General features: G+C 46.2%; 1 protein-coding gene across 1 annotated transcript; it reads left to right on the forward strand.

The window, feature by feature from the left end:
- The first annotated feature begins 27,904 nt into the window (after positions 1-27,904).
- LOC122390618 lies at positions 27,905-60,705 on the forward strand. Its single transcript, XM_043383764.1, has 3 exons — positions 27,905-27,976; positions 56,099-56,291; positions 59,330-60,705. Exons 1-3 carry the CDS (start codon positions 27,959-27,961, stop codon positions 59,431-59,433), a joined length of 315 nt encoding a protein of 104 aa, XP_043239699.1. The 5' UTR covers positions 27,905-27,958; the 3' UTR covers positions 59,434-60,705.
- The last annotated feature ends 3,788 nt before the right edge of the window (positions 60,706-64,493 follow it).

Genomic DNA, 64,493 nt, shown 5'->3' on the forward strand with positions numbered 1-64,493 from the left:
CAAAATTAGAAAAAGAAACTGCAAATCTTCTGTACCAGTCGCTTTTTGTGGCAGCTATCGGAATTTTGTTTATTCGCCGCGCCGCGCCACTTTCGTAGTAAGGTACTTCTGCTTAGCTGGCTTTCTGCTGTTTTCAATACATTGATTTTATAAAGGATGGTCATCAATATCAATTTTGTTTTTTCATAAATAATTTTTAAGATTTAAATTCAACATAATTGTTTTATAATTTCTCGTAAAAAATAAGTGTTGACAAGAAATTGTAATTTGTAGGACGCTTGATAAATTACGGCAACTACGCAAATGTGCTTAGTTACGGAGGTGTAAACAATTCCAGTTGTGGCTTTGTGAAACCGCTTCATTTGCGCTCCGTAGTTTGAAAGGGTGTGAATTACGGAAAGGTGTAAGTTACGGCAGAGTTTTATGAAACGAGGCCCTGGACACCTGGTCCGCGGGCGCTGGGTACTGCCCCGGAAATGACCTCCGTACACCCCTTGACCGGTCAGGGTTATAAAAAAAAATCGAAGGTCACGTGACTAGAATTTAGCCAATATGGTCTCGGAGCCAGTACCGGCGAAAGTTTATCGATATTGCGCCGTAGAAGGCAAAATAAAGGTTGCGAGAGAGAGTGTGACATTGGGACACCCTGTTTATTGGACAGTGGTGTGCTGTTTGTTTGTATACGATGTTTGTATACGAGGGGCGTTAAAAGGGTCCGGACCTGACTATCAACGAGCAGAGATACGGCACCAACTTTTAAACCAAAGATGTTTTATGCTTGTTTCTTGAAAGAAAAAAATCAGTGTTTACCCTCGCCCCTCTGGGAGAGGGCAAGGCCTATTCATAGCCCTCTCCCGCTTTTTCTGCAATAACTTTTAAACCGCTCGACGTATCGACGCCAAACTTTCAGTACCTTCGGCTGCATCAATTTGACACCTTGTGTCAAAGTATGAACCTCGTACATACTATAGGTCGGCCGGAAATGACGTCAGAGTGACGTCATGTTCGGCCAATTTCGACGCAAAACATTGAACCACGGGAATTGCTCCAAAGGGCTCAGTTTTTAAGCTAGATCCAATGTCTTTGCATGAGAGAACTTAGAATAGACTGCGCTATCAAACTGCTTTCTCTGGTTTTTATATTCTTGGAAACCTTGAAAATTATGTACATTAAAATTCCAAATATATGTTTATATATTTTTTTCCAACACTTTTTGACGTTTCGAAAAAAAATGTGATAGAACACACGCATATGACTTACTCTAGCAAGTTTTAGCCAGATATCTTTAACCCGCGCCCGGCTGGGGGTCCTGGATTTCCACGCCCTGCTGGGGGGGGGTGTTTGAACACCCCCCTTCTAACTCGGCTCCTGGGCCACGTAGCAATACGCGAAAGGCGGCGTTCGAAAGAGCGTCAAAAATAATGAGGAAATCACTTCGGTCAATTTTTTGGTCAGGTCAAAGGTCAAGTCACCAGAGGTCATTGAAGGCAAATTTCGCCGATTTCCAGGTCGAATGTCGACAATTTCCAAGAAGCCAACGCATAACTCGGGAACCAATAGAGCTACAGCGCCGCGGAAAAGCGCATTCGATAGCTCTATTAACCCGCGCCGGGCCGGTGCTCTGAGATTCCGCGCCGGGCCGGGGGGGGGGTGTCTGAACACCCCCCCCCCCTTCTAACTCGGCTCCTGGGCCACGTAGCGACACGCGGTAAGCGGCAATCGAAAGAACGTCCAAAATAAGGACGAAAACACTTCGGTCATTTTTTTGGTCAGGTCAAAGGTCAGGTCACCAGAGGTCACCAAAGGTCAAATGTCCACTATTTCAACATTTTGGAAACTGCCAACGGCTATCTCGGGAACCGATAGAGCTACAGCGCCGCGGAAAAGCGCATTCGATAGCCCTTTTACAGACCTTTCTGAGTATTGTTCTCAGATTTGACCTCAGGTCAACGGTTTAGCCTCCAGGGGCAAAAACTCCCAAAATAGCCGTTTTTACGAAAAACGTTTTTTCGGCAATAACTTTTGACTCAAAAGAGTCATGACATTACTTTTGCCACCATCGTGTTCTTCTCGTCGAGATGCGTCGAATGAACTATAATTTGACCTTGAAAGGTCAACTTGAAAATTTGACCTCAGGTCAAGGTCATGACCTGACCGGAAAAGGTCATGTTGCATATCAGTCGATCCGCAACGTCGAGCCGAACACATCTAAGGCGTTTTCAGCGCTCTAGCACGTCTCTATCAGAAGTTATTAGCGAAAAACTGTTAGATTCTGTTCGTGACCTGAGATGACCTCGGGGACATAACGAGGGGTCACAGTTGCCATTTTCCGGTTCAGTGTGTCCATTTTACCTACATCTCGATGTTTGAGAGTGTCTAGAATAACGTTCGTGCAAAACAGACGCTTTTCAATTTTCTCCCATTGACTTATAATGGAGAGGTCGCAAAATTGACCTGACCTTAGGTCACCGATATCAAAATTCCGAGATAAACATTTTTTAGATATTGTTGCTCTAATCAATCGCTGAAAGTTTCAAGGCAATCGATCAATCGGTGTAGATATGACGAGCATTCTTATTTTTTCTGAGGTGAGGTCACTTGGCGTGACCTGGTGACCTGACCTAAGGTGACCTGGGTCTGAAATTTTCACAACATGTGCGGAAAAGATGCACGAACAGGTGTGCCAAAAACTCTGCGAAAAACGCAGGGGGGGGGGTGTTCAAACACCCCCCCGGCCCGGCGCGGGTTAACGCCCTTTCTGAGTAATTTCTCAGATTTAACCTAACTTTAACGATTTTGCCTGCAGGGGGCAAAAACTGCAAAAATAGCCGATTTTTTTTTTCGAAAACAGTTTTTCTGCAATAACTTTTGACCCAAACCTTGTACGAGCTTACTTTTACCGGCATCGTGTTCCTCTCGTCAAGATGCATCGAATGAACTATAACTTGACCTTGAAAGGTCAACTTGAAAATTTGACCTCAGGTCAAGGTCATGACCTGACCGGAAAGGGTCATGTTGCATATCAGTCGATCCGTATCGTCGAACTGAACACATCTAAGGCGTTTTCATCGCTCTAACATGCCTCTATCAAGAGTTATTTGCGAAAAACTGTTAGATACCATTCGTGACCTAAGATGACCTCAGGGCAAAAACAGGGGTCACGGACACCATTTTCATGTTCAGTGTATCTAAACCACTTGTAATTCAGTGTTTGGGAGTGTTTATAATGTCTTTCGTCCAAAAGAGGCGCATTTCAATTTTTCTCCCATTGACTTATAATGGGGAGGTCGCAAAATTGACCTGACCTTAGGTCATCGATATCAAAATTCTGAGATATACATTTTGTACATGCTATTGCTCTTAGCAATCGCTGAAAGTTTCAAAGCGATCGGTCACTCGGTGTAGCTATGATAGACATTGAAACTTTTTATGAGGTGAGGTCACTTCAAGTGACCTGGTGACCTGACCTTGAATGACCTTGGTCTGAAATTTTCACAACATGTGTAGAATTGATGTATGATAAGGTGTACTAAAAACGGTGGCGCTCCGCGCCGCTGTTTTTGAGATATTCGCGAAAAACCACAAGGGGGGTGTTCAAACACCCCCCAGCAGGGCGCGGGTTAACCCGCGCCCCGTAGGGGGGGGCGAAACGGCCCCCCCTGTCCTTTTCGGTCGATATCTCGTAAACGGCTGGAGATATCGCCACCAAACTTTCAGAACCCCTCCGGGCATCAATTTTACACATTGTGACCAAAAATTTTTCCAGAGGCTATGATAGGTTGGCCACAAATGACGTCAGAATGACGTCATGTTCTGTCATTTTCGACCGAAAAAAGACCTTCGCGAGAAGGCCTGTCAGGCCTACAGCTTTGAAGATACAGAAAAACGATCAAGACATAAAAGGTGTAGAATTGACAGGGCTACAAAACTGCTATCTCGGATTTTTGAAATTTTTGAGTTTTGACCCCCAAAAATCAAAAAAGCATTTTTTGGATATATTAGCCAAAAAATCCAAAAAGTTTTTTGAGTTTCGAAAAAACCGGAATATATGTGATAGTACCTACCGTCTTCTATCTACATACCAAATTTCAGATCGATACCTTGTTTTTTGGCCAAGTTATAGCGAAAAAACTGTTCAAAAATGATGACGTCAAATTTTCAAACTCAATTTTTGGCAATTCTATACCTCGTAGAGCAAAACAAAGACCACCATTAGACTCCCCGTGACGAGCTGCATCGAATCGATACCCCTTTTATGCAAAAATATCAACTTTGAAATTTGACCTAATTTGACCTGACCTTGACCTGACCTTCACCAAAACGTGACCTAGGCTGGCCCCAAAGGCTGCCTAACCCACATAATCGCATTTGTCATGTAAAATGGACCATAAAACATGTATCACACGACACTTTCATATTGTGACCCTCGTGACCTGACCTCGCTGTGACCTGACCTGGTATCAGTGACCTCAGATACCAAAGTATGTGTTTGACGAACAATGTACCATCGATGGTTTTCAATAAATTACCAATTTACTCGATTTCACAACACATTTCTGAAATGCCTGTGAACGGTGAAAATCTGACCTTTGACCTGGCCTGTGACGTCATCGGTTTGACCTAGGTCAATGAAATTTGGTCACAAGGTAGTTCCCGGTTGGGGCTATCAAACGCCGTTTGAATTTTGAAAATCGGCCGGTAACTTTCCGAGATCTTAGGGGGGGCCGAAACGGCCCCCCCCCCCCTACGGGTGGTAGGGTCCGCCGGTAGCCCTACGGGGCGCGGGTTAACACACGCAGTGGAAGGGGGGCGGATTTCGCCCACCCCTCCTGTTTTTCGCCAATAACTCGCGCCGCAAACATAATATTAATGTGAAATTTTGGCTACCTGTCCAGAATTGAATTGCGGATCTTCCCGTGCAAGAAATAAGAAAATCGGTTCACAACTTTTCCAGTAATAGCGGTGTAAAGTCAAACATCCTGCCGCGGCGGCGGCGCGGCGGCGCGGCGGCCGGCGCACTGTAGGCCGGCAGCCTGAAAAAGCGCTAGAAATTCCCCTAAACTGACTGTCCGCAATATGAACAAAATAGGTATCATTTAATCCCAAATTGATCGAAGAATACGATTCCGATGCTAGTTTTGCCCTAAGGTCAAAATTGAGGTTGTCAGTTGTCACCAAACACAAGACAATTTAGACTCTCTATAGGTCACCACATTTACCGATTTTAATGATGAACTTTAGTGGTAATTTATTAGATGGCCAATCATGGTTTTGAACGAAATTTCCTGTCAGACTAGTTCAGGGCACTGTTGTTCACTTTGCCAACATCATTCTGACATATTGCATCGCTTTTCTGCGAGATAAGCTAGCTGTTTGCAAGCAGCTGCAAGACGTAATTTAAAATCGTATCCAATTTTTTAATTAGACTTTTATAAAAACGTTATTTCGAGCGGCTAAAAATGAACATTCTATACTAGCCTCTGATTACTCATCTTTTGTTCCATATGAGTGCTTTGCTGCTTTTCCCTGCTACTTTTCGAGATATGCGCCAGTAAACCACATGATGTAGGGGCAATTGTCACCTCGCCGCTCTACTGAAGGCCCGGCGCTCTTTAAAACGCTGGAAGTTGTGAAAAACAAACGCTTATAATCTAAATGAAATATATGTCCCTAAACTCAGAATTGATCAACGCACACAATGCTGTCAACATTTCTGCGCCAAACTAAAAAATTTAGTCATTATTAACCCCTAAACACAAGTCAGTGATAATCAACAACAACTTGCTCTTTAGTTAGACTTTTTGAGAAATGTTATTTCGAGCCGTTAAAAATGGTCATGCCATACAAACCACCAATCATCTTTCTGTCATGCCCTACTCGCAATTTTTGCTAACGGCTGCTACTCTTCGAGGTCACGTGACCTCACCATTAAAAGTGAATGGAGAAATAGGGGAAGCGGGGGTAACACCGCCACTGTGGGAAACACCGCCACCCCATCTGGCGGCGAAAGTATGAAATGTGAAGTGTAAAAATCCGTTATTTCCTATTGACCGCACGAAGGTAAGCGTCTTCTGATTTGTGTTCCGGTGTTTCAGTGTAATCGAAGCTCAATGTGGGCATTTAAAGAAAAATGCACATTCTCTTATAAAAAATTCGATGAGTTGGGAGCACTTTTGAATGTCTTTAAGTAGAGACTCATTTTGATTTACTTGATTACATCGAAAAATAACTGATCGGCTTTGTCCAGTAAGATAAGTTTGCTTGAACCGTGTAGTACATTCTTACCGCTGGCGATTTTTGCTTGTGATCACTTATTGGGGAACACCGCCACCCCGTGGCGGTGTTACCCCAATTGAGGTTGCGGTGTTTCCTGTTTGTAGCGTGATAAGTGATGAAACTCCAAAGACACGCTTTATTTATGTTCGTAGATGTTCCTAAGTCGGGAATAAGCAGCTTATTTGATTTTTTACTTTATATTTTTCATGCATCCCGACCAAGCACTTGCCAGCTGTATAAAACTGGCAAACAGCTGATGAACCTATACCTGTTAGGTGTCCATTACCGATTATTTGCGGAAATTACCACTTACCGACAGGAAACTCATCGCACACGATCTCTGAACAATAAAAGCTTTCGTAGGAATGGGTTGGGTTAACATCAACACCGGTGGCGGGGTTACCCACACAATTTGTAGGCAGCAAATATGCAAGGTATTTTTAAAAGTCGTGATACATGAAAACCTTTTAGGAGCATGCAAAATAAGTACCTAAAACACGTGAGAAAATGTTTAAATATTGTAACCAAAACAATAACTACCAAGAGACTTCACACATATTCTCTCATTTTGGCGAAAAGCTTAGGGGGGCGGTGTTACCCCCGCTTCCCCTAAGGAAACTGTTGTTTTTGCGCATGGAATGATTTCAAACTATCTCAAGCACACGGAATCGTGATTTCGTGCACTCCTTACAAGATCCGATGCTTTACTTTTGCATTTTTGACCTTCCGTGACGTCATTTATGACGTCACACCGGTCATAGGAGTTTCTCGTCAATAACTCATGATCAAATTGAGCCAGCGACTCGGGAAAGCCACCAATGGACTCGGGAAGACCTCCCGAATCGAATGATATGCGATACGACCTCATTCGATTAAGTTCGTGGCCTGATGGGCTCTGAACTGACCTTGACTCGAGGTCAATACCTTAAGTTGACCTCACCCGAACAAAAAGTATACCATTCGACGCGCCTGAGCCAGGCGAACACGATGGTGCCAAAATCGCTGCTCTGCGGCCATTTTTTGCGAAATTATTTGCCAAAAACCAAACCCTACCTTGGGCTTTTTGACTTCACCTCAGAGGTTACCGGTTGACCTGGGACCTTAAAATCGGGTATCAATCGTTCCGCCTTGAAACGGCGCACACGCTTGTTTTTTCCGCGAGGCTCTAGCTCCATTAGGAGCGAAACGGCAAAAAGGGGTCGTACCAACCCTCCCCCCTCGGCCGGCCGAGGGGGTGGGGGGTCCGAAAATAGGTCCGGCGAGGGTTAAGCAGCCCCACTTCGTTTTTAGCGTGTTTGCTTGTCACTGAGATCAACAACTCAATCACAAATAATTTCTAGCACTTTTCCGGACCCCCGGCCCAGTGTGCGCGGCGCTAGCCGTTACGCGCCGCCTGAATTGTAGACTGTGCCGGGGCGGGACGGTTCCGTCTTTACATCGCGCTCCTTACCGCTGATTACATTAGATTCGCGTGAAATTTGGTGAGAAGACTGAGAAATGTACAGGCAATCATATGGTCAAATAATTTTGAAAATCGGCCGGTAACAACTTGAGTTATGAGTGTGTAAACACAAAATTGTGATTGCCGCGTTTCCCGCGTCGGCCGATCTCGCTTCAGCCGGCGACATCTTACCCTTAGCAGTATACACTATACTAGAGATGTCAATCGGATACCAATTTTTTGGTATATCGATACCAAACCGATACCAACTTGGTATTTGGTATTTCAATCCTAGTGTTATCGGTATTTTGTTGGTATCATGAGCCCTCATTAATGTATAAGAGGCTAAAAAATTGGTAAAAAGTTGGTATTTTCATTATGATTCCAAATTGGTTTGGTTTCGGTATTTCCACACGGTTTTGGTTGGTATTTGGTTTGGTATCGGTATTCCGATTTCCCGTAACTGACATCACTACACTATACTATACATACTCACATACTCATACTCACTATCATACATACTCACTATACATCCTCACAAATGTTTGGTCTTTCGTATAGTGAAAGAAAAAAGAAAATCAGCCGGTAACTTTTCGAGTTTTCGGCGTGTAAACGCAAAAAAGTCGCAAATATGGCAGATTTGACCACATTTGACCTCATTTGACCTTGAAGATATTGACCTAGGGTCATGAAAATTCACACACAACAGAGTTCCCCATGGCATCCACCTACCCTCCTAATTTCGTCTTTGTAGCTCCAGTGGGAGCTGAGATCTTAGGGGGGGGCGACATCCGCCCCCCTTCCACTGGGCGTAGTACTCGCAACCCTTCCACTGCGCGTGTTAGAAGTAATCAAGTTATACGCAGTTATACGCAAACGTTTCACAAATATAAGTTTTCAAATTAATTTTTCAGTACGTATTTGACATTGTACATCAACATAAATAGTACCATCGTGTTCCAGAACTCAAACTACATCCGATAGACACCTCTTTTATGCAAAATTTCAACAAAAAAAAAATGACTTTTTTACCTGAGTGGCCCGATAGGCGTTATCACAAGTGTATTCGCGGCCATTGGGGCGACGTCAGGAAAGAAGAAAACACCTGGCCCCAAGAGCTTTGAATTATCAGTTAGCATGCAACTTTTCCTTGCTGTGTAAAGATTCTACCATTAATTGTTAGATAAAACTGCATTTAAAATCTTCCTTTTATGTTTTTCCTTCGTTTGCACAATATATTATTTTTTAAGCTAGAAACACTAATTACCTATAAATAGTTCCAGCATCATCGTCAAGAACAATAAGGAAGGCTTGAAGTGAATACAATAATCTAAACGGTTTTGCAAGATGTGAAAATCACTTCTAAAATTGCCTCTAGAAATATTGAAGGCAAAAGTTCAACACAAAACGGACGTCTATAAACCTATTTAACCCGCGAGTTGCTGGGGGGGGGGGCGTTAAACGCCCCCACTTTTTTCGCCGCGCCATAGCATAAAAACGGCGCGCCGCAGGCGCGCCAAATTTTAGGTACCTGTAGGGAATTGATTGAAGCTTATTGTGACAAAGTTTCAAAAATATTGGTCGAAAATTTTTTGAGATATCGAGGTTTGAGTGACGTCAAGATTTCTGAGTTTTCGACCAAAAACGGCATATGTTCAAAAAATCATATAAAATCACAGAATAGTCATACAGACATGCCGTAAACGCCATCAGACTGCCAATACCATGAACAATCAAATGGCTATCTTCGATTATTGATTATCGTTCCGCATTTTCCAAAATCTTGAACTGAATCTTGGCAATTTCTCGTGACTACTTCACGACCATGATACATGCATTTCTTAAATTGAACTTTTTTAGCCAAACACGTACACATATGATAAAATGAATGCCACCATCGTGTTCTACGCCCCGAATTACCCATAAAACATGTGTCACAGGCTGCGAATATCAGTTTTGATTTTCGGGGATATGTGCCTGCCCGGTTGACCTGACCTTGACCCTGACCTATGCTTGACTGACCCCTGCATGGAGCTGACACTCTTGTAGGCCTTATATGATGGATTGTGCACCGTTTTGACAGAGTTTATGACGAGAGGCGCCCATTGCGAAGTCCTGAAGTCCATGCTACTGAAAGCCCGATTTCAGGTGTTTGACCTGACCTTGACCCGACCTGTGACCTCAAAATTCAACTTTAAAGTACTCATCTGAAGCGTCTCGTCGCGTTCTTTAGTTTGCCGCCTCGTGCGTTTCGCTGCGCCTATTGGTTCTCGAGTTATCGGCTGGGGGCGTTTAACGCCCCCCCCCCCCAGCAAACGGTGGGTGGCGAAATACCCCAGCAACTGCCGGGTTAACTTTCCAGGCGGTGGGGGGCATTTTTTTGCCCCCCCCCCTTTAGTTTTTTCGATATATCTCGAGAACCGCTGCGCCAATCGTCACCAAACTTTCAGTACCCTACCGGGAGCAGCTAGCGCACATGGTGACCAAAAATTTTTTCCATAGGCTATGATAGGTTGGCCGCTAATGACGTCAGAGTGACGTCATTTTTGCCATTTTCGACCAAAAAAAAAGGTTTCGCGGGAAGAGCTGTCAGGCCTACAGCTTTAGAGATACAGAAAAATGTTTCAGACAAAAGAGGTGGGGAATTAAAAGGGCTACAAAACTGCTATTTCGGTTTTTCGAATTTTTGGGATTTTGACCCCCAAAAATCAAAAAATAGATTTTTTGAATATAATAGGCAACAAATCCAAAAAGTTTTTTGAATTTCGCAAAAACCGGAATATATGTGATAGTCCTTACCGCCTTCCATACACATACCAAATTTGAGATTGATACCGCTTTTTTTGGCGAAGTTATAGCGAAAAAACTGTTCAAAATTGATTACGTCAAATTTTCAAACTCAATTTTTAGCAATTCTAGACCGCGTAGCGCAAAACAAAGACCACCATTAGACTCCCCGTGACGAGCTGCATCCAATCAATACCCATTTTATGCAAAACTATCATTTTTAAAATTTGACCTTTTTTGGCCTGACCTTGACCTGACCTTGACCTGAACTTCACCAGAAAGTGACCTAAGCCGTACCTGATAGTCTTATAACCAACACCATTGAGTTGGAAATGAAAAATTGGCCATAAAATATGTATCACACAACCTTAGTAAAGTTGGGCTCATGTGACCTGACCTGTGACCCCTGGTGACCTGACCTGTGACCTGACCTGGTATTGCCAGTGACCTCTAATAGCAACATATCCACTAGGCAACTGACGCCCTACCGCTGATTCTCGACAAAATGCGTTTTCCTCGGTGTTATAGCGCATTCCCTAGAAGACCCGTGAACGGTGAAACATGTCATCTTTGACCTGACCTGGTACGTCATCGGTGACCCCGAGGTCAATGAAATTCGGTCTCCTTCGACAAATTTGACAGGCCTTTCGAACGCCGTTTGAATTTTGCGGATCCGTCCAGTAGTTTCGGAGATACGAGGGGGGGGGGGCAAAAAATAGTCCCCCCCCCCCCACCAGGTCGCGTTATAAACAGACCCCACCAGGGCGCGGGTTAACGTGTAACAACTGTAATTTCGTCGCCTACAGCCCAGCTTTCCCTAGTGACCGCTAGAGGCGCTGCTATCGATGTCCACCCGTGCCGCCTATCGCTGACCTAAGCTAATAGCCGTTTTCACGACGGCCATCTGGTACACATTTGGTGCACATCTGGTACAGATTAGGTGCAGATTTGGTCAAATCAGGTTCAGTGTGTCTCTTAGCAGCTATCAGCTAGGGTTGCACTAATTGCTTATATGCCTGCTTTTTCATATTATCAGAGAGCATCATCGATTAAAACACTGAAATAAATTCATAAAATGAAGATATCTGCTGTAAAAGAAATTAGGTGCAGATTTGGTCAAATCAGGTGCATTCACCGGATAGCCCGTCGTGAAAACGGCTGATATCATCTCAAAATCATCTCGAATGACGTAAACGACATCGAATTCGAAATATAGGTATGGCCTAAATGGACCAAAAACATGTGTCACGTGACCGACGTATGATCATTCAGATTCCCGTGACCTGTGATGACCTGAACTTGACCTGAAAATCAAAGTACAAGGTTGGTACCCTCAGGGTATCTAAATCATTTGTTCATGAGTGTGTAAATAAAAAACGAGCCTGACCTGACATTTAACCCGGCAGTTGCTGGGGTATTTCGCCACCCGCCGTTTTCTGGGGGGGGGGGCGTTAAACGCCCCCAGCCGATAACTCAAGAACCAATAGGCGCGAAACGCACGAGGCGGCAAACGAAAGAACACGACGACACGCTTCAGATGAGTACTAAGTTGAATTTGGAGGTCACAGGTCGGGTCAAGGTCAGGTCAAACACCTGAAATCGGGCTTTCAGTAGCATGAACTTCAGAGCCTCGCAATGGGCGCCTCTCGTCATAAACTCTGTCAAAACGGTGCACAATCCTTCATATACATAAGGCCTACAAGAGTGTCAGATCCATGTAGGGGTCAGTCAAACATAGGTCAGGGTCAAGGTCAGGTCAACCAGGTAGGCACATATCCCCGAAAATCAAAACTGATATTCGCAGCCTGTGACACATGTTTTATGGGTAATTTGGGGCGTACAATACGACGGTGACATTCATTTTATCATATGTGTACGTGATTGGCTCAAAAAGTTCAATTTAAGAAATGCATGTATCATGGTCGTAAAGAAGTCACGAGAAATTGCCAAGATTCAGTTCAAGATTTTGGAAAATGCGGAACAATAATCAATAATCGAAGATAGCCATTTGATTGTTCATGGTATTGGCAGTCTAATGGCGTTTACGGCATGTCTATATGTCTATTCTGTGATTTTATATGATTTTTTGAACATATGCCGTTTTTGGTCGAAAACTCAGAAATCATTACGTCACTAAAACCTCGATATCTCAAAAAAAAATCTGACCGATTTTTTTGAAACTTTGTCACAACAAACTTCGATCAATTCCCTACAGGTACCCAAAATTTGGCGCGCCTGCGGTGCGCCGTTTTTATGCTATGACCCGGCGAAAAAAGTCGGGGCGTTTAACGGCCCCCCCCCCTTAGCAACTCGCGGGTTAACCCGCGACCGCCTTGGGGGTCGGATCCGACCCCCCCCCCTCCGTTTTTCTTGAATTATTCATAAACCGCTTACGCTATCAACTTGAAACTTGGCATACCTTCTCCCCCATCAATTTGACGTCTCCCATGCAATTTTAAGAAAATTTTCCCAATTTTTTTTAGATATATCGATTTTAGTGATGTAACTACATGGCGTTTTCAGTCAAAAAGTGGTAAATGTTTGAAAAATTGCCAAAATCGAGGTTTAAAGCAAATTGCAAATTAAGGACATAAATAGCCGCAGCTCAACGGGTTCTTTAAAATGGCTATCTCGGATGTTCCATAAAATGCGTTTTTCACCCCTAAAAATTCAAAAAACTATATTTTTTGGAAAACAGCTAATAAAATCCAAAATTTTGGGAATTTCCAAAAAAAACGGAATATATGTTATAGAGCTCTATTAGAACATTAGATGTCCCAAATTTCAACCTTCTATCTTGATTTTTGACCCCCAAATTGTAAAAAATAGCTCCAACATGCATAGGGCATGGTGACGTCATAAGCATTTTCGTGAATTAGAGGAACTTCTGAACATCGCATGTGAAAACAAATGGCACCACTAGATTCCTGGGACAAAGCTCGTCTAGAAAGGTCCATTTTTATATCAAAAATACAAAGTTGAAAAATTGACCTTTTTTCTTAGCCCTCGTTTAGTTATGTATGGTATAAACGATTATTTATGCTTTCAATGCACACTTATTACCAGCAGAGTGACTTGGGGTCACATATAACCATTACCATCGGATTCGGCGTGAAAAATAAGCCATAAAACATGTGTTGCACGCCCATGTAGCAGAAAGTGAAAACCGTGACCTTTCGTGACCTGACCTTACTTTGACCCGTACTTAGTATGACCAGTATACGCACATGGTACCTTCACTAGGTCTTTGAGGTCATTTGTGGTGAGTTTCGAGCAGCAGCTATCAGTTCCGCTGTCCGTAAGCCTAATCATGCAAAACCCCAGAATTTGACCTTTGACCTGACCTTGACCCGAAAGTTGACCTCAATCTTAAAATCTTAAGAGTGCTTTGGGAAGGTTTCGAGCGCCGCCTCGCGGCTCGCTACGGCCATTGGTTCTCGAGATAACAGGGGGGGTCGGATCCGACCTCCCCCAGGCTGTCGTGGGTACGGAAATAGCCCAGGCGGTGCCGGGTTAAATTATGAGCACCCGTCTTGTAAAAGGTTGAACTGTTGGCTTTTATTTCTTTCACAATTTCATTAGTCACTACGTTTCCATCACACGTCTACGATACCAATATCTGGGTAAACCTTCCGCTGCTTCTACCAGTAATTAAGGCAAGACTTTGGACCGTCTCAGCACAATTATATGATATGATAAGCATCCCCAAAGAGAATCCCGCCTCCATTTCGGAGCGTCCCTGTCGATCTGTAAATCAGTGCGTCTGTCTGTCTGTCTGTCTGTCACGTCTGTCACGTCTGCCTGTCACGACGGAGCCGAACTGCCCGGCCGTCTGACCACCAGGACCAGGACCCGATCCGGACGTGAATACTGGCACGTCCAACACTGGCGCCGGCGTGTCCACCAGGCACCGTCACTAAGGCTTATCTCTTCATTCAGATACACGGCAAAAACGACATTGCTGCGCTGAGGCGGCGCGTGCGCGCGAGGCTCGCGCGAGGCGCGCGCGCGCGCCGTTTGAGCCGGATGCGCCTGCGCCGGCGGGGAGTTGGCGCCTCACGACAGAACATTCCGGGAGCGCTGGGGCCGACAGGGCTCAGATAAAAACGTCACTATGGACCGTGAGTAGAATGTCGTCACCGGTATGTAATCACATGGCAAAATGTCGCCCGAGTCCATTCAGGCTATTTGAGTAAAAAGTTAGCATTTCCAAGAAAGCCATGACAACAAGAATAGATTGCCATTTGGGCGACAAATTGCTGCTTGGAATAGTAAATTATTTATCGTTGGATGGTTGGCACTTGGCATGAGTGAAAACATCATATTCGAAATTGATGTGAAGATGATAAACCAAAGAAAACTAAAGAAATGGTAAACTCTTTGGTAAACTAAAGAACCAATACAATTTTTGGCATGTTATTGAAAAATTTCACATCAGTAACTTATTGCTCCGGGCTCACGCACAATATCACTTCGAGACAACCACCTACAAAGATCTTAAACATAAAAGAATGAACAAAATGCGGCTTTATTATCTAACTACTACTTCCGCTCCTACTTTCCAGCTTTGGCGAAAATTACGGTGTAGAGGTTCGGCTCCCAATCACCGACATGTAATCAGTATTGGCCGCAGAGATATGCAATGCATCACACGAATTGCGGCGCCCGGCAGCACAGTTCGCGGTACAGCTGCACCCTCACACCGCTAGCACAGCCATCCGAGTCCAGCGAGCGGCGAACAATGACATCAGCTCACGTGTAGAACAGGCGCCGCGGACGGCCGTCGGCCCACACCTGCACACCCAGCACCGGCGTGTGCGGAACGTCTCACTGCGGCGCACTTCTCCCTGCTCAGTACGGACTGCTCCCTGCTCAGTCCGGATTGCAGGCCGCCACAGTCCGGACTGCAGGCCTCGGCAGCCGCTCACATTTAGAGCAGACATCACAGGTCGGCCTACCCCCAACCCCCACCCGGCTCCTCCGACACGTAAGTACATCTCCGTCTGCACAACTGCTCCCTGCTCAGCGCGGACTGGAAGCTGCCGCAGGTGCTAACGGCCGCAGACACTAACGACTCGGAGCGTCAATCCGGAGTGGCCCATTAATCCGGAATAGCGTCCCATTAATCCGGAATAACATCCCATTAACCCGGAGCACCCTCGGCACGCCCCCGCGCCGGAAACTGGCGGCGTAAAATCCACTAATGGGCGCCAGGGAGCGGTGCCTTGCGAGCGGGCCGAATACCGCGGGACCAAGAACACACCCCTGCGGGACCAAGAACACACCCCGGCGGCACGCCTCGCCGCCGCTGCAGGTATGCACACCTCGGCTACTGGCGGCCGGACTGACAGCTTCATACGGGCGGGCTGATAGCTTCATACAGGCGGGCTGACAGCTGTATACAGGCGGGCTGACAGCTTCATACAGGCGGGCTGACGGCTTCATACAGGCGGGCTGACAGCTTCATACGGGCCGGGCTGACAGCTTCATACGGGCGGGCTTGACAGCTTCATACGGGCGGGCTGACAGCTTCATACGGGCCGGGCGACTTCTCGGAGAAGGTGAAGCCGGTAAGAGTGGTTACATTGAAATAGTGATTTGAGATGAGACCGACGAACAGGCTTATTAGCTCGCAACTGATGCTGGCAAATATCCAACTTCCAGTGGGTGTTTTCATTTGAGGAAAGGCTACATTTGAGGCACGTGGCACGTCAATATTGGCACTACTGATCGAAAATACCCTGCGCAAATTTGATAAGAAATTTGATATCTTGCCGCAAGGGCCTGTGGTCGCGACCAGTGACCTCGCCTCAACCCTAATCCACGAAGAAGAAGAAGAAGACCTCGCCTAAAAAAGCGTTTGAGGGAGCGATGTCTTGGCTACAGTAATAAATGAAGAAAAAACGGTAACTGAGACTGGCAGTAGGTTATCTAGTATTCATTGGCTGTCATTCTATTACAAATTAGGATTTCCCGAAATACAAAAGTGACTTAAGGTCAGGTAAGATAAATTGCTGAGCAACTCGCTTAGGGAAGATACCGTAATCTTGCACTTTGATTTATGAAAAACATCGTTTTTCATCATCAGCTTTCACCAAAGGGACCGTTGGCATCTACATACACTGTAGTGCCAGCTGTATCATGGTGAATAAAAATCATCTCACTTACCAAATAAACGGATGATTTGGCATATATGCCAAAGAGGTCATTGACATTCAGCACTTAAAAATAACAGGGTGCGAACCACAGCCCAGCCCAGCGGAAGGAATACGTATCTACTTTTGTCGATTTTTCACCCATGCCAACCCTTGGCGCTCGGCTTATATTGGCAAATCTGCTAATTGCCTGTTCCACATGGTCGATTATCCACCCATGCCAACCCTTGGCGCTCGGCCTATATTGGCAATCTGCTAATAGCATGTTCCACACGAAATCCCATAATCTTCCCAGCTCCTAACCACCCGCCTGCTGCCATCTCTGAACGAGATGGCAGTGACGTCAGTGCACGATGCAAGTGACGTCAGTGATGATTTGGATGACGTCAGCGCGATACTCGTTGAGCTGACGTCACCGGTGCGGTGAAGAAGCTGTCAGCTGTGTCAGCGTGCGGGGGCGGGCGGCTGGGGCCGGTAGAGGGGAGAGAGGGGCCGGCAGAGGGGAGAGAGGGGCCGGCAGAGGGGAGAGAGGGGCCGGGCAGACGGGAAAGAGGAGTGGGGCAGTGGAGAGGGAGTGGCGCTGGCGGCTAACAGCGGCCGACCGGCGCCGGTGAGAGCCGGTGTCGGCTGAGGCCGGATGTAAGAGGGGATGTGTATCGGTGAGCAGCGGTCAGCTGGCGTCGCGTCGAAATATATGTATGTTAACCTCGAAAGGTCAAGGTCAAAGTTGACCTTAGGTCACTTGACCTCATCATATATATCATATATATATCAAGGTCATCAATAATCATCCTATATATCATTCGATGCGCCTTGACGAGCTGAATACAATGAAACCCTTGGTGACCTTTAATGACGTCACATGACCTTACAGCTGGCCAAGAGCAAAAAAGGTTTCAAGGTAGTCAAAGTTGAATGTATATGAAGTCACTCATTATATATTGGGCAATTCCGACTTGTTTTAGTGCAAAAATAAGGGAGCTGATTCTTCCCCAATTGACGTTTAATGGAGTGGTCAAAAAATTGACCTGACCTTAGGTCATCGATACCGTAATTCAAGGCGAACTGGCGCTAGGCCAAATAAGACACAATGTTGCCTGTTCCATGTCTCTTTCTCTATTAGATCAAAAGGTACGACCAAAAAAAGGAAAATAATTGTCGTGTGTTCAACGGGTGACCGGACTACATTGTGGACTGTATCGCGACGTCAGGCCACCCCGGTCATTACGTCTTTAACCCGCGACCCGCCGGGGTCCTGGGTTTCTACTCCTGCGGGGGAAGGGGAGTGTTTGAACTCACCCCCTTCTATCTGGGGCATTCCACGATAGATCGACCAAAGCCGTACACCGTCATATTTTATTTTTTGCTTAAAATTGGTCTAATGGGTTGTGATGGGCGGGTAAGCCAGCTGTGGCAAGGATTTTTTTCTTCGAACAACGGTTTCCGAGATATAGCCTCGGGCAATTCCTGGAGGTCACGCTGCAACCCTATGTTTGGAGGCCTATAACTCAGAAACCATTGGTTTTCTGTGATATAAACTTTATATGGTTCAACTTGTTATCAACCAACAAATATTTTGGCTTTCTCGGATTTTCAATTTCTGAAAAATTTTGATCACGTGACCTCTTGACCTATTTTTCCAAGAGAGACCTTGATGTTTTACCCACTGAAAGCTGCAATTTTGTCTGATGATTAAAGCCTAATCAATTGTCATTCATATGCGATAATAAAAAGAGTGGTTTTCAGCCTGGGTTGACCTCAGGTTAGGTCATTTTTTTACCTGTCCTTTATAAGTCAGTGGAAGAATTATCGGCTTCCACCGAAGCGCGTCTGACCGGTTCAAATACTTTTGAATTATGTTAAGTTAGGCTATTATTGATGACACTGATTCAGTCTTGCATCAGTCACCCAATGAAAGGTCATCCAATTTTAAAACTGCTTCCAATAGCCACTATGTGTCGGCTCCTGTCTGCCAAACGGCAATGAGCCGCCATTCGGAAGTTGCTCCCTATGCTCCCTATCTATCCCTATCTCCCGCCCTACCTCGAACGGAACCGGCTGCTCCGTATATGGGTGAAATCAGCGCCAATTGCCCGCCCGCGCGGTGCACGCTCCGTCCATAGTCGACACAGTTCCGCGAGAACCCCCGGAGGTCTCCGGTGAGAACGGTGAGAGACCGATGTGAGATAGCCGCCAGCGGTGTGAGAAACGGTAGTCGGTGCCGTGCCGACAGGAGGAAAATCTGAATCTGATCCCGCTCATTCATTGGTGCATGCTGCCAGGCCGGAGTGAGTCAGAGAGGGGGTTCAGTTTACCGACCAATGTGGATATCGATGAGGGCAACTGGTTCTCAAGGCAGTGAGATATCAGCTGTAATGCATCGCAGGGCTATCAGTGGAGAGGAAATTTACCAAATTAATTTATACTGCAATACCTAAAGTTATTATTGACATTCATTTTAACCCGCGCCCTGGTGTGGGTCTGAGCCACCTTCGCCCTGGTGGGGGGGCCAAAATGACCCCCCCCCGTCTAACTCGAAAACGAAGAGGGCTAGGAAGACGCGGAAAAAAGCAAACGAAAGCCCATAACAAGTACGTTCGAAAGTATTTCGGTCATTTTTTCGCTAAGGTCAATATTGAGGTCGCTAGAGGTCATCATAGGTCAAATTTCAGTGTTTTCGGTGTTGCCGGACATATTCCGCTGTAGCTCGGAAACTAGAAGAGCTAGAGAGCCGCGGAAAAAAGCAATCGATAGCTCTTTTCAAGCTCTTTCGCCAAGGTTCGTCAGATTTGACCTCAGCTCAACGGTTTGGCCTACAGAGGTCATGCAAGGTCAACTTGGCAAATTTCGTTGAAAATGTTTTTAACTATAGCATGCATTCACGAGAAAATAGAGAAACGATTCATGCACCATCGTGCTTGGCTCGTCGAGACGCGTCGAATGATATATAGTTTGACCTCGAAAGGTCATTTTGAAAATTTGACCTCAGGTCAAGGTCATGACCTTACCGAAATAGGTCATGCTGCATATCATTCGATCCGCATTGACGAGACAAACACGATAAACGTCGAATGGAGTCTCTATCTCTATTCAATAACAAGTAAGTGCAGAAAAACCGCTGGTGACCTCTGGTGACCAGGGAGATGACCTAGCGTGACCTCAGCGAGGTCACAAGCAAATGGTTTCACATGGGCTGTGATTTGCTGACCCAAGACACTTCAATAACGAAATATAGGAACAATCACGCCCGATTTAGCTGAAAAACAACTACTTTTCGATTCTCCCATTGACTTATAATGGGGAGCAGCGATGACCTGACCTGACCTTAGGTCACATTTATAAAAAATCCGAGATAGCCATTTTGTAGAGCTGGGTGACATCTTCAAGTACTGTAAATTTTACATCGATCGGATAAAAGCTGTGCCTTTGAGAGAGCTTTGAACTTTTTTAGAGGTGGTGTCAGTTTTGGTGACCTTGTGACCTGACCTGACCTGACCCGAACCCCCCAAAAAAGGACATGATGTAAAAATGTTGAATAAACAGCTATACAAAGTTTCAGGGCGCTAACTCAAGTGGTTTCTGAGTTATCGCTGAAAAACCACAGGGGGGGGCCAAAATGGCCCCCCCCACCAGGGCGAAGGTTAAAACATACATCTGCTAATGCTGTAAAGTCGGATATTTTTAAAGCCCATCTGATCGCTCTGATTGCTCAAGTAAATAACGCACGGGTCGAGCTATGTAAATAATAGAGAGTGGAATAAAAGGTCAGGTTTAGGTAGGGGAAGTTGGGGCAATGCCGGAGTTGGGGCAAAGCCGAAATTCGAGATATTTCGAAAACCGTAAGACATGGATGCCGCCTGTCAGTGATGCTCTGAAGCTTAAGTGACTACAATTATCGCATGTTTGTTACGAGTCGTCATTCGGAATACTTCGACTGTGAGGGCGCCAAGAGCGTTTTCAAGGTACGTTTCCCTTGTACTACATGCGCCTTTGAAGCTGCATTTCTTACTCATTATGCTACCGTTTGTCTGGCCAATTCGGTCAAGTAATCTTTAGCATGTCTTTGCATAAGTGTGCTGCCTATTTGAAATTTATACAGCACGTTGAAAAGTTATGGGCCTGCAAATGAAAGTATGGCAGGCTGGGGTAATGCCGAAAACATGCGGTTACGCACGTATTAAAAGCACGCTACGTGGACTTTACTGCTGTAGAATAGCAACGCGTATTTTTAGTCACACAAATTACACTTTCAACCGACACAACGGCCTGTTACCTATAAGGAATGATTTACCTGGCATGTTCTTATTATATCACACAATTATAACTTCCAGTGTGCACCGCGTCCTCAAGCTCTTAAAACGCGTGTCAGCTTTGATGAATTCTGGATAAAGTTTTAGATAAAATGGCAAAACATCAATGTCGGCATTCCCCGTAGATCATTTCTCCCATTTTCGGCTTTCCCCGCAGTCCGGGGCAACGCCGAAAAAGTCACTTCTTTGATATTTTTAGTTTGTGCGCTTAACGGTATGCGAATTCATCAAATGCGCCTGGTATGTTTGAAAGGCAAAGGACTGGCCTCTCGAATGACGCCAACAAGAATAGCTTATGTTGTCTACCTTGCGTGCTACGGGCGTCAGAAAAAAAGTCTTCGGCGTTCCCCCAACTTCCCCTAAAACTTTTCAGGTTGCCAGTGTTAAAAGATATGGAGGTCTTTCGTGGGATTTTTATTAGAGTGCTTTTAACGATTTGGCAGGCTTAATAAATCGGACTGTAATTACAATGCTAAAATAACATTAAAATGGTTGATACAATTGACTGGGATGACACAAATTTTGAGCACTGAACTGTAGGGTATGTATGTATGTATGCATTTACGATCATGGGCGATCCACACCTGGCGTGGCGATTACTACCAGCCACCTCTTCAGTCAATGCAAGACCTATTTCAGTAACCCTGATCCCCCTGCTGGTCGCAGGCACCGTTTCCTGCCGCCTTACCGTTATCGGGCGTTTCACAGGGCTTCGTTTTGTGTGCCGTGTTTTTTATCGGCGCCCCACCAGCGCGGGATCCATTACAGCTAGCCAGCTGCGGAGTCGATGGATTTTCGGCGACTCCGACTCCGACTCCGACTCTGGCTTTCAAAAACCAGCTCCGACTCCGACTCCGACTCCCGGCAGAATTGTCGACCCCGACCGACTCCAACTCCCGACTCCGACTCCGCAGACCTAGCAGGGCTGCGGAGTCGATGGATTTTCGGTCACTCCGACTCCGACTCCGGCTCGGGTTTCTAAAATCGACTCCAACTCCGACTCCAACTCTGGTCACAACTGTCGACTCCGACCGACTCCGACTCCGACTCCGCAGCCCTCCATTACAGCTAGCGAGGTGCGCCGGGCATGTAGAACCGCAGACGCGATAGCCACTGGACTATCGCGTCTGCGGCTGGACTGGACACGTCTCCTCCGCCACCAGGGCCCAATCTCACCAAGTGCGGTAAACTCAATTTGGGGTAAAATACCAAACTACCCCACTCCGTAACTACAAAAATACTACCCCGAAATTAGTTAAACTAGCTTGGTGAGGTTGGGCACTTGGCCAAATCTCACCAAGTTATGTAAACTTAATTTTGGGACAGTATTTTTGTAGTTACGGAGTGGGGTAGTTTAGTATTTTACCCCAAATTGAGTTTACCGCACTTGGTGAAACTGGGCCCAGGTGTGCTGAGATCAGATCCACCAGACGTGGGCGCCATATAGCCTCACTGCTGGTGCGCCCTAAAACACCAACTCATCATCATCATCAGATCGACCGGACGGAAACAGGGCGGCGCCCGGGCAGCTCGTGGGAAAATCAGACGGGCCGGACGATAGGCAAATCCGTCCCACCGGCGGCGGGGTTTTCACACCTCGCATATGGGGTGACCACCATTGAGGTGAGGTGGTGTTATGTCATATTTTCCGGAATTGGGCGTTCCGTTTTATGCCTCCTTGTTTTGTGTGATACATACAAAATAGTGGGACATGCTGTCTCAGTCTTATATCGGCACGCTGAAACTGCAAAACACATTGTCGAACCACGCACATTGTCCTTTTTGTGTCGGCGATTTGAATTTAAATCCATGCCGATAGCAGTGGTCTATAAGCTGCCCAACAACTCTGATTATTTTGCATATCTAGTAACGTTTACAAAATTGCTATCATTATTAAATAACAATTGACAAGCAAACGAATCAGACTTTGTATGCAACTTTCACCACTGACATCGGTTTACTTACAATGAATCGAACATTGATTGATCGTCGGCCCTGTACCGTGTTGGCATGTATAACTAATGTGTCATTTGTAGCCCGGCGCGGTGGTCTGACTGACTCTGAGTCACGGATAGGTATAAGCTGCTCGGTCTCCGCCTCATATCGCCGTGCTGCTAGGTGGCCGCACGGAGCGGAGGAACACAGACCAGATGCAGCACATGCCACCGCCAAAACGGGCTCCGGGCGAGAGGAGGCGGGTGCACGCGCGCCGCTAGGTACCCAGCTGGGCGGAGCGGGGGATTGGGGCTGTGGCCGGCCAACAGATCGTATTATACGGGTGGTACAGATCACACACACGACCAGCTAACAAAGATCGTTCACACGGCCTCAAATCAAAGATCGTTCAAACACATGCCGTCCAAAAATGGTTCACCGGAGGCGTGCCAGCGATGGAACGCAGAGGAATAATTGTGAACTGTGCTTAGATGCATCATATGCCTATGGTATGTCCGTAAATGAATGGGCTCAATTGAAAAATCGTTCACTGACCAAAGATTGTTTTCCGACCAATGATCACTTGCATTCAGTTTATCCAATAAAAGACATTTGAGTGCACCACGCAAAGATCAATTACACGCTCAACAACCAAAGATCGCTCACACGGCCCTTGACGAAATATCATCCGCGCAAATGATCAGATCGCGATAAGATCAGATTATGAGACGCTGGCGCTGACAAAAGGCTACCGGACGAGCAGTGTTTATGTTCACCTTTCGCTAAACAACACTGAACAGTGACCACAGACCATGTGTCTAGCAGGCACGTAGCTAGGATTTGGCCAAGGGAGGGGCGGAGGAATCCCGGGGGCCTCCTTTCTACAGAGGGCCTCCTCCCTAAAGGGGCCTCCTTTCTACAGGGGGTCTCATGCCTACATAATTACATATACAATACAACATAACGCAGACTTTTGTTCAGCTTTGATATGGCCAGCGCCATGGTATGTTTCTTTATTCTTATTTCTTACCGCTGTCGCGGTAAGAAACATACGCATATCACAAGTCTCCGAGTGGCATGGTAACTGGCAAAAAAAAACTCGGGCGCCGGCGGCGGCCGGACCGCAGCAGGAGGGGGGGGGGGGGATCTGCGAGGAATGGGTGGATACTGGATGACGGTCAGAGTAACTCTTATTGTATTATCATATTACATATATCGTTCAAGCGCTTAACCGTATTCCGGGCGGGCTCTGAAAGACTCTGAATCGGGCGGGGGCCTTTTTGGCCCCCGTCAGAACTCGAAAGCACGAATCGTAGCGACAAACGGCAACGGCGTTTGATAGTTCGTTGAACGACTTACAACTTTTGTAAACAACTTTTTTGAGTCAGGTCAATATTGAGGTCGCCAGAGGTCGTAACAAATAACATGGTTTATAACGACCTACATAGATAGGTCAACTTCAAAATCTGACCTAGGAAGGTCACGCTGGGTACCAATCGGCGCGTCATGACCAGGCGAACGGTTTGGTACACTAACAACTACTTAGCCCCATCATGTCGTGATTGGCTAAAAACTGTTGATGACCTCACCTCACCTCAGATGATCCTTCCCGGTGCCCCTGTCAGTAAATGCCACCTGGGTGCTTACAGATCAGATAATCTGACGTAATTCAGAAAGAATTGGGTGGTTTTGACTCGTTTTCTCGAAGCAGGACACAGTTCATTATATTTTCCAATAGGCTTGTCACGATTCTGACCTGACTGACGTCTGCAAGATTGAAACTATACGGTTATCATTTTTTTTCTGTGTGAATAATGCCACGTTTACTTGCTGCAAGTAAAACATGGTTTCGTGAATTTTCCTAGGTTTAGGTGGTTTCCTTCATTTACGCCGTAGATGAAACAAACAATCGATGGATAGGTATATATCAATTTCCCGGTCAAATAAATTATTATGAGTTGTGCGAAGCATGGCTATGGGAATATCACCACGGTCTGATAAATAGGTACCTATATAACTATTACAGAAATGGGCTGCTGTGTTCATGCATTAACCCGCGCCCTGCCGGTTGGGGGGGGGGGGTGTTAAACACCCCCTGCAGTTTACCGTGAATATCTCAAAAACGGCGGCGCGGCACACTTTATCCTACATCATTTCTACACATGTTGTGAAAATTTCAGACCCTGGTCACTTAAAGTCAGGTCACCAGGACAGGTCAAATGACCTCACTACATAAAAAGTTTCAATGTCTGCCAAAGCTACACGGAGTGACCAAACGCTTTGAAACTTTCAGAGATGCAAATGTACAAGAGCGACAAAATGCAAAAAAAAATGTATGTTTTGGAATTTTGAAATCGATGACATAAGGTCAGGTCAATTTTGCGACCATAAATTGAAAGTCGCCTTTTTAGAAGGAAGTCATTATAAACACTCTAAAACACTGAATTACTAGTATCTTTGACACACTGAACATGAAAATGGCACCCGTGACCCCCTTTTAAACCCTGAGGTCATCTCAGGTCACCAATGGTATCTGACTTTTTCGCGAATAACTTTTGATAGAGGCATGCTAGAGCGATGAATACACCTTAGTTGTGTTTGGCTGGACGATGCGGATGGACTGATATGGAACTTAGCCCTTATCGGTCAGGTCATGACCTTGACCTGAGGCCAAATTTTCAAGTGACCTTTCAAGGTCAATTGATAGTTCATTCCACACGTCTTGACGAGAGGAACACGATGCTGGTAAAGGGAAGTTCGTGCAAATTTTGAGACGAAAGTTATTGCCGAAAACTGGTTTCCGAAAATATCGGCTATTTTGGCAGTTTTTGCGGCCACTGCAGGTAAAACCGTTGACGGCAAAACCGTTGACTGCACCCGGCATGATTTCTCTGAGCGCATTTATACAAAGAATTTGTCTACATAGGATAGGGTCTTCTGTTTACAGAGGACCTCCTCCCCTGTCCCTTCCTACAGTGGGCGGCGACGCAGTTGGGAGTCTATTCTGTACAGTTTCCTGAGTTCTCAGTTCTCACTATAGTGAGAACTGAGAACTCTCTATAGAGGGTAGCAGGGAACAGAAGCCAGAAGGTAATTTGCTTACAGTGGGCCTCCACTCTATGTACTTAATATACGACGCTGTCTTTGACTACCGGGGGGCCTCCTGCTCACAGAGGGCCTCTTATCTACAGAGGGCTTCCTCTCTACAGATTGCCTCTTATCTACAGAGGGCCTCCTCTCTGCTGAGGGCGTCTTTCTCTCCAGAGGGCCTCCTTTACCGAGGGCATCATCTCTACAGAGGGCCTCCTCTCTAGTCTCTACAGGGACCTCCTCTCTACAGAGGGCTTCCTATCTATGTAGGGCCTCCTCTCTTCAGAGTCTCGTCTCTACACAGAACCTCCTCTATACAGAGGACCTCATCTCTGCAAAGGGCCTCCTCTCTTCAGAGGGCCTTCACTCTACTGAGGGCCTCCTACCTACAGAGGACCTCCATTCTACTGAGGGAGTCCTCCTCTACAGAGGGCCTCCTCTCTTCAGACGATGTCCTCTCTACAGAGGGCCTCCTCTCTTCAAAGGGCCTTCTGATTTCAGACGGTTTCCTCTTTACAGAGGGCCTGCTCTCTACAGAGGGCATCCTTTTTACAGAGTGCCTCTTTTTTTACAGAGGGCCTCTTTTTTACAGAGGGCCTCCTTTTTGCAGAGGGCCTCCTCTCTACAGGGGGTCTCCTCTCTAAGGGGCCTCCTCTCTACACAGGGCCTTCTACCCACAGAGGGCCTCCTCTCTACTGAGGAGTCAGAGGGGCCCTAGCGGTCAGACACAGACACTAGTGGTTATTCACAGGAGATGAGAAGGGCCCTAGCTGTCACTTGTCAGGCAGGTCAGAGGGCCCTGATTGTTCTGACGTCATTTTTTAGATTCCCGCGTGAATTTCGTTCGCCTCCGACGTGATTTTGGCCAACGTGGGCCTTCGGCCCACGTTGGATTCAGGCCGAAAGGATTCAGGCCAACGTGGGACTTCGGCCCACGTTGGCCTGAATCCTTTCGGGGGGCCTCCTGGAAACCTCAAGGGAGGGGCGGGCGCCCCCTCCGCCCCCCCCCCCTTGGCTACGTCCCTGGTGTCTAGTGACCTCTGGTTACTGACCACACTGATCAATGACCATAGTAGTGATACTGATAACTGACCACAGGTCACATACCATGTCTAGTGACCTCTGGTTACTGACCACACTGATCAATGACCATAGTAGTGATACTGATAACTGACTACAGATCACAGACCATGTCTAGTGACCTCTGGTTACTGACCACACTGATCAATGACCATAGTAGTGATACTGATAACTGACTACAGATCACAGACCATGTCTAGTGACCTCTGGTTACTGACCACACTGATCAATGACCATAGTAGTGATACTGATAACTGACTACAGATCACAGACCATGTCTAGTGACCTCTGGTTACTGACCACACTGATCAATGACCATAGTAGTGATACTGATAACTGACTACAGATCACAGACCATGTCTAGTGACCTCTGGTTACTGACCACACTGATCAATGACCATAGTAGTGATACTGATAACTGACTACAGATCACAGACCATGTCTAGTGACCTCTGGTTACTGACCACACTGATCAATGACCATAGTAGTGATACTGATAACTGACCACAGGTCACAGACCATGTCTAGTGACCTCTGGTTACTGACCACACTGATCAATGACCAGAAACAGCCTCAAGTTTTTTTTTAACAAAGTATTATGGTACGTTTTTATTTGTATTTTAGCTGGAACTGACTAAGCTCTTAGAAAACTACGCCGACCTATATTTTCAACCGCCACCGATGCCGAGCGGTTTCCGAAAGCAGCGGAGTCAGCGGCCGGCGCGTTGGCCAATCAGGCGCGGCCTGGCCGGCAGCTGTGCGCTGATTGGTCGTTGTGTCGCGGGAGCCCGGTGCGGTTCCCACGGGTCGGGGCTGCGGCACTCAGTGGCAGCAGAGGCGGAGGGGGGAACGGGTGTGACCTGTGGGCAGCTGGGACCGGAGCCATGCACCACCGCACAGAGGTAGGTCACCGGCGCACACCTGGGGCCGATGGAGCCGGAACGCTACACGGAAACAGCAGCGCACGAATCCTTTTGAAGCTTCGCTGTTACGTTTCTGTGATAGTTATAAAGTTTGTACTTAATTAAGGTAAAATTAATGAAAATGGAAAATACTTCCCAACATATACATAACGAAGTATTCAGTTACCTTTTTCTATTGTGATATCTAGCACATTGCTTAAATATACCAAGTAAATACATGATCCGGTATATGGATCATAGACTAGGGTGTGCTTGAGTTCAAGTGACATGAGTAAAAAAAAGATGTTCAAATGTACAAAACTCGTATTGACGCACATCAGGGAAATAAGCCCTGCACGTGTAAGAAAAATGGACTCCTGTATATAACACAACACGAATTTTGCGTTCTCATGTAAGTCGATTTATAAAATATTTCAAATTGCCTTTCTGCATTCTGCGATACCCACGGGGTACCGGACTGCTATGGGAAGCCACCGCATACCGATAACCATGGGTACTGCTTACCAAGCTTACGACAGCGACAATCCATGTTTTTTAACAATGGCCCTGAATCATGAAGTAATCAAGCATAGCTTCTGTGACATTTTTACGGTATTGCTGCTTCTTCCTCATACATTACTGATGCGTCAGTTATAAAGCGTTCGCCCCGAGAAAAGTGTCGCCACACCTACACCAATTTTCCTCACTATTACACAGCCAAAGGTTATTGCTGGCGGTCACTGGGGTGTCCTAAGCTACAACGGGGTAAATGACACGTGTAAAACACACAAAAGGCGTGCTACACCGTATTTTAGGCCCGTGTTACACGTGGTTCAGAGGACGGTGGTGTGTCTGGTCATTATTTCACGTGATATCACCTGCAACCACCTGGGCTAGTTTCTGGCTAGGGAAAATTACAGAGAAATGTGCTCGAGTGATGGGCGCGCTGGGTTCCAGAACAGCAGTAATGTTCAGGAATGTGTATTGTGAGCTGGGGCGAGAAAGTGAATACAATGGGTGTTTTCAGCACTATCCGCTGTTATCTAATTGGAACCATTGTCTAAAAATGCAGTGCCATTGCTGCGTACTCCGAACTTACTCTTCGGCTTGAGCATAGCTCGTTATCCCGATAGTAAGTTTGTCTGGAGTACTTCGGCGGCTTTTCATTGCATCATATTACACCGGTATTTTTCATTCAGCTTTCTTGCTACTTGAAGAATAAGGGACTGATAACAATCAGCTCTTGCCATGTCAACTGAAGCAGAAGTACATACGAAAGCCCGCCCATTTTTTTCTTACAGAGCCTTACAAATTAAACATGAAATGAATACCAAAGCGAATACCAAAGCGAACTCAACAACTTCAATTTCCCACGCTAGGATTCCTGCGAAAAGTGGCAATGTTCGGCTAATCTGCGTCACCTCTCCATGTTGGGCGTGTTTGTCGTGTCCAGCTGTGTCGCGTGCTCCCGCCCGGTCTGATCCGGCCTGGGATCCTCCCTGCCGGGCCACCACGGCCGTACATCAGTCGCCGCCGGAGGTGTACTGCAGGCGTTCTCACGTGTTCACGGGCCAGATGATCCGATTAACACCATGTTGCATGCATGTTCACGGCGGCGGCGTTTAGTGTTCTTTTTTTGTGTGAGTATTTTAGTGTAGCAGTCAAAACCTGGCAATCAGCTGATAGCCACTTGAGCTGGGGTTAACCCTCGCCGGCACAGGTCATTTTGTGTCCTTCGAGGGCACAAGGGGGTGGGGTAGGTGACCCCCCCCCCGCGTTTGACCCCTGATCGAGCTAGATCTTTGCGGAAAAAACGAGCGCGTTGCCCGTCATGAGAGGAAGCCGACGCCCCCAATTTTAGGATACCACGTCATTGGTTGACCTTTCAGGTCAGATCAATGACCCAAAAGTCGGGAAAATCGGGACTTGTTAGAAAGGCGTGAAGTGTGACTGTTATGAGGGTTTTCGGGGTGCTGATCACGAATATCGTGTTAGTTTTGATCACAGATGAGTCTTTAAGTATTTAAACCAGGTCGGGTCAGGTCAGGTCAGGTCAACCAGTAGGGGTCGTGACGGGTATTCGTAGTACGTGTCAACCGCCTCTGACAGATTCGTAACATTGTACGAAGGCACCAAAACTACCTCGCAAATGTTCAAATGGCTGCTAAATTCGAATTTAGCTATAAAAACTAGCCTAGAAACATGTGAAACTCGAAAAAGTGAATCGAGGTCACCAAAGGTCAATGACCTGACTTGACCAGTCGATGCGTCTCAAAAAGACAAACACAATGAGACCATCCCCAGCGTTCTATCTTTTTCCAATCGCGAGTTATTGGCAAAAATATGTTTGTAGCCTCAACTGACCTCGGATGACCTTTCTGGAGCCTGGAGGCTAATCAGCAAAAAATGACACCTTGGTCATCACGGGTGGTCCAAATCATTGTGATTCTAAAATATTTGGACTGTTCCTATGCGTATACACGGATCTCGCCGTTTGAATTTTGATATCCGGCCTAGTAATTTTGGATTTAAGGTGGGCCTCCTGGCCACTAGAGTTCTGCACGGCTGCAATTTTCCACAGCCTAGCCGCCCCGCAGCCGTGGCTCCACAGCCACAGCCGCCCACAGCCGTGGCAAACTGTGGGCAGCCAGCCGTCAGCCGGCCGTGGATACTTTCAATGAAATGTAACCAAATAGTATATAATAAGTTGTTTTTAGTTGAAACATATAGCCAAAAGCACATTGCAATGGGCTATAGATTCTCAAGCTCATGAAGCATCATAGGTTAAGTGGTTGTGTATCTGGCTTTAGGCCGAAGGCCTGAAGCCTGATGTGCAACGCATGCCTACACAAGCCCTTGCAAGGGGTTAAGAAAGATGGGTAGGTACCTAGGTACCTACATCAACAGAAAACATAAACAATGAACCAGAATAGAAGCACTAGCAGTGTAGACATCTAATGCCAAATCCTGAAGCATGGTTGTGGGACAGAACAACAGACCCTGCTGCTTTTCATTATCAATGTTAGGCATGGAAAATGAAACTCAAGTTGATGGACTGTCAAACAGTGATTGTCTAGTCAAAACTCTTGCTTCTTTCTTACCTTGCATATTTTCTGGGGTGTGATATGCCAGACTTGAAGCAGCCTTCTGGGCAAGTCTCAAACTAATTTGATATGCAAGGCATCAAAACACTAGTGAGCATCCAAGAAAGAGAAACATTCTTCTATTTTGATTTTTCCAAATAATGATCTTCGCTCAAATCCCCAAGGACGTGCGAGCCATAATTACCTCTTTTAATCAAAAATTTTACTTGAGTTTTTAATGACGTCAATAGCAAAGAAGTGGCAATAAATTATTTTGTGTCACTATAAACAGCCATAAAAATTATATTTAATAAATAATAATGCTATACAGTCAAAAACTTGCTCTCAAATAAAGAGTAAGTATCAAATTTTTACATTTTCAGAAGAAGACGTCATTTTTTAGTAAAATCAACAGCTCGCGTAAGAAATATTGTGTTCAGGGTTTTCACCGTCATGTGAATTACGTGTTCAGGGTTTTCACCATCATGTGAATTAACCGTAAGTAAGGTTCATGTTCACTTATAATCTAATTCAATTGGCTTCGTTGATCAGCATTTTCTGTTAGCGGTCACTCACACACCAGTTAGAACATAAAGCGCCAGTTTTATATTATGCAATTGGACTTGCCGAAAATCCAGAAATACATCTAAGAGTTATTTTAGATAATATTTTATGAAGCCTTTACCTGCCTTTACCTAGGCGTGATTTCTTTTTCTATCACCTGAAAGAATTATTGAACGCTCGTCTTCAATAGCTGTAAGGTGCTCTCCTAATGACCAGGTGAGATTGATTTGAGAGGGATGTGACAATGCAACATGCTGCATTTTCTGAAACTGTCAAGCTCTTGATGATGAAGGAACAATTGGTACCTATAATTAGTATTCTGTACCAGAGTGCAAACTCCCCTACAACAAATGGTAAAACCATTACAGGTTTTCAAAGGCCTCACCACTTTCAATGTTGCTGGGCATTCTTTGCATGATTTTTACAGGCTAGACTGCTTATCAGAATGTGAGATTAAGGATTTAAAATTTTATATTGGAGTACTTAAGATTGAGCTTGAAATCTCACAGCCGTGGCCACAGCCGTAGCCGTGTTCTTGGAGATATTTGCAGCCGCCCCGGCCCACAGCCGTGGGGCTGCAGCCAGCCGCGGCTGCAGCCGGCCGGTGCAGACCTCTACTGGCCACCTTCCGCGCGGTGGGGGGGGGGGGGGGCATTTTTTGCCCCCCGTATCTCCGAAACTACTGGACGGGTCCGGAAAATTCAAACGGCGCTCGATAGCCCTGTCAAATTTGTTGAAGGAAACCAAATTTTATTGACCTCGGGGTCACCGATGACGTCACAGGTCAGGTCAAAGATAAAATGTTTCACTTCTAGGGGCTTCTAGGGAAAGCGCTGTAACACCGAGTAAAACGCATTTTGTCGAAAATCAGCGATAGAGCGTCAGTTGTCTACTACATATGTTGCTATTAGAGGTTACTGGTCATACCAGGTCAGGTCACAGGTCAGGTCACCAAAGGTCACCAAGGGTCACCACATGAACCCAACTTTACTAAGGTTGTGCGATGCATGTTTTATGGCCAGTTTTTCATTTCCAACTCAATGGTGTTGTTTATAAGACCATCAGGTACGGTTTAGGTCACTTTCTGGTGGAGGTCAGGTCAAGGTCAGGTCAAAAAACGTCAAATTTCAAAATTGATATTTTTGCATAAAATGGGTATTGATTCCATGCAGCTCGTCACTGGGAGTCTAATGGTGGTCTTTGTTTTGCGCTACGAGGTCTAGAATTGCTAAAAATTGAGTTTGAAAATTTGACGTCATCAATTTTGAACAGTTTTTTCGCTATAACTTGGCCAAAAAAAAGGTATCGATTTCAAATTTGGTATGTAGATAGAAGGCGGTAGGGACTATCACATATATACCGTTTTTTTAGAAATTAAAAAACTTTTTGGATTTTTCGGCTATTATATTCAAAAAATCTATTTTTTTATTTTGGGGGTTTAAAATCCAAAAATTCGAAAAATCGAAATAGTAGTTTTGTAGCCCTCTTGATTCCACACTTTTAAAGGTAGTGTGCCAGCTTTCCTGGACCGTATGGAGTTAATGGCCCAGATAAGGAGAAAAGGATTTTTAGAACTTATCCATACCTTCAAAACTCATGGAAACGTCTTAAATTCTTCAAATTTTGAGTACCCCAGTGCGAAATTCGCCCCGACGGGTTGTCGGTCGTACCCCAACCACATTTCACACCACTATGAACAATAAATGCACACACTGAAATCGCTATTACCGATAGGCTCATCCAATCAAGTTTCGATAAACCCGTTCATCATCATTTCCTGCGGTTTCGAACACGCCTGTTAGGTGGTGCGGTAGACCGCGCCCAAAGCCAGGGCCCCGGTAACGTGAGGTAGCCGAGTCGGGGCAGCGTGCGCTGACCCAAGCCGGGGCCGCGCGTCCTCCCGGTGTCATGTGATAGCCCGGGGCTGCCCGCGGGGATGCGGTAGACCGCGCCCAAAGCCGCGGCCCCGGCTTGGGTCAGCGCACGCTGCCCCGACTCGGCTACCTCACGTTACCGGGGCCCTGGCTTTGGGCGCGGTGGTGGTGCGTCGGGCCGCGCGCTCTGACTTCGGCCAAGAAAAATGCGTCAGCTGATCATTGTCATTTCTGCCACTTTCATGTGGTGAGATGGGGTCATAACTTTAGAGACGGCTGTTTCATATCAATTATTTTACATAAAATAATATTTCAAACCATAAATTAATGTTCGACAGCCAAATTAAAGAAGCAATACCAATACAGGCTTACAGTTTAACCCTCGCATGTGTGCGGCGTTTGCCAGCTTCTAATGTGTAGGGGGGGGGGGGGTCGGTTGGACCCCCCCCCCCTGCCGTTTGGCCCCTGATCGAGCTAGAGCTTCGCGGAAAAAACGAGCGTGTTGCCCGTGACGAGAGGAAGCCGATGATACCCAATTTTAAGGTCCTAGGTCATTGGTTGACCTTCCAGGTCAGGTCAATGACCCAAAGTCGGGAAAATCGGGACCTGTTAGAAAGTCGTAAAGTGTGGCAGCTAAGGGGTTTTTCGGGGTGCTGATCACGAATATCGTGTTAGTTTTGATCACAGATGATGTCTTGAAGCATTTTGACCAGGTCGGGTCAGGTCAGGTCAGGTCAACCAGTAGGCGTCGTGACGGGTATTCGTAGTACGTGTCAACCGCCTCTGACAGCTTCGTAACATGTTACGAAGTCACCAAAACTACTTCGTATATGTTCAAATGGTTGCTAAATTCGAATTCAGCTCCAAAAACTAGCCTAGAAACATGTAAAACTCGAAAAAGTGAACCGAGGTCACCCGAGGTCACCAAAGGTCAATGACCTGACCTGACCTTCAGGTGACCTTGACACCCACGGGAGTAACATCAAATTACATGTTTGAACGTTTGAAACCACGAAAAGCTTGCAAACGCGCGGCTAGTGCGAGCCGACATACGCGAAACCGCGATTCCGGCCAAACATGGTCTCGGAAAAGAGGTCACAGGTCAAAGGTCATTTGGGTCAGGGTCATGAAATTTTCAGGGTAGGTGTAAAATTGATAAATGCGAGGGTACTGAAAGTTTCGTCGCGATCGGCCGCTTTTTACGCGAGTTATTTGCAAAAAACCATGGGGGGGTCCATCCGACCCCCCCCCCCTACACATGCGAGGGTTAAATTCGACATTGTGTCGTCTACGATTAGACAGCTGATAACTCATTCCCGTACGTCGTAACTCTATAATGACCTTTGCTTATTGTCACATGTGCGCCGCATTCGTGATTGTTGCCGACGCCTGTTTGCCCGTCAGCCCACTACAGTTGTTATACATATCGAAAAATCGATTAACTTTTAGGCGAAAAAATCACTATTTTAGGCCCATTTTTGATTTTTTGCGATATTAGGTAAACAGAAGCTTCTTATCCTAGGAAAAATAAAATGGGAAATCATTCAAAGGTGGCACACTACCTTTAATATCTGAAACATGTTTTCTGTATCTCTAAAGCTGTAGGCCTGACAGCTCTTCCCGCGAAACCTTTTGTTTGGGTCGAAAATGGCAGAATTGACGTCACTCTGACGTCATTAGCGGCCAACCTATCATAGCCTTTGGAAACAATTTTGGTCACCATGTGCGCTAGCTACTCCCGGGAGGGTACTGAAAGTTTGGTGACGATCGGCGCAGCGGTTCTCGAGATATATCGAAAAAACTAAAGGGGGGGGCAAAAAAAATCCCCCCCACCGCCTGGAAGGTTAACAGGAGGGACTATGAATAGCCCCCCCCCCCCTTGTTAAAGGGCGCGTTACACGCAGACCCCAGTGGGACGCGGGTTCATTAGTGATGACACGATAACCCTGATTATGACCTGGTGACCCTTGTCACGTAGTCGTGAACTGATGACACTTGTGACGCGGTAATAACTTTAGTAACAAAATGAGGAACTTAGTAGCGAGGGCATTAGAACATAGCTATTGGGAAAACACGCTAGGCATGCAGCGAATACGTTCGGGACAATTGCGATGCACACGTTCTGGTGGCGCGGTCGATACATACGTTAGTGGTGGAGTGGATACGCTAGTGGATTCGTAGTGGCCTGGCGGATTCATTGCAGATACAGTGGATGTAGACCGTAGAGGCGGCGCGGTGTATACCTTAGTGGCGCAGTGTATGCGTTACTAGCGCATTGTATACATAAGTGGTGCGGAGGACACGTTTGTGGCGCAGCAAAGGCAAAACTGGCGCGGTGGGTTGATGAGTTGCGCGGTGAAGACGACAGTGGCGGAGTGGACACATCCTGGAACGCTCGGTGGATACGATACCTGTATACGTTACTGGCGCGGTGTATACAGCAGTGGCGCGGCGCGGTTTTGCGGCGTGGCGGATAGATTATTTGCGCGGTGTATAGGGGAGAGTGGGGCACATTCGTGCATGGGGCACATTCGTTTTCAGCAGTTTATGGGAACACGAGTGACTGCACGAGCTCAAGGTAAATTATGGAAAAATGTCTATCATTGCCGCCCTTCGTTCACCGTAGAAGACAACACTGTACCTGCTGTCATGCTTGATAAAAACGCAAATTTGTAATATTCGTGAGCTTTCCAAACTTTTCTCATATCATCCATTTTCGTGATCCTGACTCGGAAATGTGGTTCAGCTTTTCAAAATTGGGGGTGAAGAAGCTCACTCTATTCACGGAACTGCTGCAAACTTGTTTGTTGAAAAAGTGTCATTTTTTCAAAAAGAAATTTTGAAATATATTACTAATAACGTTGTGGGGCAGGTTCGTGTACGCACTGCCTGGGGGCACATTCGTGCATATTTTTTTAGTTTTTGCGATTTATGACTTTATCTGTAGTAGGTTTCTCTAATGACGCTCGCCTGACTCAGTCTCGACTGCTTGCGACGTCGTGACGAGCAATTCACGCGAACTTGGCGAGGTCACGGAGGCCGGCAGTTGGCACATTCTTGTTGGCCAGCCCATTCTTTCTACATATGTTGTGCAATGCATTCTTGTCGAAAGGAATCAAGTGAAATGACCCCCTGCCAATTTCCTTTGGTAAATTTCTGGTAATGCCCGGTAATTTCTCGAACTTTGCAGGGTGAACGGAAGTGCCCCACCTCTTGAACGAATGTGCCCCATAGGTGGGGCAGTTTCGTGCAAATGTTCAGAGTTATTAAAAGTCATTTTTTCTAATGGAAGCAATAATTTTAGAGGATAACTTTTAAAGAGGAAAACTATCTGCAATAATTTCTTTCCATACTACAATCAACAATTTTGCCATTGCACTAACCAAAGAACAGATATATGGGTTTATCCATTTTTTTGCACGAATGTGCCCCACTCTCCCCTACAGAAGTGGCGCGGCGCGGCGCGGTTTTGCGGCGCTGGGTGGCGTGTCTGGCGCAGGGTAGGTACCCGGCGCAGTAGATGTATTGGTGGCACAGTGTATACGCTATTGGCGCGGTGTATACAGAAGTGGCGCGGTTTTTCGGCGCGCCGCCGAGTGGCGTGTCCGGCTCCGGAACTCCGTCAGGGCGGTCGGCGGCGGGAAAAAATGGCGCGAAAACGCCGCTCCGTCATCTTGATCGGCTGTCAGCAGTGGTAGATATCGTCTATGGGGAGGGGGAGGGGGGGGAATGGTCCGACGGACAGCCGAGGTACCGACAGGTGGTCGGGGTGGAGCGCGATGTTTGTTTATGTGTTATCGTACTATCTGGAATGGATTCCGAACACGTGTTTTACATAATCACAGTTCAAAGGATCTGACGGGCGAATCAGATGGTCGAGTCTGACAAATGGTTTACAACTCGGCTCAGTAGTCTCAGTTTTACAGGTCACGGGACTCCTAGAACGACCTAGTTGATTTTTTAGCAGAATGCAGTGTATGCGCATCTATCTGATCTGAAGGGCTGTTGGTCTGGAAATGTCTGGAAATGTCAGCAATAGAGTCGCAGGCGAAATCAGCGGAGTATGTTTATTTATTTTTGGGACACCGGACAACTATTGCTATCGTAGTTTTTCTTCTTCGTTCGTTGTTTGATTGATTCATTTAATTTATTTCCTATTGATCTAAAAATATTGAAACCGAAGATACCTATTCGCTTTATTGATAAGTCATGATCACTGACATATTGATCGCAAGGACCGTTTTCACGATGGGACTTTCGCGGTGGAACCTATTTGAAAGTACCAACCCTTAGAAGGCCTTACAATCCTTACAAGTGAAGTATTTTGCCTTCAAAATATTTTTAAAAGTAGTAACTCAGGCGATTTTCGCAATCAAATCGCTTATTTATTCACAAAACAAATTAATTTTCGGCTCTAGTGGCCCACATTTCGACTATGAGGGATCAGCCTGGCAACTAGATAACCGAAAGGTGAAACAGTAAGACCCAAGTACATAGGTGTCGATTTGTATACTTTTGGGGGTGCCCGGGCGGCGGGCACCCCCAATGCTGGCATCACTGTTACGATTCTTTGAACGCATTGTTTTCTCTAATTAATTCATAGGCACGGGAACGGGGGGAGGGCATTGGGGACAGTCCCCCAACTCTGGGGCCGTAAGGGTGGTGCCCCCACAGCTTTAACCCTCGCCCGCACATGCCATTTTCCCATCCTAGAACGCACATGGGGGGGGGGGTGGTTGCCACCCCCCCGCGCCATTTCGTTCCTGTTGGAGATAGAGCTTAGCGGTAAAGACCAAAAAGATTCTTTGGGAAGAGACGAATCCAATGATACCCAGTTTTACCTTCTCAGGTCAGTCATTGACCTTCCAGGTCAGGTCAAACTAAAAAATGTTGCTGTTCTGGGTCACCGTTGGATATCAAGTGCGCTGCTTATCAAATAGGAGAGAGTGGGGTAAGATGCCCAGGGAGGGAAAGACGCCCCACCCCCTCTAGCGGCGAAACAAAGAATCGAACCTGGAAATTAATGTTCTTTGCGTAAAGCGGAAGCCTGCCTTGTTAACTGCACACAAATTTGCGAAGCTCAGTTGGGCAACGGCTGGCTGGTGATTGCATGTTTTTTATTTGCTGTTTTCAAAAAATATTTTGGTGTCAAAACATTGTAAATATCAAAGAAGGTAGATAATATTTGCGTTCCTTGCTATAGTCGTGATACATTAACCCGCGCCCCGTTGGGCTCTGCCGAGCAACGCGCCCCGTTGGGGGGGGGGGGGGCCATTTTGGCCCCCCCCCCCCCCCCTAAGATCTCGAGAACCACGCAACCTAGCGACAAGCCGCAAACGGTGTTGGATAGCCCTATCAGGGAACTACCTTGTGACCTAATTTTATTGACCTAGGTCAAACCGATGACGTCACAGGTCAGGTCAAAGGTCCAATTTTCACCGTTTACAGGCATTTCAAGAAATGCGTTGTAAAATCGAGTAAAATGCATTTCATTGAAAATCATCGTTGGGGAAATGTTCTTAAACACATATTATGCTAGTTGAGGTCACTGATACCAGGTCAGGTCACAGAGGTCAGGTCACTGGGGGGTCACAATATGAAAGTGTCGTGTGATACGTGTTTTATGGTCCATTTTACATGACAAATGCGATTATGTGGGTCAGGCAGCCTTTGGGGCCAGCTTAGGTAACGTTTTGGTCAAGGTCAGGTCAAGGTCAGGTCAAATTAGGTCAAATTTCAAAGTTGATATTTTTGCATAAAATGGGTATCGAATCGACGCAGCTCGTCACGGGGAGTTCAATGGTGGTCTTTGTTTTGCCGTACGAGGTCTAGAATCGCTAAAAATTGAGTTCAAAAATTTGACGTCATCATTTTTGAACAGTTTTTTCGCTATAACTTGGCCCAAAAACAAGATATCGATCTGAAATTTGGTATGTATATAGAAGAGCGCAGGGACTATCACATATATTCCGGTTTTTTCGAAATTCGGAAAAATTTTGGATTTTTTTTAGTTTTTCTAAAAAAATCTATTTTTTGAAATTTTTGGGTCAAAAACCAAAAATTTCGAAAATCCGAGATAGCAGTTTTGTAGCGCCGCTTTTTGTCTACTAGACCATATAAAGAACTTTGAAATTGCTTGATAACTGTAGATTTGGTGAGCGTTTAAAGATTGCATGTTTTTTGCTCATTTTTGCTCGAACATGACCTCAGTTTGACCTCAATAACTCCTGACCTAAGGTGACCTAAGACTTGAAATTTGGTGTGCGGCGCTGCGCGCCGCCGTTTTCTTGCTATTCAGGAAAAAACACAGGGGGGGGCCAAAATGGCCCCCCCAACGGGGCGAGGGTTAACATGCGTGTACTGTGTCCCAAACAGTTTGTTTCAGGGTGTAGTTTTATGGCTAACAAATTGTACTGATTTAATGTTACTTCGGTACCTTGGGGTAAGATGCCCCCTGTCCTGGTGGGGAAAGACGCCCCCCTAAATCCGTAGGCTGTCCTTCAAGCAGCCCGTCAAATCATTTATTACATACTTGTGATGAGAGACAAAGGCCGATCTGGGACTATTGAGAGTCCAGTACGGTCGGGTGCTCCCCATGCCGGTCTCTCAGCCCACACAGCGACTTTTTGGGTGGCAACTGACTCTGATAGCCCTCACGACGGCCTCTGTGGGCCCCATTATTGGCTCCAGGGCCCCTCACGACATCCTTTGAGGGCTCCCACGTTGGCTCCACGGGCCGCGCTGGCATCTGAGGTCCCCACGATGGGCTCGAGGGCCCTCAAGCATCATGAAGACCTATAAGGGCCCCACAGTGGTCTCCGAACGCCACCACGGAGGCTTGTTTGGCCGCGCTGGACTATGATGGCCCTAACGATGACCTCTGAAGCCCCTTACGACTACTTTTGAGGGCCCTTACGATGACGTTTGGTGTCTACTGCAGGCTTGAAGGGACTACTGATTCGTTCAGGCGATTCACGTGCCCATTTATGTCATTTATAGTGCAGGGGGCATCTTCCCCAACGCCAGGGGGCGTCTTTCCCACCCTGTGGGGTAAGATGCCCCCTTTTACCTCTTCAGGAAAGATTCCAGGACAAAAAGTCAAAAGACAAAATGTCAAAAGACAAAAAGTCAAATGCAAAAAGTCAAAATGGATAAAAGTCAAATGGAAAAAAGTCAAATGGCTAAAAGTCAAAACGGATAAAAGTCAAAAGACAAAAAGTCAAATGGCAAAAAGTCAAAACGTCCAAAAGTCAAAAATGCAAAAAGTCAAATGGCAAAAAGTCAAAATGGCGAAAAGTCAAAAACGCAAAAAGTCAAAAGCAAAAAGTCAAATGGCGAAAAGTCAAAATGGCAAAAAGTCAAAAACGCAAAAAGTCAAAAGCAAAAAGTCAAATGGCAAAAAGTCAAAATGGCGAAAAGTCAAAAACGAAAAAAGTCAAAAGCAAAAAAGTCAAATTGCAAAAAGTCAAAATGGCGAAAAGTCAAAAACGCAAAAAGTCAAAAGCAAAAAGTCAAATGGCAAAAAGTCAAAAAACGCGAAAAGTCAAAAGTCAAATGGCAAAAAGTCAAAACGTCCAAAAGTCAAAAATGCAAAAAGTCAAAAAGACAAAAAGTGAAAAACGGCAAAAAAGTCAAAATGATAAAAATCAAATGGAAAAAGTCAAATAATCGGTCCAGCCGTTGTGCGGTTATTGAGGAAAATAGTTTTCGGGTGTGTGCAAAGTACCCCAAGTTTAGCACGCGCCACGTGCCAAGATCGACACTCAGACAACATGGTGTCCATGCCATACAACTTTTACATCCAAGTGGTATTCAGCAAAGAAGACCGCTTGTCGATGCGGCATGCGGTTCTTGAGTTATAAGGGTTTGAAGAGCGTGATGGGGTCGTGTCGGGTCGGGTCGTGTCGGGCCGGGTCGCGCATACTCAGATTTTTGCCTTAAACACGAAAGAACTCGCTCGCTCGCTGCGCTCGCTCGCTCGTAATTAACCCTATGGCGTTGCATGGAAAGAAATGAGTTCAAACTGCCTCGAGCCCCTCCAACATTGAGAAAGCTCCAGCGCCAGTGCTCCCACATGTAATAATAACTTGTGAATCATTTTCATTTTATTACTTAATGGATTCGTTCATTAAAATATGTTCATTTCTTTTAACCAAATTTCTATAAACCCAGCGCGTTGGATGCTGGACCAGTCAGCGATGACCGTACAGAGACCAGAGAGCGTGAGTGGACGGAGGGGACCGCGTCCAGTCTATCGGGCACGTTTAAACTTTCAGATAAAACTTTGCCATAGCACTGGAATTGCACGATGGGGCAGTGGTGACCCGGGAACGTTTGAAAAGTTGATGGGGTAGGTTGAAAGTTGAGGGGACAAAAATTGCAACTCAAAATTTTGAAATTATCTCGTCTTTTGTATTTTTTACTTTAAGTCCATTGACGTCATTTAACCCGCGCGGGGCTGGGGTCTCCAGCCGAACGCGCGGGGCTGGGGGGGTGTAAATTTTACCCCCCCTGTTATCTCCCGAACTAATGGTCCGATTTGGAAAATTCAAACCCCAATCGAAAGCTCTCATCACGAACTACTAAAAACATGTACTTAATTTAAAGTTTGAGGTCAAGGTCAAGGTCAGGTCAAGGGTACAAATTGCAAGTTTCTACAGTATCGGCCTTGCACCGTAGTTGCCGAAGAATGGAGTCATGGACTGAGACTGATCGCCCAAAACGTGTTCTCAGGCTACCAAGACAATACTAGTTGCATACAATATCATTCAGAGGTCAAGGTCAAGGTCAGGTCAGGTCAGGTCAGGTAACCAAAAAACAAAATATAGAAAAGGGCATGTGCGACACATGTTTTATGGGTCATTTTACTCATAGAATTCAATAGGCACACTCAATAAGTGATATGGACCACCTCTGGATGAATTTCAGGTCGAGGTCAGGTCAAGGTCAGGTCAAGTGAGGTCAAATTTTGAAGTTGGTTGTTAAGGCCTAAAAAGGTGTCTATCTGATGCAGTTTTTCACGGTGAATCGAATGGTGCTATTGTTGTTTCCGTACGAGGTCTAGAACTTCTAAAAAAGTCATTTTTCAAAAATTTTGTGTGTCGTGACGTCATAAAATTTTGAATAACTCCCACATTTTTGAACCGAGTCTTCTAAAATTTGGTATGCAGGTGCACATAGACCACTTCTCTGACATATATTACGGTTTTTTCGATAGACTCAAAATTTTGGATTTTATAATGATTTTCCCAAAAAAATCAGTTTTTTGAAAAAATTTAGGCCAAAATCCAAAATTTTCAAAAAACCGAGATAGCCATTTGATAGACAAAGTAAAAGTACGTATAACCTTTTTTGTTACGTCTTGATTCCTTTAAAAATGAAGATGTTAGCGGCGTTTGAACTTTTGCCGTTTTTGAGGCGAAAATGGCGAACATGACGTCACTAAAACGTCAATTTCTCAAAAATTTTCCGACGGATTTCGCTCAAATTTTCAGGAAAGGTGTCAAATTGATGTAAGAAAAGGTACTGAAAGTTTGGCGGCGCTGCGCGCCGCCGTTTTTGAGATATCGCAAAAATTCGCGAGGGGGGGTAAAATTTACCCCCCCCAGCCCCGCGCGGGTTAACCCTCGCCCGCAAACGGTGTTTTGCCACCTTCGCCCATGTTGGTGCGACCCCCCCCTGGCGTTTGAAAACGGAGCGTCGTAGAGCTTAGCGGAAAAGACCAACGGATTGCTCTCAACGAGATCTCGCGATTGGTGGTATATTTTTTGGTCCTAGGTCAACATTTGACCTACTTATGGCCGGTCAAAGGTCAAATTTTCGGAAAAATTTAACTTGTTCAGATTTCCGCGCCGATTGCGGCAAAACGGTAAGAGATATCGACTTGAAACCTTCACTATCGTGATCCTTGATCAATTCTCTATCGTTTGGTGTGTATTTCGATTTCATAACTCTAAAAATGATGCGTTGGGAGCATCGGAAGTCTGCAAGGTCATTTGTGCATTGGGTCACGTCAGGCGTGTGACGTCACTGACCTGACCCTGACCCAAAATGAACTACAAGAAACAACTGACGATGCCTGAAATGGATAGCAAATTCGAATTCAGGGCATCACAATACCCCGAAAAGGCATACAAGTGCAAGAAGTCATTACAGGTCAACCGAGGTCACTGACCTGACCTTGACCTTTAGTAACCTTGAAAAGGTCAACGGACATTGTGCCAATGTCAAATCAGCCAGTTATGATTCTAAAACAATCCATCAGTGTGTCAGGTCAGTCGGCATTTATACCATTGTGAAGCAATCTCCAATTTAGCGTAAATCTGGCCGGAAGTTGTTCCCTTTATGACGTCATAACTCCGTGACCTGACATGACCTTGACAAAATTTTTTACCAAAAGTTGCGCAAAGGATGCCCCAAAGGGTACTAAAAATTTGAGCAGGCTATCTGAAACGGTTCGGCGTGTAGCTAAGAAAAACCTCAGGGGGGGGTGCACCAACCCCCCCCCCCTACATGGGCGAGGGTTAACCCGCGCCCCGTAGGGGGGGGCCGAAACGGCCCCCCCTGTCCTTTTCGGTCGATATCTCGTAAACGGCTGGAGATATCGCCACCAAACTTTCAGAACCCCTCCGGGCATCAATTTTACACATTGTGACCAAAAATTTTTCCAGAGGCTCTGATAGGTTTGCCACAAATGACGTCAGAATGACGTCATGTTCTGTCATTTTCGACCGAAAAAAGACCTTCGCGAGAAGGCCTGTCAGGCCTACAGCTTTGAAGATACAGAAAAACGATCAGGGCATAAAAGGTGTAGAATTGACAGGGCTACAAAACTGCTATCTCGGATTTTTGAAATTTTTGAGTTTTGACCCCCAAAAATCAAAAAAGCATTTTTTTGGATATATTAGCCAAAAAATCCAAAAAGTTTTTTGAGTTTCGAAAAAACCGGAATATATGTGATAGTACCTACCGTCTTCTATCTACATACCAAATTTCAGATCGATACCTTGTTTTTTGGCCAAGTTATAGCGAAAAAACTGTTCAAAAATGATGACGTCAAATTTTCAAACTCAATTTTTGGCAATTCTATACCTCGTAGAGCAAAACAAAGACCACCATTAGACTCCCCGTGACGAGCTGCATCGAATCGATACCCATTTTATGCAAAAATATCAACTTTGAAATTTGACCTAATTTGACCTGACCTTGACCTGACCTTCACCAAAACGTGACCTAGGCTGGCCCCAAAGGCTGCCTAACCCACATAATCGCATTTGTCATGTAAAATGGACCATAAAACATGTATCACACGACACTTTCATATTGTGACCCCCGTGACCTGACCTCGCTGTGACCTGACATGGTATCAGTGACCTCAGATACCAAAGTATGTGTTTGACGAACAATGTACCATCGATGGTTTTCAATAAATTACCAATTTACTCGATTTCACAACACATTTCTGAAATGCCTGTGAACGGTGAAAATCTGACCTTTGACCTGACCTGTGACGTCATCGGTTTGACCTAGGTCAATGAAATTTGGTCACAAGGTAGTTCCCGGGTGGGGCTATCAAACGCCGTTTGAATTTTGAAAATCGGCCGGTAAACTTCCGAGATCTTAGGGGGGGGGCCGAAACGGCCCCCCCCCCCCTACGGGTGGTAGGGTCCGCCGGTAGCCCTACGGGGCGCGGGTTAAGCGTTAATCACATGGTATTTTTTATTTTGAGGTTTTGGCTTTTCACCAGGGCCTCCTCTCAGGGGCGACACTTTCCGAAAATTATTGGTAGGGCTCTAATGTAATTTTTTGCCAATTCAAAGCGATTCTTTCCACGCAACGCCATAGGCATAATGTTAAATTTCCAAAATTATTGGTAGGGCTCGGGCCCTACCATGCCTATACAAAACGACACCCATGCCTCCTCTAACATGTTAACTGCGGGAGCTGCAGCCCCCGCAGTCATCCTCCAAACTGGTCACTGAGGGGTACCTTAGTCATTTTTTAGTCTTAGACGTTTTTGGTTGGGGTTACCTTAGTCATTGCCCGTGATCGGGCCCCCCAGTCAAAACTGCTTAGAGGAGGCACTGCTTTTCACCCTCTCCCATGGGGGAGGGGCTGCCGCCGCCCGGTGCTCCGCGCACCACGGACGCCACGCGAGCGCTGCTGGCGCGGCGGCGCGCACTGCTCGGCCCGCGCGCCGAGTATACGGTGGTGAACCGGCAGTGTCGAGCGGCCATCAGACGTGACCACGCGACATACTATGCTGACCAGCTGCGTGAGGCAGGACCGGCGAGGATGTGGACAGTGCTGCGGCCGGTGATCGGGGCGGGGAAGAGTGCCACTGCTGCTGCGCCAGCGTGCACGCCGGAAGCGCTCAACGCGTATTATGTGAGCGTGGGCCCCACCACCGCGGCCAGCGTCCCTGCCCCGCTGCTGCGGACCCCGGTACCTGTCAGACTCCCTCGCGTACTCACATGTTCCTTACAACTTCAGTGGGTAGGGTACGTTGCGCTGTATAATATTTTTCAAAAGATGAAAGATCGATGCTTCGACTTTTATCCTTTTGACTTTTTATTTCAGACTTTGACTTCGACTTTTCTATTTTATACTTTTTTCATTTTTTGACTTTTTGTCTTTTGACTTTTACCCGTTTTGACTTTTTGCTTTTGACTTTTTGTCTTTTGACTTTATTCCGTTTTGACTTTTTTGTCTTTTGACTTTTACTCGTTTTGACTTTTTGTCTTTTGACTTTTTTCCGTTTTGACTTTTATCCTTTTGACTTTTTGCATTTTTGACTTTTTGTCTTTTGACTTTTACACGTTTTGACTTTTTGCTTTTGACTTTTTGTCTTTTGACTTTTTTCCGTTTTGACTTTTATCCTTTTGACTTTTTCATTTTTGACTTTTTGCATTTTTGACTTTTTTGTCATTTGACTTTTTGCGTTTTTGACTTTTGCACATTTTGACTTTTTGCTTTTGACTTTTTGTCTTTTGACTTTTATCCGTTTTGACTTTTATCTTTTTGACTTTTATCCCGTTTGACTTTTTGCATTTGACTTTTTGTCTTTTGACTATTTGTCTTTTGACTTTATTCCTTTTGACTTTTTGTCCGGTTACCTTCAGGAAAATGCTTAATAGCAAAAAAAGTTATCATATTTCAGGCACGAAAGTGTGATCTTTTTGGAGAAAAATGATGTCGACTTCCGTTGAAACTCCTAGTTTTTGCTTTCCGATCGTCATTTTCGAATAATATATGACATAGTAAAACCCTGGGCATCTTTCCCCACTCTCCCCTACCGATGACGATGCTGTTTTCTGGTGCCAAGCCAGCTAGAACCTCTTTGTCACACTACCCGACCAGAATTTTGCTGCTGAGGTCATTTCAGGTCAAGTTAGGTCAAGGTCAATTATATGTGTTTGTATGTCTGTGTGTGTCTGTGTGTATACTGATGTGTGCACCGATTGTTTTTGGGTCCATATTACATGAAATCATGATCTGAGAAGCTTTTACCAAAAATGCAATCAAAAAACTTCACAAAAAGTAAATTCGGCTTGCCTAAAACGCAATTATCTTAGATGACCTAGGTTGACCTTGACCCTGACTTTGACCCCTGTACATCGTCGAACAACATGTTCCATGATAGGTGGGAGGTAAGACTGGCAAAAAAGGCCGAAATCAGGGTGTCAAAAGCTCACAAGGCCCATGGCAAACGCAAGATGTTGAGAATTGGCCATTTGGGTCATGACATGACCTCAAAAACAAGGTCATATCTCCGAAACCAAAAATCACAGAAACTTGAAATTTTCAGCGGACATCAAGAAAGGATAGAGGAGCAGCTATACGAAAAATCAGCCTTCTAGCTCTAAAAATGTTGAGTGCAGAGCAGAAAGACTACCTGGGGGGTGGGTGGCAACCACCCCTCCCCCATGTGCGGGCGAGGGTTAAGACGGAATATTGCACTTTTTTGCAAATGTTTCCTTTTTATGAAAACGCCAAGGGATGAAAAATAAGTGGTCTAAAACCGGCGAGAAAACTAGGTTTGGGATACCTTAGGTTGATTTCAATTATGGTGTCCCCCCCCCCCCCCCCAGTCTGAAAGTAGTTCCCGCGCCCCTGCTCTAATTACCGTACATCAGAATGCGTTGTAAAAATGGACACAATTTTTCGCTTTATTTATACCAGACAGCAGCATTTGGTAGCCATCGACGCATTCGTGCTGCGTCAATGGGTTTTCGGTTCCGGACGTCCTGAAGTTTTGCTTTGAGTGGCGAGATAGTCTTATGGTCTGAAATACCATGGTTTAACCCACGCACCAACGGGGATCCGCATTCCGCGCCAACTTCGCACCGACGGCCGACGGGGGGGGGGGCGGATACCTGCTCCCCGTGATATCTCGAGAACGAAGCAAGAAAGAAACAAGCGGTAAATGGCATGGGATACAGACGGACAAAGTCTACAATTTTTACTCAGTTCATTTTCAGGTCAGGGAAAAATGACGCCACAGGGGTCAACAAGTCAAAATAGCGGCGCTTAAGTTAGACAGTTTTTCACGAATAACGATTGAAGTACGGATGTCTGTCATACCCACACCGAGTGGCTGATTGCTTTGAAAATTTCACCGATTGATAAGGCCAGCAATTTGTACAAAATGTATATCTCGAAACTTCGGTACCGGTGACCTAGGGTCAGGTCAATTTTGCCACCTCCCTATTACCTATATATAAGTCCATGGGATAATTTTTTTGGAATGCTTTAGACGAGGCATTAGTATCACGGATGTTAGTTATCGGACTTTCGTTCCCGTCTTGAGTTGAGATGTTAGTTTCACTGAAAATGACCTCAGGGGGCGAAAGTCCGACTTCTATCATCAGTGTCAATGGAAGAAAATAATGGAAGGAAATTAAAATGCGTTTTTTTCTGGACGGACACCATTCTGAACACTTCCAAACACCTATTAACAATTCAACATGACACACTGAACTGGAAAATGACACCCGACGTGAAAATGACGTGACCCTTCCTTATATTCCTGAGGTCATCTCAGGTCACAAAAGGGAGCCTAACAGTTTTTCGTTAATAACTTCTGGTAGGCGCATGTTAGAGCGATGATCGACTGAACGGATCAACTGACATGCAACATAACCTTTTCCGGTCAGCTCCTGACCTTGACCCGGGGTCAAAGTTCAAAATGAAATTTCAAGGTCAAACTACATATAGTTTAGGTATTCGACGCGTCTTGGTAAGGAGAACATGATGGCTGGCAAAATAAATGTCATGACTTTCTCGAGTAAAAAGCTATGGCAGAAAAAAAAACTTTTTCATAAGTGGCTATTATTGGAGTTTTTGCCCTCTGGAGAGTTTATGCTAAGCCGTTGACCTGAGGTCAAATCTGAGGACTACTTTGGCGAAAGAGCGTTGAAAGAGCTATCGAATGCGCTTTTGCGCGGCGCTATTAGTTCCCAAATGATGCGCCAGGTTTTCGAAAATGTTTCTCCAAACTTGACCTTTTATGACCTCTGGCCACCTGAGCTTTGACCTGACCATATAAAGACCAAGTATTCTCGTCATTTTAACTGTCTTTCCAATGCCGCCTACCGCATGTCGCTACGCGGCCCAGGGGCCGAGTTAGACGGGGGTGTTCAGAGACACACCCCCGACCCGGCGCGGAAGGCGCCGAGCACCGGCCCAGCGCGGGTAAAACTGCTCCGTCCCCGTCTTTACTAGGTGGGCAAACACACTCCACTGGGTGGGCAAAAACTGCTACTGGGTGGGTGATTGCCCACCCAGTTAACATGTTATCCGAAGCCCTGGTACTAACACAATGCAGTTTTATCTAAAAGAATAGCATATGAGGTCTGCCTTAACCCTCGCCCGTATTGGTGTTTTTCCAGCCGCGAACGGAGAGGGGGGTCCGTTGACCCCCCTTTGCCGTTTCGCCCCTGATCGAGCTACAGCGCGGGAAAAAACGAGCGTGTTTCCCGTGACGAGAGGAAGCCGATGATACCCAATTTGAAGGAAGGTCCTAGGTCATTGGTTGACCTTCCAGGTCAGGTCAATGACCCAAAAAAGGGAAAATTGGGACCTGTTAGAACGTCATAGTGTGGCTGCTATGGGATTTTCGGGGTGCTGATCACGAATATTATGTTAGTTTTGATCACAAAGATGTCGTCATGCATTTAGGCCAGGTGGGGTCAGGACGGGTCAGGTCAACCAGTAGTAGGGGTCCTGCCGGGTATTCGTATTTAGGTGTCAACCGCCTCTGACAGCTTCGTAACATGTTACGAAGGCACCAAAACTACTTTGTAAATGTTCAAATGGTTGCTAAATTCAAATTTAGCTAAAAAAAAAACTAGCCTAGATACATGTAAAACTCGAAAAAAAGTGAACCGAGGTTATCAAAGGTCAATGGTCATCAAAGGTCACTGACCTGACCTGTCCTTCAGGTGACCTTGACACCCACCCTAATGCATGGGAGCAACATCATATCACATGTTTGAACGCTTGAAACCACGAAAAGACTGCAAACGCGCAGCTAATGCGAGCCGACATACGCCAAATCACGATTCCGGCCAAGCATGGTCTCGAAAAGTAGGTCACAGGTCAAAGGTCATTTGGGTCAGGGTCATGAAATTTCAAGGGTAGGTGTAAAATTGATCAACGCGAGGGCACTACTGAAAGTTTCGTCGTGCTCGGCCGCTTTTTACGCGAGTTATTCGCGGGGGTCCGCTCGACCCCCCCCCCCCCCCAATGCATACGGGCGAGGGTTAAAGCTCTGGGCACCCCCAACCATTTTCACAAATCGACACCCCTGCCCAAGTAGTTAGTTGGTTTTCTACCTGTCGATTTCATTGCAGCTGGAAAATAAAGCAGCCGACAGTGGTCAGAGCTGCCAGTGGCCACTGCTCACTCCGCACTGATCAGTGATCAACGACCACTGATCAGTGATCAATCAATGACCACTGACCGGGGGGATTACATGAGCAGAGCAAATGCGCATTACAAACGAACTACAATGGTGAGCGAATAGGAAAATCCGTTCCCGATGCGCATTTACTTGCTCATGTAACCCGGGTAATTGACTACTAGAGATGTCAATCGGATATCAACTTTTTGGTATACCGATACCAAACCGATACCAACTTGGTATTTGGTATTTCAAGGCTAATGCATTTGGTATTTTGTTGTTATTTTGAATCGTCGATAATGTAAAAGAGGCTGTGAATTCGGTAAAAAGTTGGTATTTCCCTCAGTTTCTGAAGTTGGTTTAGTTTTGGTATTTTCCTATGGTTGTTGTTGGTATTTGGTTTGGTATCGGTATCACGATTTTCTGTAACTGACATCACTATTGACTACTGATCACTGACCACTGACCACCAGTCGCCGGTCCGGGTATGTGAGGAATGTGGTCAGCACCTCCTCTCCTCTCTCCTCTCTCTCTCTCTCCTCTCTCCACATACCTTCTCTCGGCTGGCCGTGACACGGTTTCGTTTTCACTGGCTGCACACCGGGGTTCAGGAGGGAGAGGGGGGGTGTCTATAGCTGCTGGTATATGAGGGGAGAGGAGGGGAGCGTCCGCACCACGTGCGGAGGGGAGGGTACTCTGCAGGTGACTCTGGAGGGTACTCTGTAGGTGACCAGGTATTCGATGAGGGGGAGGGGAGGGTAGTCTATAGCTGCTGGTATAGGATGGGGAGGGGGGGGGTACTCTGCAAGTGATCAGGTATTCGATGAGGGGGAGGGGAGGGGAGTCTATAGCTGCTGGTATACAATGGGGAGGGGGGAGCGTCTATACGTGATCCGGTATGTGCCGCACGTGCCCGCTGCGTCCCCGGTATGTCTCAGGAATGCCTCCATCCACCACGGTCGGACGTACAGGGTGGTAATTACCAGTCACCACGGACGGTAATTACCAGCTCGGTAATTTACCGCCGCGCAGAGAGGTGTCTGCAGGCCGCCGTCCGAGGAATGTTCATTGTGGGGCGGGGCACGTGGGATTAGTGGTTGGCCGCCTCCGCTATTGAAAGGTGGGGCCGCCAGGGGCGATTACTTGTGACTCATTCATTGCTGAAGGGTGGGCTGAGGTGGTAATTATCGCCCCACCTCATTCATTGTCGGAGGGGAGGGTGTGAGGGAGAGGGGGGGTGACTTCCGGTCAGATCGTCTGGGAGGCGCCGGTGATTGGCTGGGATTTCTAGAACTATGCCAAACATGCCCTCGCTGCACGCCGCGGACGTATATTGAAATTCTTGTCGTACGCCCACTCATACAAGTAGTTACGGTCTTCCTCTGTGCCGGTGTAGAGTTACAGTTTTCTTGTGTGCTGAGATTCGATTACATTTTATGGAGTTATACTGACTTGGACTAAGTGTCGGACAAATTGATGGCGGTCCTAGATTCTTTGAATTGTAGGTCAACATGTTAGACGAGGCTCGTGTCTCCAATAGTAATTCCGTTTGTTTAGTAATCAACATCTTCGTATTATTAGGTACTAATTGTCGGATAAATTATCACACTTGTATCAAGGGTCGAAAACAATAGGGGTGCGAGATTTACTATATAAGAACTATTCTATTGCGGGCCATTGACATGTTAACAAAAGACCTGACCGTCTACAGCACTATGTCATGCTGCAGTCTCAGATAATCCTCAAGAAATAATATAATGTAAACCTCCCAACAAAACGAAGCACAAGCTTTACTCTGAAACCGTGTTGCATGTTCGCACTGTGCCGATCTCTGAAAGAGTGGCACTTTTCCCTGAAGCGGCCCACACCTGTTGCAAAGTGCCATAAGTTGCGTGCCGTTGAGCACCTGGTTTGTAGCAGCTCCGACCCAAAGCCCTTCCTGTGCAGCCGCTCAGCACCTGGCTAGTGGGTGCCGTCTGTGGTGGGCCAGGGGGTGTGGGTCGCGTGTCGTTGGACCGGCCCGCAAACCAATAAAAATACTCGGGAGGACGTCATACTCGCTCAACTTATGCAACAGTCACAGAGGCGGATCCAGGTTGCCAATGCAAAGGTCGCATAGGCGGATCCAGGCTGTAGCTTTGGCAATGGGCAACGGGCAGAATCACGTGTTGATTTACATACATGATCTACACGGTACGGCATAACCTTGCTAAGATATAATCGGCGATGATATTTATTTCTGCCAGTGACCTCTCAGTAGGCACTGCCTTGCTGTGTACGTTAATTGCTGGAGGAGGCCCTACCAACCACTGCCTAGCGGTGTGTAAAATTCGAGCGCAATCGGCCCAGCCGCTCTTGAGATGTGGAAGAGGCACCCTGCACGTGTGCACGTGCAAACTGGGTCCCGAACTCCCGACTGAATTTTGCACGGCACCCTACTCGCTGATCCCCCACCGTGTACCAAATTTGAGCGTCATACTTTTGTGTCAATGGTATAGTGGCACAGTGACTCCATCAGTGACTAAGTGATCACTGATCAGTAATGGCAATGGCTCCATCAGTGACTAAGTGATCACTGATCAGTAATGGCAATGGCTCCATCAGTGACTAAGTGATCACTGATCAGTGAGGTCAGAGATTCCATCACAGCAGCTAGTTTTTGACGATCAGCTGTAGCCCAGACTGTTGCGGATGTCTACGCCGGCTAGTTGCCACCAATCCCTCCCCTGCCGCAAAAAAAAAAATGTCGGTTGCCGGCGAGCATATTGTATAGTCGCGACGACAGCAGTTGGTCGGTGTAGTCGGCTAATGGCCAGGTACTATACAGTCACTGCTGATGTCCAGTCCACCATACAGTCGCCGCTGATGTCCAGACCACTATACAGTCGCTGCTGATGTCCAGTCTACTATACAGTCGCTGCTGATGTCCAGACCACCATACAGTCGCTGCTGATGTCCAGTCCACTATAGGTACAGTCCAGTCCACCATACAGTCACTGCTGATGCCGGTGGCTGGCCAGTGTATATCGCTGCTAGTCAGCACACAGTGGCGCTGAATCTGATGTCCGTCACTGATCGAGGAGTGGCTATCACCGATCTGGGAGTGGCTATCACCACTGTATCGAGGACGGGCGAAGGAGTGGAACACGGCCTCAATGTCACCCCCCCGGGCCGGTGCAGGGGGGCGGACCGCATTCCTGCCCGGTATGGGGGGGCAGCTATAGATCGGGGAGACAGGGGATTCAGGGGATATTGGGGATAACGATCAGCGGGGATGGGATAGGGCGGATAGTGGGGGATAGGGTGGATAGTAGAGGGCGATGGGATAGACGGAATATCGCAGATATCAGTAAACTCGGGAAATTTATATCAATAGTATGGGAAATCGGAACGAGGGATAGGGAAAGATCGCGACAACAGCTCGGAAAATCAGGAATATCAGGGGATACCGATGGTCGCCAACGGACGTTGCGCGAGGAATGTCGACCGGTTGCAGTTACCCCTAGCGACACATTGTTACCATCTCAATGTCTGAGAGACTGAACAGAACATTATTGTTTCACATGTTTCTATCCAGCACTCAGAGACCGGGACTCGGTAATGACGGCTGCACAGATATTGGGGATACTGATCTCTATGGGACGATTCATGCATTAGTGCAGGCCTGCATGGCTAAAGAGATGACTCAATTTAATGCTTTTATGAATGGCTTTTTATATATCAGACGACGCAGCTATCATCAAAATAGATTCCAAGCTCGTCACACAGCGCTCAGGCGTCCCTCCTTATGGCAACACTGAACACATGTTACAGTGAGAAGTCAGTTGTTTGATATTTTCAGAAAGGTGTATACGACGGGGTGAGGGGAATTCCCAGCAATGCCTGCTGTCAGTATCCTACAGTTGCCTTGAAAACCAGCGCAGCTGCGTTGACATCAATAACTGCCAAAATAATAGCCTTGTCTAGGAATCGTAGATAACTGACGGAATGTACCTACAAGTTGCCAATTAACCAAAAGTAATTTTGATCTGCTGTAATTATGCAATATAATGACTTGAATGAAGCACCTCTCAAATGTTCTGTCCATATAAAGCAGACATGGGTGGAGAACGTGCCCTGGCCACCCCGGCCGTGGCCGGGGTAACTTTCAGCCGACCCCGGCGCGGCCGGGGTAACTTTTTCCACTTTTGTAAATCCTAAAAGCTATCTCCATATGAAAAAACTGCCATCTATAAAAGCGTCTCTCATTATTCTTATCAACTTTGAACAGTTCTGGAAAATTTGCTTTATTTTCATTTTGGAGCTTCTATGTTTCTAAGTCGCGGAGCCCGACATGTTTCATCAAACAGAAGTAAATCATATTTAAGGGCCGTTATCGTAAGATGGCACTGTAATAACATCACAAGACAGGACGAGGGTAATATCAGTGAGATAGAAGGACGAGCTGCTGGGGCTCAAGGCTCCCCCAACCTAACCCGCGCCAGGGTGGTGGCCTTATCGTAACACGTTGAGTCGAGAGGTGGGCTTTTCACGCTCCTTCTATAAGGAGCGTGAAACTCCTTCTTATAACTCGGCTACTGGGCTACGAGGCGAGAAGCGGAACGACGTTTGAAAGAGCGACAAACGTGACCAGAGAAATCTGGTCATGTTTTAGGCAAGCTCAATAATAAACTCACCATAGATCATCAAAAGCCAAATTTCTCTGATTTTAGCGTTCTCCGACAACTTTCCTCACAGTTCATGAGCATAACGGAGCTTAAACACTGCAAACAAAACATTCGATTACTCGTTTAAGGCTCGGTCGCGAATAATATTTCAGGTGCGAGCTCAAATCAATGAGAGGGTCAAAACGGTCAAATTTGACATTTTGTTTTGTGTGGGAAGGTTGCAACTTCCACGGAATAAGCTTTGAAAAGGGCATGATGGCATTTTTAGCACGATCATCCAGCAAATTTGACCTGATGACCTGACCTAGCACTAGGTGACATGCGTCCGAAATTTTAAGGCGTGTTGCAAAATTGTTGTTACAATTACGAAATCTTCCGCACCTGCGTGCAGCAGTTTTCCCTAAAAACGTACAAACGGCAGACATCCATTATTCTATAGAATGGCATATATGCCACAGAATAGGGGTTTGTTGATAACCGTTGACAAATATTTGAGCATCATCGTCTTTCTGACTTTCGGTCGCCGGCCGGGGTAACTTTTTCAAACATTCTCCACCCGTGAAAGCAGAAACGATAAGGCAAGCTGATTTGAAGCTATTGCGAGATTTAGACTAATTTACGCCCGACGCCGAGGCTTGTCATCGAAGTTGTCATCGAAACTAAGACATTATATATCAAAATATTCCTCGAATGGCGTCACTTCACCATTACATTTCACCATAACTGATTGTCTATATGATGCAGCAACTATGCTCACACATCCGGATATTCTTCATGTGTCGGCACTCGGCACTCAGAACCCATTCATATCCATCGGCAATTAGTTATCAATCTCTAAAGGTACTTACACAGCAACAATGAAAATGTACATTGTACAGCACTCAGTAACACCGGTATAATAAAATGGTAAAATTTAAGGATCCTAGGGCCTTCTTAGAGCTTCTGTAGAACATCTAGAGCTTCTGTAATGATCAGAGCACCTGTATGTGAAACCCCTCACAGTCCCGGTGTTTCTCTGTGTTTCTGGACAGGGACAGTCGCGATGGCGGTGTCGAAGCCTGTCGCTGTCGCCGCTGTCGCCGCTTCTGCCGCGGTCGCTGCCGCTGATGCTGCCGCTGCTGCTACTGATGCTGGTGTTGCTGGTGGTGGTGATGCCGGTGGCGCTGCCGGCAGCGCAGGCCGCTGCTGTTCCCAACATCCAGACGGAAGGAACCACGGCACCAGGTGAGGGGCGGCGGAGATGGGGGAGATGACGAGAGGGGGATGAGGGGTAGAGTGATGGAGAATGAGGGAGGTATTCATGGATAGTGGGGAGATAATGAGACAGCTGAGAGAATGAGGAAGGTAATGGCCAATGGGTAGATAATGAGCAAGACTTCAGAGTGACTGAGTCAGATAAATCGACATCCAATCCAGTAACACCGTGATACGCAGTCCTCGGCTGTGACAAAGTCTCTCCCCGCCAGCTATTATCTCATCAGTACTTTGTAATATTTCTTTCCTGCGAAATATCATACACTTCCATGGATATCTCTCTTCATTCCCAGATAGTCTTTCAGGACACAAGACACTCCTGAACTCCTACCCTCTGGCGCTCCTTCCCTTCCCTACAGTGGCGGATCCAGCTCAGAGTTTTTTTGGGGGGGGGCAAACCATAACAATTTATCGATTCTTACCATGCCTCGTCCATAGGCGTAATGTTAAAATTATGCCGTTTGGGAGGGGCAAATGCCCATTTTGTCCCCCCCCCCCCGGATCCGCCACTGCTTCCCTGTGCTGCTACGAGTCCACTAAGACGTCCTACTGCAGTCCAGTCCCTGCTCCGCGGCACTCCGATCCGTAGGAATTAGTCTCATCGTAGCCAGCGGCGCTAACGGCCATTCGACAGGGAAGGGAAGGGAAACCTGGGCATTGCATCGTCAGCATTCGAGCTGGCTATGTCTCAGTCTCGTGTTTCAGCTGGCTGCGTATAGCTTTGTCCTGTAACGCATTTGTTATTGCCTCCTCTTTGGTAATATGTGGTGATAACGAAAAAACTATTCCCAGAAGGTAGACTTCTTACAATTCAAATACTGTGATACATTTTCTATGCGCCAATAGAGCCCGAAATGCGGATCTATAACGGCCACATCGGTAACGAAATATCTCGCAGGATTAGGTATGGAGCCAATAACCCATATAGCTGCATTTCGCTTCTTTGTAGGATCCGCTAAAAGGACACTAAGCCGACATATTGTGCTGTTGACATGGAGAACATTGGACCCGGCATTTATTGAAAGCTTTTTCTAGACTGCCAGTTTTTAACTGAGCTCGACTTGGGCCCGCGACGTAATTTTCATATTTCAGTCGGCAGTTGTCATAGAGTAAAGGCCTGACTACACTATGCGTTTTCTGCGTGCGTTTTTTGCGGGTTTGCGTTTTTTGCGTAATGCCGCTCTAGAAAAAAAGTTATGAATAATATAATTTTCACATTAGTTTGCAATAGTCATATACAAAAGTTAATATAACTCTGATATTAACTACATTTAATATAAAAAAACATCAAAAAAAGCATTATATCGTCTTTTTTCTAGGACGATACCACGCAAAACACGCAAACCCGCAAAAAAGCACGCAGAAAACGCAAAGTGTAGCCAGGCCTTTACACGGTAGGTAATAGTGACAGTGAATATGATCAAACTGTGCAGTCACCTCCGCTCAGTAACAGCTCAGCTCAGCCTCAGTAAAACTGTGCTGTCTGCAATCGGCTCCGCTCAGTAACGACATGTCCATGCTGAGCGCGGCATTAGCTCTGTTCGGTCCGGCCTTTGGTTATCATATCCAGCCTGTGCACTGTGCAGTCGAGAGGTCTACAGCGTGCATCACCGCTGGAGACCTATTGCCCTGGCTCTGCCCAAGAAGTCTATGGACAAAACGTACACTTCTAAGGCACACCGGAGAGAAAGTTGAAACGTAGCGGCTTACAGTTGTGAAATGACATCTGTTTGGTCTGTAGCCGGGGATAGCGATGCATCAACAAAAATAGTGATATCTTTTGAAATGGAATATATGTGACCATACGCAGGATGTCAGCCATCTACAAAAGAAAAAAGAAACTGGATAGGATGCAACGATATTCTTTTCACGTACCTACATAGTTATGTGTCGTTCGTATTTATGCTGGTACGTATGAATGCGTGGTAGCTGTAAACTTAGATGCACCGAATCGATCACCTGACTGAGCGCAGGCCTTTGATCTTTTCATTTGATCCCAGCCTTCATCCTCTGAACTACGATCTCTGTCTTATGTCTACCACTAACAATACTATCCCTCCTCTGGACTTTGTGTTCTCATCAACTGGCCTATGTCTTCTGCATTTAGATAATCCTCCTCCTCAGACTCATCAGTTCTGTCTGGTAACCTCCGTGACCTCATCAGTTCTGTCTGATGACCTCCGTGACCTCATCAGTTCTGTCTGGTGACCTCCGTCCTCAGAAGCGCGGAACAGCCGTCTCCTGGCCATCAATCATCTCAATCTTCTGTTTTGACATTTGACAGCTTGACATATGACATTTTACGCTTCGGTACTAACATGTGGATTGTTACTTAGGTATGAACGGTGATCTCCAGTCTCCTCTGACCTAACGCCTCTGACTTCTGAATCTGACCCATGATCTTTGTATACTATTTGTCTAGGAGTTGTGGCAAGGGTCCGTACCGTAACCCTAAATCCCTGTTTTCGGAACTATAGCAAATATTTTCTGGCATGTGACCCCTGCTTGCTGAAATTTTACATATTTTTTACCTTTGACCTCTCTGACCCCTGCCTGCCCCAGGTCACCAATCCCTGACGTCTGGCACCTGTCTACTGACCTGTGGCTGCGGTCCCTGACCTCTCATCCCTGTTTTCTGACTTATGACCTCTGCTCCTGAATTCTGACCTCTGACCCGCTGCCCCCAAGCTTGTGACTGCGGTTGCTGACCTCTGACCCCTGATTTTTGCACTCTGACCCATGTTTTCTGACCTCTGACCCCTGTTTGCCCAAGGCCTGTGGCCTCCGTCCCTGACCTCTGGCTCCTGTTTTCTGACCCCTTGACCCCTGTTTTCTGACTTCTGACCCCCTGTTTTGACCTCTGACCCCGTTTTCTGACCTCTGACCCCTGCTCCCCCCAGGCCTGTGGCTGCGGTCCCTGACCTATGACCCCCGTTTTCTGACCTCTGGCCCCTGCTGCCCCAGGTCTGTGGCTGCGGTCCCTGACCTCTGACCCCTGCTGCCCCCAGGTCTGTGGCTGCGCTCGCCGGACATCACGCCGCCGGCGGCCGCCAGCTCCACCGACTTCAGAACGGAGCGCTACCACATCTCCGAGCTGTTCGAGCAGCTGTAACCCGGCACACGTCACGTGACCGCTACCACATCTCCGAGCTGTTCGAGCAGCTGTAACCCAGCACACGTCACGTGACCGCTACCACATCTCCGAGCTGTTCGAGCAGCTGTAACCCAGCACACGTCACGTGACCGCTACCACATCTCCGAGCTGTTCGAGCAGCTGTAACCCAGCACACGTCACGTGACCGCTACCACATCTCCGAGCTGTTCGAGCAGCTGTAACCCGGCACACGTCATGTGACACACGCGCCGGTGGCGGCACAGGTCGCATGACCCCGAGCTGTGGAGCTCTAACGGAGCGCATGTCACATGACTGAAGCTCCCTTGACGGTACGGGTCACGTGACCTCGAGCTGTTTGGTGAGCAGCTGCAGTGCGCTTGGTGGAAAATCATGCGACCTCGAATTGATCACGTGATCTTGTGGTGAATCTTCACCACCACCTTACTTGTTGAGCTCCAACGTGTGTTGCTGTTGCAGTGGGTATCTGTCACGTGACTTACCACACGGCTGTTTGTCAGTGCCATGTGATCACCGTGCTTTGACCTATGGCGGGCCACGTGATGGTCACTTGGGTGGCGATGCTACAGAGTCGGTCGAAGCACGTGATATCAGGGATAGCGGTGGTGCCAAGACGAGAGTCTGTGACGTGTCTTCTCAGTGTATAGTTTGAGGACAGGTCTCAGACACTGCTGACATGATTGCAGACATGTGTGTTTGGTGATGACTCGCCGAAATAGTGACATATTCCGTAAAAAAATCACTGGGCTGATCACTGAACTAGAACACATTTGAAGAAATCACTAAAAATACTTGGAGATTTGCGACATTTAGGACGTAATATGCACAAAGTCTACATGGTGAGAGAAAAGTGGTCGGACTGGCAAAGCAAGTTATTTTCTTTGTCGGTATTGCATCCTGTGGTTTGATGAAAATTAGTAGAGTTACGAACGATGGTGCGTTGACGTGTATTGACATATTGTGACGTTGGTTTATGAATTGTAAAAAGGTATTTGAAATATTGTATTTAAGCGTAGCGGTTGTGTGCATCCTTTCCTCTCTGTTTTTAACACGGGATTTCGTCACACCATTAGGTATATGAAATACGCGCGCAATGTAAATAGGTGTAAATACGATTATTTATATTAGTTAATTATTTAAGTACCGTTTGTGTGCTATCGTATATCTCGGCAGCTACTGGTGTCAATGTATTATCGGCGGGACTGTTTGAGAGAGTTGTCAGTGTCGGTAAATAAATAAGCCGTGGTTCAATTCGTGTTCCTTCCCCTTCTTACCCACGCCACCACGAAACACCGGGTTCTCGTCAGCTTAGGATGTGCTGTGTGCGTGGCAAAAGTTGACACGCTAATAATACTATGAAAATGTCAGCTTAAAAATGTCACCCATCAAAGACGCCGTTAACCCGGCAGGCGGTGGGCCTACCAGCCACCTTCCGCGCGGTGGGGGGGGCACTTTTTTGCCCCCCCCCCGTATCTCCGAAACTACTGGACGGATCCGGAAAATTCAAACGGCGTTCGATAGCCCTGTCAAATTTGTTGAAGAAACCCAAATTTCATTGACCTTAAGGTCACCGATGACGTCACAGGTCACGTCAAAGATAAAATGTTTCACCGTTCACGGGGCTTCTAGGGAAAGCGCTATAATATAACACCGAGTAAAACGCATTTTGTCGAAAATCAGCGATAAGGCGTCAGTTATCTAGTACATATGTTGCTATTAGCCCGGCAGGCGGTGGGCCTACCAGCCACCTTCCGCGCGGTGGGGGGGGGGGGCACTTTTTGCCCCCCCCCCGTATCTCCGAAACTACTGGACGGATCCGGAAAATTCAAACGGCGTTCGATAGCCCTGTCAAATTTGTCGAAGGAAACCAAATTTCATTGACCTCGGGGTCACCGATGACGTCACAGGTCAGGTCAAAGATAAAATGTTTCACCGTTCACGGGGCTTCTAGGGAAAGCGCTATAACACCGAGTAAAACGCATTTTGTCGAAAATCAGCGATAAGGCGTCAGTTGTCTAGTACATATGTTGATATTAGAGGTCACTGATCATACCAGATCAGGTCACAGGTCAGGTCACCAAAGGTCACCAAGGGTCACCACATAAGCCCAACTTTACTAAGGTTATGCGATGCATGTTTTATGGCCAGTTTTTCATTTCCAACTCAATGGTGTTGGTTATAAGACCATCAGGTACGGTTTAGGTCACTTTCTGGTGGAGGTCAGGTCAAGGTCAGGTCAAAAAAGGTCAAATTTCAAAGTTGATATTTTTGCATAAAATGGGTATCGATTCGATGCAGCTCGTCACGGGGAGTCTAATGGTGATCTTTGTTTTGCGCTATGAGGTCTAGAATTGCTAAAAATTGAGTTTGAAAATTTGACGTCATCAATTTTGAACAGTTTTTTCGCTATAACTTGGCCAAAAAAAGAGGTATCGATCTCAAATTTGGTATGTAGATAGAAAGTGGTAGGGGCTATCACATATTTTCCGGTTTTTTCGAAATTCGAAAAACTTTTTGGATTTTTTGGCTATTATATTCAAAAAATCTATTTTTTTGATTTTTGGGGGTCAAAATCCAAAAAATTCGAAAAGCCGAAATAGCAGTTTTGTAGCCCTTTTAATTCCACACCTTTTATGTCTGAAACATTTTTCTGTATCTCTAAAGCTGTAGGCCTGACAGCTCTTCCCGCGACACCTTTTTTTGGGTCGAAAATGGCAAAAATGACGTCACTCTTACGTCATTGGCGGCCAACCTATCATAGCCTTTGGAAAAATTTTTGGTCACCATGTGCGCTAGCTGCTCCCGGGAGGGTAATGAAAGTTTGGTGACGATCGGCGCAGCGGTTCTCGAGATATATCGAAAAAACTAAAGGGGTGGCAAAAAAATGCCCCCCCCCCACCGCCTGGAAGGTTAAAGGTCACTGGTCATACCAGGTCAGGTCACAGGTCAGGTCACCAAAGGTCACCTAGGGTCACCACATGAGCCCAACTTTACTAAGGTTATGCGATGCATGTTTTATGGCCAGTTTTTCATTTCCAACTCAATGGTGTTGGTTATAAGACCATCAGGTACGGTTTAGGTCACTTTCTGGTGGAGGTCAGGTCAAGGTCAGGTCAAAAAAGGTCAAATTTCAAAGTTGATATTTTTGCATAAAATGGGTATCGATTCGATGCAGCTCGTCACGGGGAGTCTAATGGTGGTCTTTGTTTTGCGCTACGAGGTCTATAATTGCTAAAAAAAAAAAATGAGTTTGAAAATTTGACGTCATCAATTTTGAACAGTTTTTTCGCTATAACTTGGCCAAAAAAAAAATGTATCGATCTCAAATTTGGTATGTAGATAGCAGGCGGTAGGGGCTTTCACATATATTCCGTTTTTATTTCGAAATTCAAAAAACTTTTTGGATTTTTTGGCTATTTTATTCAAAAAATCAATTTTTTTATTTTTCGGGGTCAAAATAAAAAAAAATCGAAAAACCGAAATAGCAGTTTTGTAGCCCTTTTAATTCCACACCTTTTATGTCTGAAACATGTTTCTGTATCTCTAGGGCTGTAGGCCTGACAGCTCTTCCCACGAAACCTTTTTTTTTTTTTGGTCGAAAATGGCAAAAATGACGTCACTCTGACGTCATTAGCGGCAAACCTATCATAGCCTTTGGAAAAATTTTTGGTCACCATGTGCGCTAGCTGCTCCCGGGAGGATACTGAAAGTTTGGTGACGATCGGCGCAGCGGTTCTCGATATATATCGAAAAAACTAAAGGGGGGCAAAAAATGCCCCCCTCCACCGCCTGGAAGGTTAAAATATGACAGTTTTTGCTGGAACTTCGACTATGGATGTGTGTTAAAAATAACTTTAATAATGAATCTATTTTGAATCGCTGACCACTATACTTACTCAACTCCACTATTTTGAATCGCTGACCACTCCCTGACACGGTGGAGTTGATATGGTTTCTATACAGCAAACTTTGCGTACCTTTACCTAGATCTAGGTCACGAATCTATATATGGTTTCGGTACAATTCAGCAGACGACAAGCTGGGCTCTATGATCCCGTTGGATCCCACACTAAACGTATTATGTAGTTATCAATGATCTCACAGGATCTGACGACAAACCGAGAACCCGAGAACAGGGATCGATGATCCGGGTGGATCCCTCCAAAGGCAGTCTACCGAGTCACGTATCCAGGTGATTCCATGCACATATATGGATAGTAGATGTCAGGTAAAGTATGTCATTTCTTACTTATCTAGCCTTTTTTTGCAAAATTTTCATTGTAATTGATGAATGTTCTTGTTGTTTTACTCGGCCATCGACCAGCGGCTGTAGGCTCTGCCACTTCCGCCCGTAACCGAGCGAACGTTTAGTCCGTCCTCCATTCTTGAGGGCACTGTGAGTTTTTAACGTGACTGCAATGACTGGTAAATGATTGATGAATTCACTAAGTTTTGACTGAGCAAAGCATTTGTATTCCTTCAAAGTTGTTTGCCTCCGGCCATTGTTAGGAACCAATTATCAGAAGTCGACGTAAATATTTAAATCTAAACATTATATTAGAAAGACATTTGTATCATGGCAAGAAATAGCAACAGAGGCGAAGCGAACTGTTACAATACAACTACAAAGCACCGTCTGGTTACAAGAATCCATGCACAAAAAGTGGCAGACTAAATCTGCCCGCAGTTACTCACATAGGTTCCAATAATGACAATCTAAAATATCACCATACGTTCATGAAATCGGTCCTGCCGTTCGTAATAAGAAAATCACAGCTACAAGACCGCTATTCATCGACAGTAGCGGATCATCTTACGACGGCTAAATAGATCGCTAACATCGAAAGCACAACAATAAACACAGGACAGTGAACACGGCAGCAAAAAGTGCGTCCTTCCCTGGATGATTTTCTAACCCAGCTATCCCATCTCCCGTTATCGGAGAGCACCAATGACGTCATTGGAGTAGAGCTGCGTCATTGGCAGAGGCTGGCACAGGGACGTATATTTGGTCCACCTCCGCCTTACACCAGCTCTGA

Source organism: Amphibalanus amphitrite, unplaced genomic scaffold (genome assembly GCF_019059575.1).
Source record: "Amphibalanus amphitrite isolate SeventyFive unplaced genomic scaffold, NRLGWU_Aamphi_draft 000403F_arrow, whole genome shotgun sequence".
In the NCBI taxonomy this organism is placed as follows: Eukaryota; Metazoa; Arthropoda; class Thecostraca; order Balanomorpha; family Balanidae; genus Amphibalanus; species Amphibalanus amphitrite.

Excerpts from the sequence above, each read along its gene's own strand:
- LOC122390618 (XM_043383764.1), top strand. Across the intron at positions 56,292-59,329 it reads GGAAGGAACCACGGCACCAG|GTCTGTGGCTGCGCTCGCCG; the intron begins GTGAGGGGCGGC and ends TGCTGCCCCCAG.